General features: G+C 44.9%; 3 protein-coding genes and 1 pseudogene across 5 annotated transcripts in view; 1 reads left to right on the top strand and 3 right to left on the bottom strand.

The window, feature by feature from the left end:
• The window catches only part of LOC135365470 (UL16-binding protein 1-like), a 7,891-nt gene extending 6,194 nt beyond the window's left edge, over positions 1-1,697 (bottom strand). The window contains exons 1-2 of the mRNA XM_064596970.1: positions 1,651-1,697; positions 929-1,049 (exon numbers count right to left, since the gene is read on the bottom strand). Coding sequence (XP_064453040.1) covers positions 929-1,049; positions 1,651-1,697 — 168 coding nt within the window. The remainder of the gene's footprint in view (positions 1-928; positions 1,050-1,650) is intronic.
• Positions 1,698-22,897: 21,200 nt separating this feature from the next.
• On the top strand, positions 22,898-70,001 carry LRP11 (LDL receptor related protein 11). Of its 3 annotated transcripts, XM_045865739.3 has the most exons (7): positions 22,903-23,884; positions 30,887-31,044; positions 45,381-45,522; positions 49,512-49,637; positions 50,577-50,783; positions 61,679-61,774; positions 66,341-69,997. In XM_045865739.3, the coding sequence occupies exons 1-7, from the start codon at positions 23,095-23,097 to the stop codon at positions 66,493-66,495; spliced, it is 1,674 nt and encodes a 557-aa protein (XP_045721695.2). In that variant the 5' UTR covers positions 22,903-23,094; the 3' UTR covers positions 66,496-69,997. The 3 variants fall into 3 exon arrangements, with proteins under 3 accessions (XP_054361574.2, XP_064454285.1, XP_045721695.2); XM_064598215.1 differs by lacking the exon at positions 49,512-49,637 and having other exon boundaries at positions 22,901-23,884; positions 66,341-70,001; XM_054505599.2 differs by lacking the exons at positions 49,512-49,637; positions 50,577-50,783; positions 61,679-61,774; positions 66,341-69,997 and adding an exon at positions 46,755-47,724 and having other exon boundaries at positions 22,898-23,884.
• On the bottom strand, positions 36,103-36,959 carry LOC123836731 (actin-related protein 2/3 complex subunit 3-like). Its single transcript, XM_045865740.3, has one exon. The coding sequence runs from the start codon at positions 36,862-36,864 to the stop codon at positions 36,328-36,330; it is 537 nt and encodes a 178-aa protein (XP_045721696.1). The 5' UTR covers positions 36,865-36,959; the 3' UTR covers positions 36,103-36,327.
• On the bottom strand, positions 51,865-53,416 carry LOC123836730 (RNA-binding protein FUS-like; annotated as a pseudogene).
• Positions 70,002-70,784: the final 783 nt, after the last annotated feature.

Here is a 70,784-nt window from a genome sequence, read left to right as displayed (position 1 = left end):
TTGAGAGAGGCAATGCCACTCACAGCCCGGAAAGTGACACGGTGTAGAAGAAGCTGGGGGCATGTATGGTCGAGGGACCCGGACTGAGGAGGTCTCTGGCCATAGGATATCAGAGCTGCCCACCCTGAGCCGGCAGGTGCTGGGGTGAGGCAGGCGACGGAGGGGCGGGGGGGCGGGTAATACACAGCCGGGTGTACCGGCAGGTCCAACATACACAATTGGCCCGGTCGACGGCCGTGTGACTCATGCAGGACAGCAGTGTAAGAGACTTAGAGGCACGGGGTTGTCTGGCCGTCCCCTCCCTGCGGAAGTCCCTGAGTTCTGCCCAGAGCCCGGGGCTCAGCGGCTTGGGCTCCGGCTCGGAGAGAAGGGGAGGCTGCGGGAGCTGGGGAGGATCACAGATTTCCCGCCGGACAGCCTCTCCCTCCGCTGTGCTCCCCTCCCCCAGCGCCGGGCCGAAACTTCTGAAGAAGTTTCCTGTTTTTTTGTTTCTTTTGTTTTTTAAGATTTATTTATTTATTTTAGAGAGAGAGAGTGCGAAGGAGAGGAGCCGAGGGAGAGGGAGAGAGAGAATCTCAAACAGGGCTCAAACTGAGCACAGAGCCCGAGGTAAGACTCCATCTCAGGATCCTGAGATCGTGACCTGAGCCCAAATCAAGAGTCCCCGCGCTTAACCGACTGAGCCACCCAGGCGCCCAGAAGCTGCCAGTTTTCAGTCCCTCTCCTGGCCCAGGGACCCCACCCACAACCGCCCACAGACACCCTCCAGGCAGAAAGCAGCCCGCAGAGAAGAACTGAGGAGGGGGGCTCAGCACCATGGGGCGAGAAGGCTCCAGAACCGCTCCGGGGACACCGCTTCCCCTCCCGGGTCTTATTGCTCACTCCCGAACACCCCGCTCCTACCCCCAGGTTCCACCTCTGAACTCACGGCTGCAGCCTGCTGTAGGACGAACTGGCAGGAAACACAAGAGCAGGAGGCCAAGACTGAAGCTGGAGGCCCCAGTGCACGCCATTCCCGCAGTCCGGCCCCGCAAAACGGCTCTATGCCGCTGCCTCAGAACATTTGTCGCAACAGGGTTGACTCCGCCCTAGAACCCGCCCCCCGCCGTATTTCCTGAAATAGTTCAATCCTTTCTCATTCTGCCGGTCTGCTCCTCTTCAACCCATTGTCCTGACCACCCTATCTTTTCCATCTTCATTTCTACCATCAGTATCATCCCCTTCTTATGGCCAAAAGCTTCCAATTGTAAAATAAAAAAGTCATGTGGACATAATGTACAGCATGCTCACTGTAGTTAACGGTATTGTATATTTCAAAGTTATTGAGAGAGTGGATCTTAAAACTAGACTTATTGTGGTGACCATTTCACAATATATACAAATACCCCACCATCACGTTGTACATTGAAACTAATATAATGTTGTATGTCAATTGTATCTCAATAAAAAATAACTTCGAAAAGAAAAAATAATACAAAACACGATTTTCTTCTCTTGCAGTTCTGAAGGCTGAAAGATTGAGAGCGGGGCATCAGCTTCTGGATGTTGCCTGCCATGCTTGGCATTCCTTGGCTCGGGCAGCTACACTCTGATCTCTGTCTCCGTTGTCACAGGGCCGGCTTCCCTCCCTGCCTCTGTGTCTGCACTGACCTCCTCACTGTTTGTCTCTGGTCCGTTCTTACCAGCACAGCAGTCATATTGGATGATGTTTCACCCGAAGGACCTCCTCTTCATGTGGATACAGCTGCAGAGACCCTATTTCCAGGGGCGCCTGGGTGGCTCAGACGGTTAAGCATCTGCCTTCAGCTCAGGTCCTGATACCAGGGTCCTGGGATCGAGCCCCGCATCAGGCTCCCTGATCAAGTGGGGATCCTGCTTCTCCCTCTCCCTGTGCCCTTCCCCCACCACTCGTTCTCTCTCTCTCTCAAATAAATAAATAAAATCTTAAAAAAAAAAAAAAGACGCTATTTCCAAATAAAATCACATTCTCAAGACCAGGAGTTAGGACTTCAGCATAAGTTTTGGGGGAACACAATTCAACCCATAACAGAAGGCATAGAATGTATCATCCCACCCCTCCACCACCAAAAAAAGAATCATCCCTTCTTTTCATTTTCCTTTAAAGCTTTTTATTGAGATACTACTGACATATAACATATTTTTTGAAGTGTACAAGTCAATATTTATATATTATTAACTATATTTATGTACCATGCTATACATTACATCCCATGACTTAATTTTATAACTGGAAGTTTATACTTTCTGACCACGAGAAGGGATGATTTGGAAAGTGGGAATGAAGACAGAAAAGACAGGGTGGCCAGGAGAATGGGGTGAAGAAGGGAAAATGGGCAGGAGAGAAGATTGAAATATTTCAGGAAATACGGCCTGGCCAGAGTTAGCTGGTGGTTTGGCGCTGGGGCGCCTCCCAGAGTGGGCGAGGACAAGGTTTGGGGACTGCCCTTAAAATCTCTGGGGAAATGGTCTACCACGCTACTGCCGGGAAGCGGTTAGGTTAAAACGCAGAGCGGGATGGGCGGCAGGGGTTAAGACCGGGCTGAATGGGATTGGTTAGAGAACCCCGTTGCTGGGCGCAGCCACCGCCGTCACCTCAGTCCTCCCAGGCTCCCTTCTGCCTCGGGTCGTTTGTTGGGTGACTGTCGGTCCCTGGGCAAAGAGGAAGATGGAAAAGAGGCAACTTGGTTGAGAAAGTACTGCCAGGAGCTGGGAGCCGGGGGACAGGACAAGGAGAGAGTGCCTGCCTGGTGGGAAGCAAGGTTTAAGACTTCTTGATGCTGGAGGGTTTTAGAGAAGTCAGCTTGACTTGGCACAGATTCCTTGGGGGCGGGGGAGGGCAGGCACACCTGTGGCAGATATGACTCCCATCTGGGCGAGAGCCACAAAGGCTCCATGTGAAGTGCCACCTGGAAGAGGAGTCCATCCAGGAGCTAAGAGGAGAGGGCCCAGGGTTTAATCCCAGGGAGAGGAGCAGGTCCCACAGCATATATAGCCTTCTTTCTGGAGGACCTCGCCTCAGCCTGTAAGGTATTACCGCCTAGCTGGCACTGGCACTGAGTTTTCTGAAGGCCATTCTACCAGTCTGTCAAGCCAGCAGCTTCAGAATGGCAGAGAACAGAGTAAGGCCAGGAAAGTCCGTGAGCATGGGCCCATTGCCACATTTCCTTTCTTGGGAAGTGAGTTCCTTGATCAGAAGCAACAGGGTAGGGAACAGAGGGAGGGTGGATAAGGAATTATTGAAGTCTATGGATGGTAGTTTTGGCAAAAGCATTGCATGCAAAGAAGACAAATCAATATCCACAGTAAGTATCTATTTCAAAAAAGATGAATGCTGCGCCCTACCGTGATGGAAGTGGTCCAGTGTCATCAACATGCCAGCTAGCTGATCACCCTGGGGAATGGTGCCATATCAGAGCGCAGCATTGGTCTCTGCAGTCTGGGCACTCAGCAGTGGGCACGGCCAGCTCAGCTTCGGTGAATGGAAGTCTGTGCTGCTGAACTCATGCATAACATCCATTCCTGCCACTTTGTTCATGAGCCCACTGGGCAATGGCTGGGGCGGGGGGAGGGGGGGAGGCGCAGAGAAACAGGCTGACTGATAGCTACAGAATGGTCATCCTAGCTGCCTGATTCTTAAAATCCTTCTCTTCTGAGGTCACCCTTTGGTGAGCATTCACATGGGACACAAATATCCTTATGTTCTCAGAGAATTCTACGCACATACCTCCCCCCCAAATTTCTATGTCACCAAGTTTCCAAATGGATTTTCCAAGTCCCTGGTCTTCCAGCCAAACCACTGAAATTGGCGTATAATTGCATATCTGTGCATTTCTCCTTTTCAGCAAAGTGTACAACCCGGGGTACTGCCTAAAGTTGTGCCCACTGAGAACATTTCCCTTACCCACTGTCCTTCAGGAATAGTCTGGAGAAGGGCTATAATGCTGAAGTTGTTCCCTTTCAGGTGGTACCTGTGAATCTTACAGAACCATCTGGAAACCAGGCCTGAGTCTTCTCTTCCTCTGTCACTGATAGTCGGGAACTTCCCATGAGGCCCTAGATACAGACTGGGAGAGAGGAGGCAGTGAAGTAGGAGTGGGGACCTACTCCACTGGGGAGCTCCAGTGGGGGGCATTCAGGCAACTTCTTCACATAACTTTCTTGTGCCTCAGGGCCTGATCATGTACCTATCACTTCCATTTGATGATAGAGTGCTGCTGTGCTTGCCCAACTTTATGGCTCAATGGGCAGCTCAGGTGGCCCAGGGTCATGTTCAGTCCCCACTAAGGCCCGGGGCAGGCCAAGATTGGTTTTTCAAAAAGAGAGTAGTTATCTGTGGGTGATGGCAGGGCCTTGCTCCAAATCCTAAAAGGCCTCCACTGTGACCTACCTCTAGAGGCTTGCCAAAGGCTCGAATATCATCTCTCCTTGGAATAAGATGTGCATTGTATTAATGTCAATATCCTGGTTGTGGTATTGCACCATAGTGTTTGTGATTTGTTACCTGTGGGAGAAACCAGAAAAAGAATACCTGGGACATCTCTATGTTATTTCTAAGAACTGTCTATGAATTTATACACATAATTTATGGTTATCTCAAAATAAAAATTTAATTGGAAAACTTTTAATCTAAATGAAACCTGTTCCAATGTGAAAAATGAAAAAAAAAATCAGCAAAAACAAATAGCATCCCTACCTACTGTTGATACTTCAGACACCATTAGATCTGCTACAATGTGTGTGGATGGCAGACTGGCCCATACAGCACCTGGGATCTGTTGTAGAGCCTTCTCTTGGTCTGGGCCCCACTAAAAACATTCAAGAACTACCCGTTTTGTGCTGTGTTGGGGTGAGGAGAGAGAAAATATATGTCAGGAAATGCAGAAATGGATGGATCGATGGATGGATGGATGGATTATTGGGGGGATGACTTGTGGATTTTCTCTGGGCAGCATCTATGATTCCAGATATTTCCCACCTATTCTCCTGACACCTCTCTTTGCTGTAAGTTCTTCTTCCGTAATAACTCAAGGTCCAGTCATCCTGATCTTATTCAATATATTAGAATCATAGATGCCCCTAAACTCTTTAGTTCGTCTTCATCTCTTTCCCCAGAAATCACTTTCCCCATTTTCCCACCTGGCTAAATGTTATCTCCCCCCAGGATTCAACTCCCATGAAATCTTCACTACCCTCCTGGAGAGAATCAAGCATGCCTTCTCTAGTGTTTTAAAATCTCTGACCAGTGTGGTCTAACAAGTTGTACTGTCTGTCTCCCTCAGTAGAAATATTAGTTCCTTTAGGTTTTTGAGAACAAAGTACATCCTACTAAAACAAAGTAAATGTATTCATTCCTTTAAGGTGATTTGTTTTGTTTTGGAACAAAATACAGGGCCAAGTACACTGGTTGCCACGAGGAGACAATTGTGATATTGAAATGCATTGAAAGTGAATTGTGGTCTTCTCTAACTCTGAAAGCGGGGGAAGGTCTGACGGGTACAGAGACTGGGGAGAGCCTAGCCCCAGCTGGAGTTTCCCTAGGCCATTCAACACACACAGGATTCTCTCCTGAAGACCTGAGGATGATGCAAAGACCAGAGAGCTCAACTCAGCTCAGTAATATCAAAACAATGGGCAGCCATTGTTTCACTTTCTTTCTCTCCTGGACCATAGGGAGCTGTCTCTTAGCTGGGACCCTGGCCATTGCCAGCTCTTAGAGTGACTATTGAAAGCACTCTCTGTTAATCCTCTGTATTATCTTACTGGTTCCGTGTACATGGAAAAAATATTTCCTTATGTTTTCCTCAATCCCAATGCCAATCCAAAGGACTCCTGTTTTAGGCATTCCATCTGGATTCTGACTTCCCGCTCTTGTTGTGTACTGTCCCCCTCTGCCCACAGGGCCAGTCCTGTGAAGACAAGGATGACCCAAGTAAAGGAATGGTGGCAGCCTACCTACAAAATGGCTCTCAGTAAATTCTGGCCTCCTGGCATTCATGCCCTTGTGTAATCTCCGGCCACACTGAACAGGGATGATGCGTGCAACTTTCAGGATATAATGGAAATACTAAAACATGACTTTCAAGTCCACATCACAAAAGACATTGATGTTTCCACCTTTCTCTCTTGGTTCCCTCACTCTGGGGAAAGCCAACTGTCATGTCTCGTTTTTTGTTTTTTGTTTTAAAAGATTTTATTTATTTGAGAGAGAGAGTGAGAGAGCACCAACAGGGGGAGGGGCAGAGGGAGAAGGAGAAGCAGACTCCCTGCTGAACAGGGAGCCCGACAAGGGCTCCTGGAATCCTGGCCTCAGCCTATGGCAGACATTTAACTGACTGAGCCACCCGGGGACCCCCCCAACTGTCATTTTACTCAAGTAGCCCTATGGAGAATTCCTTGTGATGAGAAACTGAGATCTCCTGCCAACAGCCATAGGAGAGATCCAGCTTAGAAGCACCAGTCAAACCTATATGCCCTATATCCCTACCTATAGCCCCAGTCAAACCTTCTGATGAGGACAACCTCAGTTAGCCTTTGACTGCAGCCTCATGGGAGATCTAAGCCAGAACCTGCCAGCCCTCCTGCTCCTGAATTCTTGACCCACAGAAACTATGTAAGATAATAAATGGTTATTGGTGTTCTAAGCCACTAACTTTTGGGGAGATCTGTTAAGCAACAACAGATACAAAGAAATATAACATAATATAATAGAATTAATATAAGGAAATAATTTTTCCATGTATCCTGAACCATAGGATAATATAGGGGATCAAAAGAGAGGGCCTTCAATAGTCACTCTAAGAGCTCACAGTGGCCAGGGTCCCAGCTAAGAGACAGCTAGCTCCCTGGGTCCAGGAGAGAAAGAGAAAGTGAAACAATGTCTGCCCATTGTTTTGATTATTGCTGAGCTGAGTTGAGCTCTCTGGTCTTTGCATCATCCTCAGGTCTTCAGGAGAGAATCCTGTGTGTGTTGAAGGGCCTAGGGAAACTCCAGTTGGGGCTAGGCTCTCCCCAGTCTCTGTACCCGTCAGACCTTCCCCCACTTTCAGAGTTAGAGAAGACCACAATTCACAGTTTCAATGCAATTCAGCATCACATCAGAGATTTGTGTACTTGGGAGTGGAAAAACTGTGTGGGTGGCTTTGCAAAGGAGCAGTAGGTGGACTCTGGGAGCACAGTGACATAGGAGTAGGGAAAGCCTGCAGAGCTTTGAAGAAACTGTCAGAGGAGCCTCATGGCATCTGAGGAAGCTGCCAGTAGGGGCTCCAAGGAGAAGTGAACTACTAGGGCTCTTCTCTCCCCTTCAGAGCCAAGGTTGTCCGAGACATGAAATTTCTGAGGAAAGAGCAGGAGCTCTTATATACCTTGTTAGTTATAGATCAAGAGACTCAGTGAGGAAGGGTGGGGGTCGGGGGTGCTTAGGCGAATGGAGGCGTGGTTAGGGCCATGGATTGTAGGCCTGAGAGACATACAGTGAATGCTTTTGTCAAGTCCCTAACACTTCAAGGAGATGCTGTCCTCAGCACCTGTCCAAAGTAATTCAATACATCAATTCCTTAAACCTTCACTGAACATCTAGGATGTTTAAGTTCTTCTCCTAGAGAGTCAAGGCTAACAAGAATGTTCCCTTTCCTAAAAGAACTAATCAACCCAGTGTGAGAGCCAGATAGATGTACACCCACCTAGAACACTGGATGGTATTCTTACAGCAGCCAGAACTTTTAGAACATAGAAGAGAGGAAATTAATTCCATCAGAAATGGTTGGAGAAACTCAGATGACATTCTCTGAGCCCTAGAGGAATTTTACCACTTGTTCAGACAGAAAAAATAATCTAGACAAAGGGATGAGCAGGAGTCAGTACAAAGATGAACACCAGGGTGGGAACCAGCAAGCAGGCTGTACTGGAAGGCCTAGGTATATAATGCAAATGTGTTGATGTGCTGTCCTCCACTGGCTTAACTTTCCCCTCCTCTGTGGGGCACAGAAACCTGGCCTTGCTCCACACAACTTCCCTCCCATAATCTCAGAAGCCAGCAAGAGGGGATTGTGTCTACACAGAAACACTGTGAAGATCAAATTAGAAAGAGCTCAGTAAACTTTGAAAGCATTATACTAGCATTAACTAATATTTTATTAAGGATGAATATGTTGTAGTTAATTGTTGATATTAATGATTTATAATAACCTGGTTACCATAAGGCTCACCAATTCCTTTTGGTTACATTCAAAGGCAGACAAGAACTTTAGTTATTGACATGCATGCTGAAGCATTTGGGACACACTTTGTAATGTCTTCCACTTTGAGGTGCATCAAAAATAGGATACCTTGATGAAAGAAGGGAAGAATGAACAGGTGGATAATCTGTGATAAAGCATGTAGAGTGCAATGTTAACTGTAGAATCTTAGGTGATCAGTATATTGGTGTTCACTATAAAATTCTATCAATTTCTCTGTATGTTTACAAATTATCTTATAAATGTTGGGGGGAAAGCAATAACAAAACATACTCCTAAAATTACTCTGGCACCAACATAATTCCCTTAGAGCTCTGAAGGAACAAGGTAATCTCTGCTAAATAAAAGCATAGACACCCATAACAAACAGGGTAACTTTTAGAAGAATGGTTTTTTGGGGTTTTTTTAAAAAGATTTTGTTTATTTATTTGACAGAGAGAGAGAGAGAGAGAGAGCACAAGCAGGGGGAGTGGCAGGCAAAGGCAGAGGGAGAAGCAGGCTCCCCGCTGAGCAGGGAGCCCAATGCGGGACTCGATCCCAGGACCCTGGGATCATGACCTGAGCCAGAGGCAGTTGCTTAACCAACTGAGCCATCCAGGCACCCCTAGAAGGATGGTTCTGAAATGTAGAAACTTATCATGGATGTTAATAGGAAAGAGAACCCATCTACATCTGTACATACCAATTGTCAAAGCAAAAAGTGCACAAGACAACATTGAACAGGCCAGGAAGATTTTATTGAAGGCTATTGTAATAGGGGAGGGAGGCCAGAACTCAGCCTGAACTCCACTCCACTGAAACAAAGGGCGGGAGTTGTTTAAGAGGTGGGGACACTAGTGGGAAAGTCCTGGAGGTTGATCAACAGGATGTGTTGAGCACATGGAGTTATTTCCTGAGTTTGCAAATGTTGTTCTCTGTAATTAGACCACCTGTGTTCACTAAGTGGCTCCCATCAAAGTTAATCTCTGTTATGGAATCCACTGTGTCCCCCCAAAAGTCATAGGTTGAAGCCCTAACCCCCAGGGTAACTGGATTTGGAGACAGGGCCATTAAGGGGGTAATTAAGGATGAATGAGGTCATAAGGATGGGGTCCTGATCCAATAGACTGGTGCCTTCTAAGAAGGGTAAGGGACATCAGAAGTGGGTGCACACAGAGGAAAGGTCATGTGAGAACACAGCAAGAAGGCAGCCATATGGGAGCCAAAGGAGAGATGTCTCAGGAAAACCAAACTGCCAGCATCTTGATCATGGACTTCCAATCTCTAGAACTGGGAGAAAATGTTTGTTTTGGTCATTGCAGAGACTAGCATTTCCCTGTTCCTTGAAGTGGTTTTTGAGAAAAACAATGGTATTCTAGCCTGGTAGAGTCAGCTATGCAATATGGATTGACTCTAGGAAGAGTTGACTTGATAATGTAAAGAGCCTACTTAGATGTATGTAATTTTTAGTTTTGATAAATGAGAGATATCTATTTCTTGGAATTTCTATGCATAGACCAATGAAAATGTAGCTACAAACATGCACAGGCTATAGCTACGCTATACACACTGACATGACTGAAAAAAATTGATTTAAACATAATAATTTCCTCTTAAGAGTGAGTCTAAGATAGAGAGCTAGTTTCAAAATAATCCTCAGATAAAAATTTGCATTATCATTATTGAATTAACAACTGATTGTTTCTTTTAGCCTCACTTTTTGTTTTCAAGTAGTTCTAATATCTTAACTAATTTGATTACACTTGGCCATACACAGTGGCAATGTAGACCTCAACTATTTGATGGTTTCAGTTCAAGAAAGATGAAGGTGGCCTCAGGAGCAGCCCGATCCCAAAACTTGCATAGCCCTTGTTACTCGTGGGCAAACATTAAGCAAAACCACCGAATGTCTCCGTTCGGTCCAACTCTGCTGAATGGGGGCTGGACTCACGTGTTATCTAGACAGACAGGGGGAGCCACAGAAATACACATATACCACAGCTGCTCACCCTCCAACTGAAAGTGTGCTAATCAATTTGCAGATACTCCTATTAGAACTCGCCTTTGTTTAGATGTCCACTAGATTCAGGAATGTATCATTTGCAGTGTTTGTATTGGTTTAGAATATAGGATTTTAAGATCGTCTAACACCGTACTAAAACATTTCAATAAAATCATGCTACTTCTTTCAAAAAAAAGAAAGAAAGAAAGAAAACGTTTCTATTGCTTTAGCCTCCCAGTTGATGGTCTTCTTGTCAAACATAGGCTCCTTTCCTCCTACAGAGACCAGGAGGTGAGGACCCTATCTCCTTTGATGTTCACATTTGAAAGAGATTGCTCCCAGGGCCTTGAGAAAGATACTCATGGGCTATAAGGCTGGTAAGAGGAGAAAGAATTTACAATTACAAGTTTAAAAAAAAAGTGTTCTAGGGGCTCCTGGGTGGTTCAGTTGGTTAAGCTAAGCATCTGACTCCTGATTGCAGCTCAGGTCTTGATCTCAGGGTCATGAGTTCAAGCCCCCACACTGGGCTCCACGCTGGGCATGGCGCCTACTTAAAAAGTAAAAATAAAAAATAAAATTAAATAAAATGTTCTAAGAAAAGGGAGATCAGGAGCCTGGAGCCAGGAAGGAGATTATTTTAAGATTAGTCTAGCTGGGAACTAGAACATTAAGGCCATCTTGGTCATGGCCACCACTGAACTGAGAGCTTAAAATACAGACAATGGCAACCTCACAGCAGCATGCATGAGGAGGTAGAAGTTTTCTTCAGCCAGGATAAAAGGAAGTCAGGTGAGTTAGTCCCAAGCCAGTCTCCAGAATGTCAACAGATACAGAGGCTAGCAAATGATGATGATGATGGTAATAAAAGGTGAGTTTATTTGTATGACATTTGCATGTTAAACATGTGGGTGGAGGGGCACCTGGGTGGCTCAGTTGGTTTAGCCTCTGACTCTTGGTTTTGGCTCAGGTCCTGGGATGGAGACCCGAGTCAGGCTCTGTGCTCAACGGGGAGTCTGCTTCTCTCCCTCTTCCCTCCCCCCACTCATGCACGCGCGTGCTCTCTCTCTGAAATAAATGAAGAAATCTTCTTTTAAAATATGGGTTGAAATTTATTCTCTATGTGAATATCCTGTTCCCCAAAAGCCTTTCAGCCCATGGTTTTAGCCTCTATGGATGATCCTGGACTGATACCCTTTTCATTAATACTAGAAAAGGGACATTTACTGAATATACATGTATTTAATAAATATCCACTAGAAAGTGTGGCAGAGCTGAGGACAGGGAACTGGGCAGGCAGGGAAATAGTGGCAGCCCTTGCTGACCCTCTAACCTCCTCATTCAATGTGGCCCAGGCCCCTGTGCCAACTGCAGTTCCTCATCTGAACCACAGATCACAGGAACTGACTTCAGTGACTATTTCTTCCGTGCTCCCACAGAGGACACAGAGCCCGAACCTGTTTAGATGCATAGATGCCTAGCAGTTATTCAGTACATAGAATGGATTCATTACATACCAGGGTTTTCTCCAATGAATTAGATTGATAAAGGCAGGTAGAAAGGGAATCAGTCTCCTTAAGAAAGTATTTTCAAAGCGTTACGTGCAGACCATAGGAAATTCTATGCAACTGTTAAAAAAAGATGAAGTAGGGAGCCTGGGTGGCTCAGATGGTTGAGCGTCTGCCTTCAGCTCAGGTCATGATCTCGGGGTCCTGGGATCGAGTCCCGCATCGGGCTTCCTGCTCCTTGGGAGCCTGCTTCTCCCTCTGCCTCTCTCTCTCTCTGTCTCTCATGAATAAATAAAAAAAATCTTTAAAAAAAAAAAAAAAGATGAAATAGACATGCGTGGGACCAGGAAGAAGATCCATGATTCACTGGTGAGTGAACCAAGGTGCCGAATAGGAGGAGAGCCCTCTATGCAATTACTAAAATGGAAAACCAAGTTTGGTCAGCTATACACCAAATTGGGGAAAGAGGTTGCCCTTGGTGAGTAAGAACAGAAGAGAAAAATGGGTGAGCAAGGATGAATTTTCTTTGTGTTCCTGCCGACTTTTCAATCTGCATTTGCTTCCTTGGCAGTTGAGAACACTGTGGAGAAAGGTTCAGGGCCCTTGCATCCTATCCTGTAGGCCAACAGACAATCCCGGAGTCCCAAACTGCCCAGAAACATTTCAACAGCCTGCATGTGACCACTCCAGGGGGAGTGCCTCTGCCCTCTGGAACTGTTAAATTCCCAGTCCCTGGTGTCACCACAGAAGTCCACACAAGCTGTGCTACTCCGAAACATGACGGGGATGAGTCCCAAGCCCAGAATCCCCCCTTTTCCTCCTGTTTCTGCTGCTGCTGGGGTCTCACCCCTCAAAGAGGAGCAAACCCTCGAAGGTCAAGAGTAGGAAATGGCTTCAGGCCTGGCCTCACACACTGTCTCCCTCTGACCCCTAGAAGCTAATATTCTTTTTTTTTTTTTAATATTCCTTTTTTTTTTTTTTTAAGTAGGCCCCTAATGAAGGGCTGGAGCTCACAACTCTGAGATCAAGGCCTGAGCTGATACTGACAGTCAGATGCTTAACCCTCTGAGGCACCCAGGTGCCCCTGGATGATAACATCCTTGTTATGGCTTCGGCTTGCAAGCATTGCTGTGGGATGCTTCTTGGAAGGCACAGTCTCTTCTCTCTCACTGAATTCATCATCGTCCTGCAGCGCTGTGTCCTGTCAGTTCTGGAGTGAAAGTTCCTGTGTTGGTGAAGGAAGACAGACAGGTCCTTTTCATCCTTTTCTAAATCTGGTGAACCAGATGCTTAGGGCTTTGCCTCTTTCTTTGTTCAGGCGTGTTTGTCTGTCTGTCTTCCACGTGTGTTTTAGTGGGGCTTAGATTCCCAGAGCGGTGACCACTCAGGTCCTGGAGAGCACAGCCTACTCTCTACTTTCGACTCTTATCACCCCAAAGTGGCAATCCTTCCTCGCACTGCTCCCCTCACTCTCTGGACATTCTGGAAAGCAGAGCCTTCATTTAGGACTCCTCCTCTGAAGCCTCCTGCTCTTCACCCCCCCCGCCCCCGTTGCTAAGTCCTGCCTTCTTCACAGACCACCTCTGACCAGCCCACAGTCGGTATTCATCAACCACATGCCCAGAAGGTTTGCCTGTTCACTTCCTGCTAACCATCCTGTGGATCTGGGTAGACTGTAAGGGCCTGGAGGGTAGAAACTGTCTTGTACCATTGCAGCTTGCCCTCTACCCAGCCCCACACCCTGCTCATAGTAGCTGCTCCCCAAAATGCTTGTCAAATGAATGTACCCAGCAACAGTGGACACACTCAGCAGTCTAGAGAATTTGCCATTCTCCCTGAACCTCAGACAGCTGGAGGGGAGATCAGGTTTGGATTCAGCAGCTGAGGATGGAGGGATGGAGAAGGGAGTCTCCTCCCTCTCACGGCCCAGCCCTTCAGAGGCTTCCTTGTGGTGTCACGGAGACTGGGGGACTTAAAAGGATCTTTTCTCCCCATCCAGCCCCCACCTGTTTCCCTCAGCAGTGCTCACTCTCTTTGCTACGAGTCCATGCTCATGACTCAGTCCAGACCTGGACAGCCTGCTTTCATTTTTATGCTCCACCTTCTTATTTTTCTCCTTGTACTTAATGTATTGAAGAAACAAGATTGTCCTATAGAACTTTCATATCTTGGACTTAGCTGATTGCATCCCTGTGCCTGTTTATATTGTTCTGCTGACAATATTTTCTATAAACCAGCTGTTAAATCCAGAGACTTGATTAGTTTTTGATTCGATCTTGGTTTTGCAAGCTACTTGTTAGTTGGCGTTGTAAATCAATATCCTATTATATTACATCAAAAGATTGGGCTGGCCCTTCAGGTGGGACCGTAGTACACATGAGAGCCTGTGGACCTGTGGGCCTGGGGACTGTGAGGAGCTATTCAGCTGCTATGACATTGACAGCATCCACTTCAAGGATGTCATGGTGCTCTTGAGAAGCAGGAAGCTCAGGACCATCTTCCGTGTGGACTGAGAAATTTACTCAAGAGCAGGTCTACAAAAGAAGCTTTAACTTTGGTTTATTGATAGTTTTACCTCCCTACACCTTGCAGATCAGAGTCGGTGCTTTCTACTTTTTTATGGATTCCTGTGCCAACTGAAACAAAGCATCAGAATTACCCTAAAGATGTGAAATTTTTCAAGACTTGACAAGTGAATAACATTTTCATGCAATTTCTATTTTCGAGAGCTATGACCAAAAAAAACATGTTATTTTACAGCATTACCCGAATTACTTACATAGAATGAAAAAGAATTCAACGAGCTGAATTTACAGAAGAATTTAAGAGCCCAAATGACCAAGTAACACAGTGTATCACTTTTGATGTATTAGAGGAAATGTGGAGTTAGTTGTTATCAGAACATGAAACATAATGAAATAGAATTTCAGCCAATAAATCCATCGGATGGTCAGTCCTGAGAAGCAGAAACCAAGATGGGATTAACGTGCAGGGATTTCAATGCGGGAAGCCCCTGTGAGAAAAAAGGCGGAAGCCTGGGGGGTCTGGGAGACCATTCAGATCAATGCAGTTCAGACCCCAAATGAAGGAGGGGCAGAGTTTGGGTGGTGGCATCCTGCACTGCCATCTAGTCTAGGGAAAGTACCACAAGGTCTCAGGAGAGTCCTTAAGTAAAATTGGGCCATCAGAGGAGTCCTGTGTCTCCCAGGAAGAGGCCTGACTTAGTACTCTGTCGGGCTCCGTCACTGGCTGGGAGCAGTGATAGGGAGAGCAGCCTCGGCACATCCACAGCAATGGACTTCAGAGCTTGGCCCAGGGCGTGTGGTCAAGTGAGCGCCCTGTGGTTGAAAATCTGATGGCCATGTTCTCACGGCCACCACAGCACAAGCCAGATAAACCCTCAGCTTGGGAAAGGAAGATTTTTTTTTTTTAATATTAGTACTGCAGGGGAGAAAAAATTATTTTTTCTCTATTTACCTCTAACTTTCTGAGCTCTTGGCTGAGCCCCCTGTACTAAGACACGTAAGTTTAGGGGCGCCTGGGTGGCTCAGTCGTTAAGCGTCTGCCTTGAGCTCAGGTCATGATCCCAGGGTCCTGGTCCTGGGATCGAGCCCCGTATCGGGCTCCCTGCTCCGCAGGAGGCCTGCTTCTCCCTCTCCCACTCCCCCTGCTTGTATTCCCTCTCTCACTGTGTCTCTCTCTGTCAAATAAATAAATAAAATCTTAAAAAAAAGAAAGAAACGTAAGTTTATTAATATGTATACCTCATGTGCCCATAGGAGAGGTCCAGGGAAAAAAATAACTCCTAAGGCAGTTTAGATTGTTTAAATACCATCTTAATAGAGAAAGGGGAGCAGGGTATCGGCCTCTTAGGGGAGAGTGAGTACATGATTTTTAGGAAAAATGAACAGGCCCTTAGAAGAACAGATGGGAGGTGTGAGAGTTTGGGACAAAGTTTGTGTGTGGTGTCGACTTTCAGTCTCCTCTCCTATGGCAAGAGTCAATCCTTCCTATGATGCCACTTCACAGATGAAGAAATCGAGGGGCAAAGACTTGTCAAGTGCACATCAAATCAGCAGCTGGATCTGGCTATTCTAAGGTCTTTCAGGGGGACACCTGTGAGAAAATTGACCCCTTTGGCTGCCCTTAGGTGCTTCCACTAAAACACCTCTGAGGCCCTGCGGTGACTTGCCTTCCCCTTTGCAACCTTATCAGCCTGGACAAGCGAATCGACCCCTGTGAGCAGGCTGCATGTTCCTACTGAACTGTAGTTTTTCTACAATAGAGCTTTCTGATGGGGGCTGATCTGACTGGGCGCTTTTCTAACCCCGGATGCCCACTGAATACATTCACGTGGATTTGTGAAGAAAGCCACAAATTTGGCTTCTTGGAGCATCTAAACTGGCAAGCTTCTCCTATTCAACTCTTATTTTATTTTAATTTTTTTAGAGAGAGAGTGAGCGAGCAAGAGAGAGCACACAAGCAGGGATAGAGGGAGAGGGAGAAGCAGATTCCCCTGCTGAGGAGGGAGCCCAATGCAGGGCTCGATCCCAGGACCCTGGGATCATGACCTGAGCCGAAGGCAGACGCCTAACAGACTGAGCCACCCAGGCGCCCCTCAACTCTTTTCTTTTAAGAATCACCTGGTACCCGACCAACACCTTAATCACAGCCTTGTGGGACCCCAAGCAGAGAACCCAACCTCATCATGCCAGACTTCTGACCTACAGATCTGTGAGCTACTGACTGAGTGCCCTTAAAGCAGATGAGCTGGTTGTCGTCTGTCACACAGCAATAGAAAACTAATCACATACCTTTAGGCTGTGACGAGAGGGGCAAAGAGAATTGTCTGATGATTAAAATAATTTCCCATTGCACTAGGCTCAGCTCCATACTTTCCAAACCATGTTTCTCTTTTTCTACCCATATTTCCAAGCAGGTAGCATAGGATAGATAAACATTGCAATGCATACTGTGGTTCTGTACCTTTGTGTGTGACTTCCAGAGGTTCCCCACAGCAGGCTGGTCCCACTTTGAAAGACTCACAGTTGGGGCACCTGGCTGGCTCAGTTGGTGGAGCATCTGACTCTTGATCCCAGGGTGGTGTGTTCAAGCCCCAGGTTGGGTGTGGAGCCTACATAAAAACCAGATTTATAGATAAATAAATAAGTACATAAATAAATAAGTAAATAAAATTTAAAAAGGAAAGACTAGCAATTACTTCATAATATATGAACCTATAGGAAAATAAAACTGCCTCAGATTTGCCAGTGTTTTTATAAAAAGCCCTAGCCTCCTGAGACACAGAAATGTATACAAGATAAAGATAGGAATTGCTGGATGATATTTCCCCTGGAAGCATTTTACTCATCAAATACTATGAGAATTAGAAATGAAGCCATTCATCTAGTAAATTGCTCTGTTCCCAGAGGCCAAAGGATTACAGGCTGAACTTTGACCTTAGGCTAAGCCCAACGTGGGGTTTGAACTGTGTAGGGGTTACACCTGTGTATGAATTAGAGTGTGGAAATCGGGTGGAGAGAGGGTGGGGGAGAATGCGAGATTAGGGAGGCGGGGAGGTCAGGAGAATAGAAGGGGGGTGTATGCGGGGGGGGGGAACAGAGCAGCTGAAGTGAGGCGACTGGGGGAGCGGGGAGGTGTTGGGGGAGTGGGCCGCCCCTCCGAGCTGGACTGGAGGAAGGAGCCCGGCCGGCGCCCTCCCCGCGCGCGGCCCCCCGACCCCGCTCGGGGCCCCGGGGTCCTCCCCCGTCTTCCAGCGCCCGGGACCCCTCCCCCACCCCCATCCCCGCGAGACGCCGTGTCCTGGGGCTGGCCCCCGGGCTTTCGGGCTCTCAGGGAGCAAAAGAGAAAACCAGAGAAAACGGCGGAAACCGAAAACCCGCAAAAGGGAACTTTCAAAAAGTTCCACGGCGCCCACGGTGACCTCACACCCACCCATGCCGGTGGGGGAGTCTTGTAGCAATTTCCGAGTTCTTAGCCCATCAGCGCGCCCTGTCGGCGGGCACAGGCGCTGCAGCCTCCACTGCGGCCGTGGCTTTGGCCCTGGTGGCGGACCTTGCGCCACAGCCTCCTGGGGGAGTGAGAGTGAAAAGGGGAACTAGTGGGCAGGAAATCCCATCATCCTGGAAGCCACCAACCCTGATGATGAAGTTTGGGAATGTAGGTGAAGTCTGGAGTCCAAGACCAAGAAAGAATTCTTGAGACTTTGGTGCAAGAAGGTGGTTTTATTAAAGCCCGAGGACAGGACCCTTGGGCAGAAAGAGCTGCTGCCGAGGGGGTGGAAGGGGTGGCTGATTATATACTTGGGTAAGGAAAAAGGGAGGTTTTCAAAAGAACTTTCCTATGCTAGAGAGGACCTACAAGATACTGGAGGCCTTGCCATTGTCAAGTTAAGGTTGTTTTCCCTCTAGAAAGGGGTTAACAGTAAGTTATTTGTCAATGAGCTGCAGGTTATAAGAACATTTAATTTTACCTACATTTCCTTCTGGAAGTTAGGTTACTGATAAGAATGCTTTTTTCTTGTAAATCACTAAGACATTTGTAAATTGAGGGAGACGCCTGTCCTGCAGGCCTGTAATCTCTGTAAGTTAACCACTTGTTTTTCCTTCCCTTAGCTTTACGGCAGCCAAGAGTGCCGGATCCTACCAGGTGTTGGGGGTGGAAGGGGTTGCAGGGTGTCAGCTTGTGCTTTGCCTTGGCTTTGTCCTCATCACTGGGACCTGGGGGGGGGGGGCAGTTGCCCCCCAGGGGAGGGGACCGCACTTGATAACGAAAGGGAGGAATACCTAGATCTATTGCTTTGACCTTGCTCCTCCATCCCCGTAGAGTTCACTGCAGGCAGGTAAGAGAGAATAGCTGATGAGGAGAACAAAGGCAAAAGAAATGTAGACAAAATTAAATGTCCTTACAGCTTGCAGCCCATTGGCAAATACTTGAGACAAGCAGAGTATGACCTTCCCAGAACTCACAACTGCCTTAACGTTAATGCTTTGCTAGAGGTGAAAAGCAACCTTAGCTCGACATTAGCACTTCAACATCAGCGGGCATGCAGAGGACTCCAAGTATAAGGCCAAGGAGGCACTCTCAGGGAAGCCATCTGGGGCTTTAAAGTTGAGAGGCAACTCCTGTCTTCAGTCTGTTCCTCTCCCAGGGCTGTGTGTTCACTGTTCCCTGCTTGCCCCTCCTGACTGCTCCATTTGTCCCCCTCTGCTGAGCAGTTTCCCTGCTCTATTCTCCCCTTCCATGGAGCCCTGGAGCCCACGTGGCTTTCCAGCTATGCTGTTCTCACTGATTCCATCTGTTTCTCAATTCTATATTGTATATTCCTGGGAGAGAGTATCTGATGGGCTCAGCTTGAGCCGGGTGCTCATTATTGGTTTCCCTGAGCGGACGATGTGGGGTACCTGGAAGCTGGGGCTGCCCCTTCCAGGGATGTGGGCAGAGTAGACTCCGAAAGTGGTGTGGACAGAGAGGAATCATAGTATAATGACCACTTGGCTGGCTGGTAGGTTGTAGGAGATTCAGGCTTCAGGGAGTCACACACCTTCTAATCCTGGGGAATCTCCTTCATTTCTGTGAGCCCTAGTTTTTGTACCTGTAAAATTAAGAAGTGGAACCGGAAACAATAATAATAACTAGCATTTATTGAGCATCTACCATGAGTCAGATTCTATTCTAAGTACTTTGCATGCACCAGTTTAACTTATTTAATGCCTGTCAAGCATTTATGGTGGTCACTAGGATGACAATCTTGTTCCAACATTCAGTGAATGGACCTACAATGTGCAAATCCCAATTTGCTGGACTTTACCCTTGGTGATCTTATAAAACTGTAACGCATCTCCATCTTTTCAGCCCACAGTCCTGACATATGTATCCTCACATGCAAATTCTTCATCCATCGATAAGGTTTTGATGTTTAGGTTTTCAAAACAAAGATATTTTATTTCTGATAGAAATGAAAGGAGAAAAACTAGAACTTGGAGATAAATGATTTATCTCCTCTATCACAAATCATAATCAGCCCAAATCTCCCTCCTAATTCACCATGCGATGAAACCTGTTTTGTCACAGTTTTATTAAAGTGTAATTGAAGGGGCGCCTGGGTGGCTCAGTCGGTTAAGCATCTGCCTTCGGCTCAGGTCATGATCCCAGGGTCCTGGGATGGAGCCACGCATCGGGCTCCCTGATCCACGGAGAGCCTGCTTCTCCCTCTTCCTCTATCTGCTGCTCTGCCTACTTGTGCTCCTTTTCTCACTGTCAAATAAATAAATAAAATCTTTTTAAAAAAATAAAGTGTAATTGAAGACAATAAACTATATCCACTTAAAGTATATACAATCTGATGAGCTTTCGCATATGCATGCACCAGTGAAACATCACCACAGTCAAAGCAGGAACATCTATCACCTGCTAGTTCAACTGTCCTTGCACTTCTTTGTAATCCTTCCCTCCCGCTGCACCCCGGAATTACAGGTTTCTCCACTCAGGCTGCCTAGAACATCAACTATTCCCAGGCCTGTGCAGCTGGGAAATTGTTCTGCCTGCTTCTTTCCAGTGGTTCTTCCTCTGGCCTTGGATAGTTTCCTCACACGCATGCACTTGACCAGTACTCCGGTGAGGGTCTGGCGGTGGAGGGAACCCTCAGCAGACCTCCAGAACTCTTTCTGTACAGCTCTCTCCCCTCTGGTACTCTGTTCTGTGGATTCTAGCCACCTGCCCCCCCTGATTCTCAATTCTGTTTTCTCTGCTCAGAGAGACTGCCAGGCTCCCTTTGGGTTCCCCTCCCAGGCTTGCAGTTTGGAATCCCTCTCCGGGCAGGAAGCCAGCTTAGTCAGAAGGATCACGTCCTTATTTATTTTTTTAAAAGATTTTATTTATTTATTTGACAGACAGAGAGACAGCGGGAGAGGGAACACAAGCAGGGGGCGCGGCAGAGGGAGAGGGTGAAGCAGGCTCCCCCCACTGAGCAAGGAGCCCGATGCGGGGCTCAATCCCAGGACCCCAGGACCATGACCTGAGCTGAAGGCAGATGCTTAACCCACTGAGTCACCCAGGCATCCCTCCACTTTTCTCAAAAGGACCCTGTTGTGAAGTTAGAGAGGGGGGATCTTTAGCAGCGCTGGCAGGATTTGAAATAAATGCTCCTGAGAAACGCTGTCCCTCCCACTCGCCCTCATTATCTCCCCCATGGAACATGTGAGCTGGGTCTCACTCTGTGCCGACTTCCCTTCCACTGTCCCAAAGGCAGGAATGAGGGTCCTGTGTCCATCTTAAAATCTGTGAAGGCCAAACGAAATCATGTGCCTGAAAGTGCTTGGCAACTTTGAAAACAACACAATTGTTAATCAATGCTATATCCTATTATTATCATACGTGGTTTTTCTCGTATCATTATTTTTATGATAGCTAGTATTTAGAAGATTTGAATGCTACCTTCAGGATCCATTTTTATCACCAGTGACAGTTTCTCCTTATAAGCCTACTGGAGCTCTCCGAGGTCTAAGGTGAAAGGAATCCTTATGTTGTCAAGGACATCCTTAAGTGGCTTCAGTTGTGTGGGGTGAATATCCCAGAGATGGAAGAACCTGTAACCCAAAGTGGGCCACTCCCTGTAGGGCTAAGAGGCCAGTATTTCAGCTTCAGAGTCATGCATATACACAACCTCATGAACTCTATCAATTTTCCTTTTCATGGAATAGCAAGAAATATTGGACTTTTTTTCTTTGTTCTTCTTTTGTATTTTTACCTTCTAGTTCTATCCTTCTCTATTCTAGATCTGAAAGCAATGGGTTCCTAAATATAAGCTCTAAAATCATATATATATATGCTATTTTCCTATCCAATTATTTTCTCTTTCCCTCCTAAAAACGACATTGAACCATGTACAAATTACAATGTTCATGCATCCAATCAAAAAAACTTCTGGACATGCCAAAAAGCATGAAAATGTGATACATAGTCAGCAGAAAAACGAATCAATAGAGACTATGAAATTAAAAGAAAGCAGAAACCACTGGCAGGCAGTTACAACTCTCGGGTGTGGTCTCCACTGGACTGGATTTTCATAAACCTTATTATGCCATTTAAAACACTACTAAAAACAAACAAACAAAAAAACACTACTGCTCTGGGGCACCTCAGTGGCGCAGTTGGCTGAGCCACCCACTCTTGGTTTCCCCTGACGTCATGATCTCCAGGTCATGTGATCCACCTGCGTGGGGTGTGAGATCTAGCCGGTGCTGGGCACTGGGCTCAGTGAAAAGTCAGCTTGAGATTCTCTCTCAGTCTCCCTCTGCCCCTCCGGCTCGTGCTCTCTCTCTCTCTCTCTCAAATAAATAAAATCTTAAAAAAAAACCCAAAACACTGCTGCTCAGTTTTGTAACTGTGTATGGTGACAGATATTGTGGTGATCCGTCAACAATATATACAAGTGTTGAATCATTATGTACACCTGAAACTAACATGTTATATGTCAAGCGTATCTCAATAAAGGAAAAGGTTATCTGCTAAATTTAATTAAATAAAATACATCTTCACTAGATCTTACATGATCCAAGCCGAAGGCCTCTCTGCATGCTATATAGAGATAGCTCATCAGGTCCTCATGATTGGCTGTGTTCAGATTTCCGGTTATGTTTGTGGAAATATGACTGCATGTGACTACTTGCTTTTTATGTTTCAACAGCATTGCCCGCCTTGTGCTACCCAAGTACATCTGGGGAATCGAATGTGTCGGGGACGCTGGAGGTGACGGAATGGATTGTCTGAATTGGTTCCCCAGTTCAAGTCCCTTTTCTAAAGCAGACCCTCAGGTCACCAAGATTTGAGCTTCCCCTTTGGGCTGACACCCGAGCAAGTCTCCCGTGTTAATAAAGCCGAGCGGGTTTAGACACAAACCCCGCCCAGCCTCGGAGGGCCGCGGTCGTAGATGCACTCTCAGTACAGCACCGCTAGAAACCCACCTCCAGGTCTCCCACCCTCGCTCTGCCAGCTTGGGAAGAGCCTGCGGAAGGCGGCGTGCGGAACGGGTCAACGCGAGCAAGGGGCAGGACGGCACGCAGGAGGGGCGGGGCTGGGCGGCGGGGGCGGGGCCGCCGCGGGGGTCGGGGGGAGATGGGCGGGGATTGGCGCGCCTCCGCCTCCGCCCCCGCCGCGGCCACTGTTCACAGGCTCGGTGCTGATCCGCGCCGAGGCCGTCTTGCCGCCTCAGAGGGAGCCCCGGATCCCGGCAGAGAGGCGCGGGCGTTCCCGCAGGCCTCCACAAAGCACGAGCGGCGGTGCCGGGCCGGGCCGGCTATGCCTCCCGTTGCTGCGGTTCCCGCCGGCGACCATGCACCCGCGGCCTCGGGGGCGCAGCCGGGCCCCGGGGAGGCCGCGCTGTGAGGCGCCAGGGCCTAGCGCCCGCCGCGGCCGCGCCGGAGGGGCACAGGGCCCGGGCTCGCCCCGCCTTCCTCGCGCTCTGCTGCCCCTCCTAGGCGCGCTGCCTCAGCGGCCGGCCGCCATGGCCTTCGCCGCCCGGGAGGGCGCGGGCTCGGGGCGCGGGCGGCCGCCGCGGCACCGGGCGCTGCGCGGGTTGCTGCTGCTCTGCCTGTGGCTGCCGAGCGGCCGCGCGGCCGGCCCGGCCTCCGCGCCGCTGTCCGAGCTGCACGCGCAGCTCTCGGGAGTAGAGCAGCTGCTGGAGGAGTTCCGCCGGCAGCTGCAGGAGGAGCGGCCGCAGGAGGAGCTGGAGCTGGAGCTGCGCGCGGGCGGCGGCCCCCCCGAGGAGGGCTGCCCGGGCCCCGGCGGCGGCGGCGGCGGCTACAGAGCCATGCCGGACGCCATCATCCGCACCAAGGACTCCCTCGCGGCGGGCGCCAGCTTCCTGACCGCGCCGGCGGCCGTGCGGGACTGGCGGCAGTGCGTGGCGGCCTGCTGCTCCGAGCCGCGCTGCTCGGTGGCCGTGGTGGAGCTGCCCCGGCGGCCCGCGCCCCCCGCCGCCGCGCTCGGCTGCTACCTCTTCAACTGCACCGCCCGCGGCCGCAGCGTCTGCAAGTTCGCGCTGCACCGCGGCTACAGCAGCTACAGCCTCAGCCGCGCGCTGGACCGCGGGCAGGGAGAGCTGGAAGCGGCGCCTCGCACGGGTGAGCACTCGCGGGAGGGGGTCTGGGCAGACCTCTGGGTCCTGCTGCCCTGGCGCCTGTTGGGTGGCTGCATCCGGGAGACCACCGAGGCAGTATAGCCAAGTGAAAGATGGAACAGCCTCGTTCCAAGTTAGTTTAGTTCGGGGGCAAACGGAGGAGTGGCTTTGATTGCTGTTTTATAGATGCTTTCTGAGAAACCTAGTAAGAGTGGGCAGAGAGGGCACCGTGGCCTGCTTCTGGAATTTTTCTAGCCTTGGGGACGGAGGCTGATCTGAGAGGATTCGCAGAAATTCGATTTAAAGGAGGAGAAAAGCTCGAAGTAAAAAAAAAAAAAAAGGTTATTTTAGGCTCAGATTTTTGTAAGTCACGGTTTGTGTCAAGTAATCGCAGGAGCAAAATCTAATTAGGTGCCAGACTGCTCATAGCACACCCGTTTCTTAGCTTGACTCATGATTCCACCTGCAGTGGCTTTCACCAGACAAAAATGAGAAAGGAAACTTGGTGTCAGGAATTTTGAAGTGGGTCCAGCTGACTCCCATGAACTACGGTCCCTTTTGTAAAGAGGGAAAGGAAGGGATTTGATTTTAGTTGAAAATAAGAAAGTTGGGTGCCTGGGTGGCTCAGATGGTTGGACGTCTGCCTTCGGCTCGGGTCATGATCCCGGGGTCCTGGGATCGAGTCCCGCATCGGGCTCCCTGCTCCTTGGGAGCCTGCTTCTCCCTCTGCCTCTCTCTCTGTGTCTCTCATGAATAAATAAATAAAATCTTAAAAAAAAAAAAAAAGAAAATAAGAAAGTTGAGGGCACGTCTCTTTTTAAAAGAGTTAATAATGAAGTTTTTCATTCTGTGGTTTTACTTCCTGCAGATGCTCTGAATGACAGTAAAGGCACATACAGGAGACACAAAAAATGTGGCTGTTGGAGATTAAAGCCATTGAGGGAAAAAACCTTGATTGGGCCCACGTGTGGTTGGCTGTGTGTTTGATTGCATCCTGTTGCTCTTTGATTTATGATAACATAAGAATGATATAGCAAGATGGGGGTGGGGGGAGCCTCAGCCACTTTGGAAATCTGGAGTCTCCAAGACCTGAAGGTCCAAAGAGAAGGGTCTGGGAAACCATATCCACACAAGGGCCCATATCCTCACTCACCTCCACCGGAGAGAAAGCTCAGGACCCTTGTCAGCAGAGCAGACCTCAAAGGTCACCCTGGGACTGCTCAGCCCTGAGGCAGACATTGGGAAGAACCCCAGAGTTTTCTCCCTGAAGCAAAAGCAAGAGACACTTTCTCTTGGACCTCCGCCAGCATCCCTGAGCCTGCCCCATGGCTATTACACACACATCCTTCCTCTTTGCTCAAACATGGACTAAAAAAATCCCAGCAGTGAAGAAACAAAATCCCTTTCTCTTGTTCTCACTGCACATCTGGAAGAAACCAACATCACCAAAGGAAGCTTTCTTATAAGCTAGGGGAAATCAAAAGGAAAATAAGGAAAGAATATGCTCATGGAAATTAAAAAAAAAAAAAAGTTAGGTTTACTAGTAGGAGTTTCTGAGTTACTTTTCTTCCGCTTCCTTCATTGCCATTCCCTTCCCTAGGGTGTGTTTGTCTGGGAATTCAATTATGTAGATGTTAGGGATAAAAATGGGTGACCACAGGGCTTGGTCCTCATTCTGGAAAACACTGTCATATTCACACTTCAGATCCCCAGCAACACGTAGAAGGGTGTAGCTCAGGTCCTGAGGTACCCTTATTTGCAGCTACGGCAAAGGTTACCTGCCCACATGCCCTGTGTTTGCCTTGCCTTGCCTAGGTGCTTAACCTCTTGAAGCTCTTTATGCTTCTGAAACTTACACGTTATTCCTTCTTGCATTGCCTCTTCTTCCAACTCCTGTGAGTATACAGAGTTGGAGGCTACTGAGCATGAATATCGTTTAGAAAAGCTCTTGCAGAGAATTAGTCAGGGGGCCATTTGAGGTGAATATAAACATGAAATGATGAGGGGGCAGGTGGAATGGGATGGCACAAATTTATAGCAGAACCCATCAGCCATGTTTATTGCGGCCACTGACTGAGTTTGGTGCTAGACATTATTATAAGGTGCTTAGACACATGAACTCACTCTCCTCACAACAGCCAAAGATCTAGGTTCTGTTATAATCCCCAGTGTACTAGAAGGCTCTGTGAGAGAAAGTAAACTGCCCAAAAAAGCCTTGCCACATGTGAGTTGTGGAGCCGTGTCCAAGTGTCTCCCAGGAAATACGTAGCAGAGACCATTAAAATGGTCATTCGTTCTTCTGGGATATTTTTATAGGAAAGTGATCCATGCTAAAGAAAAAGTAGGAGCGAGAAAATTTATTGTGGCATTATTTATAATGGTGAAAAAATGGATAAAGTATGTGTCCAATAGCAGAGGTTAAAATTAAAATGGCAACTGTGCAGTTTATGGAGTTACATGGGCAATACTAGAATATATGAATAAATATCAATAAATAAAACATATTAATGAGTTAGTAGGCTAATTCAGAATATAAATTTCTATTTCCTATAACTGGATACACTTTGGGGACTCCCAAAGTATATTTAGAAAGATCTGGGCTGGGCACCTGGGTGGCTCAGTTAGTTAAGCGACTGCCTTCGGCTCAGGTCATGATCCCGGAGTCCTGGGATCGAGTCCCGCATCGGGCTCCCGGCTCGGCGGGGAGCCTGCTTCTCCCTCTGACCCTATCCCCTCTCATGCTGTTTCTCTCTCTCTCTCTCTTTCAAATAAATAAATAAATAAAATCTTTAAAAAAAAAAAAAGAAAGATCTGGGCTGACATCCGAACTGACAAATTTATCATTTGTATCATCTTAGGCAACTAAGCATCTAACTCTCATTCCCTCATGAATCTGATGCAGATTATAATACCTCCCTCCCTAAGAGATTTGTGAAAGTTGAGTGACATTAAGGCTCATGAGCACTTAGCCTGGTGCCTGGTACAAAGAAATCACCCAATAAATGGCACCTCTTACTTATTATCATCAGCTCATATAGAGAAAAACTATAACGGTACACACCAAAAATGATAATCGTACTGGGGTTGTGAATTATCTTCTCCTGAAGTGTTACAATTAGGAAGAACACACAATGAAAAAAGAAAACCACAAAAACAAATAAACCAACTACATAGATTTTGACACATAGTATCTAAGCCTCTCCCCTTAGGCTGGCCCCACTTCTGTGTCCAGACTTTAGGAGTCTCTGCTAATTTCTCAACCACCACTATATCCTCTGTGCCCACACAGTACAGATTCAGATTCCAGAACCTCCTTGTTATTAAGGCTCCATTCACAGCAGTATGTTGTAAATCAGATTACTTAACAATATTCTTATCTGTATAAAATGTTTTAACTTGATATGCTTCATCAAAATTGGTATGAGTCTTATTTTGCCTCTGTAGATCTGACCAAGTGTGTTTAGTTTTCAAAAGAAATCAGTGTTTCTATAGTACTTAACATTGATTTATTACATTTTTATGATGAAAATTCAAATTTACCTTTTTTTTTTTTTAAGATTTTATTTATTTATTTGAAAGAGAGAGAGAGAGCACAAGCAGGGGAAACGGCAGGCAGGGGGAGAAGCAGGCTCTTTGCTGAGCAAGGAGCCCAATGTGGGACTCGATCCCAGGACCTTGGGATCATGACCTGAGCCGAAGGCAGACGATTAACCAACTGAGCCACGCAGGCGTCCCTCAAATTTACTTTTATCTTGTTCTTTATCAGCAAGTTATTTATTTATTTATTTATTTATTTATTTATTTATTTATTTATTTATTTGAGACACAGAGAGTGGGGGGGAAGGGGCAGGGAGAAAATCTCAAGCAGCCTCAACGCCTTGTGCAGAGCTCCATGCCAGTCTCCATCTCACAACCCTGAGATCATGACCTGAGCCGAAATCAAGAGTCAGACACTTAACCAGCTGAGCCATCCAGGCGCCCCTTAAAGATTTTAAGTAATCTCCACACCCAACGTGGGGCTCAAACTCACAACTCTGAGATCAAGAGTCCCATGTTCCACCTACTGAGCCAGCCAGGTGCCCCAGCAAGTCAAATATTTTTAAATGATAGCACACTCCTTTCCTCTTGTTATTGTTTTGTGGGTTTTTTTTTTAAGATTTTATTTATTTATCTGAGAGAGAGAGAATGAGAGACAGAGAGCATGAGAGGGAGGAGGGTCAGAGGGAGAAGCAGACTCCCTGCTGAGCAGGGAGCGTGATGCAGGACTCGATCCCGGGACTCCAGGATCATGACCTGAGCCGAAGGTAGTCGCTTAACCAACTGAGCCACCCAGGCGCCCCTTGTTTATTTTTAAGACCTGTTCCTGGGTAGATAAGCTCTGGCTTATTTCAGAATACATTATGCAGCATAATTTACCTGGACTTGAACTGAGGAGGAAATGTATCTCTTTTATTTCGGTTACAACAGTGATCAATGTGGAAGATATGAAGGTTTCACTATGTTCATAAATCATATCTTAAAGCTTACCTACAGAAAACTTAACTAAAACAATGATTTCTTTCTTTAGGAAAGGCGGGATTAATTAGTTTTGTAATTATGTGGGATATTTCAGAACTTACCTGATTTTTCCATCTTAAGTCTTTGGGGTTACATCTTTGAGAGCTTAAAAATATAGCATTCATTGTTGTTTATATCATATAGGCATATTTTAGTTTGTTTACCTACAAAAAGTATTTTAAAATAAATTTTCATGCAGATAGTTGCTAACTATAATGTATTACTGTGAATTATAAGATGATTTCCAGAATTATAAAGTGGTAAACCATTGTGTGGAAAGCAATGAAACTTCCAGAGCCAAAAGAAAGTTCTCTGTAACACTCTGAAAAATGGCTTATTAGTAATGAAATTGTCACCTCTTTCCTTACCTGGGAGAAGCAGAATAAAGACCTCAGACACTAGGTCTTTGCTCAGAGATGGAAAAGGCAGAACAAATTTCTTCTTAGGCAAAGGTTGCTTGTGTAGCTTATTTAAATCTGAGTTATTAGTCCTCATTGTTTTAAATGACTATAAAAATGGGACTCGTCTTGGGGCGCCTGGGTGGTGCAGTCAATTAGGCATCCGACTCTTAATTTCGGCTCAGGTCATGATCTCAGGGTCATGGGAGCAAGCCCCACATCCAGCTCCATCCAGCTCCGCTCTCAGCACGGAGTCTGCTTAAAGACTCTCTTTCCTCTCCCTCTGCCCCTCCCCCAGGCCCCCCTCAAATAAATAAATCTTAAAAAAAAAAAAAAAAAAAAAAACAAATGGGACTCATCTTCTCAAAAGACAAATAGAACCATCGGCAATAGGAAGTGTGCTTATTCCCTGTAAATAGGCTCATAAAAAAGTCATCTCTTTTTGAGGTTACTAGCAGCATTCTCATTCAGAAAAGCCACAGCTCTAAGAGCTGCCAGCCCCTTATAGAAATTCTCTGTTTCTGGGTATTGGGAGGATCAGTAGATGAGAAGATAAGGCTGGACGAGCAGGTCTCTCAACATCTGAAAGGTCATGGTAATTTGTTGGAGCGTTTTTTTCTTAAGCAGGGAAATGACCCAATGAGATTAGAATTTCAGAAAAGTAATTTTAGCTGTAGTGTATCAAGAGTGAGGACCTTTGTTGCCTAGTGAGAAATAGGATTGCTGCTAGCCTCAGGCCCTGGGATATCTGGGTTGGCCCTCAGAGGTTTGCTCAGGAAGCCACGGGGGCTCTGGAGGAAGAGAGCCGTGTCTCAGCAACGTCATTCAGAGAAAGTTAAGGAAGAACAAATCCAGGCCAGAATTTGGGCAGAGCTTTGGCATGAGAGGAGGGAGGAAATGGTGGCAGCCAAAAAGGATAGATTATAAGAACCTCTAGATTTTTTTCCCCGCAGTTATATTACTTAGTTTCTTTAAGATAAAAGTGCATTTGGGTAAGTTTACTAATAAGCATAAATCAATAAAATATTCACAACTCTGCTCTTAGAAGTGTTTTCGTATGCAGCTTCTCCTATCCGTCTGCTATCAGTGAGCGAGCGTGATAACAAGGCTACTTCACGTTAGCCTTGAATTATTTAGTACCATTCCAGATCAAAGGTAAATACATACTTGTTTTGCTATCATACAGAAACTCTGTGCCAGCTTGTTATAAAGTTAGTTGTTAGGGGCGCCTGGGGGGCTCAGTCGGTTAAGCGTCTGCCTCCAGCTCAGGTCATGATCCCAGGGTCCTGGGATTGAGCCCTACATCAGGCTCCCTGCTCCCCAGGGAGCCTGCTTCTCCCTCTCCCTCGCCTGCTGCTCCCCCTGCTTGTGCTCTCTCTGTCAAATAAATAAGATCTTTAAAAAAAAAAAAAAGAATTAAAAAATAAAAATTAGTTGTTAGAACCTGTGAATGTTTTCTGTTTTCCTAGATGAAAAATTGTATTCCGGAAAATTTCTAAGTGAGTTTTATTTTGTGTGAATCCAAGAACTTGCCTTAACTTTAATTTAGTTTCCTACGCATTGAACACTTAATATCACTTCTATTTAAAAAACTTGAGGATGAGAAAAAAAAATCTATATCAGAGGTGGATTTTTTTTTAAAAAAAGATGTGTTTCAGAAGTCCTTTTTTGATAAATTCATTTAATAGAACTTTGAACTAAAATTATTTATGAATTAAATGAATATTTGACTCTAGAGAATAAAAGTACTACTCCAGATTGATAGCCTAGTCCTCACAAGCTTGTTATAGATACTGCTACTAGCTGATGCTCCACACCTCCTCTTCTGCATGTGTTAAAGTCCATATTCCTAATATGTTGCTATTTTATTGTTTATTATGTAAAGGGAATATGATGAAAATCAATAAGAAAATAACTTTTAGTTGGTATACTTCTCTTAGTAGTTGTTCACTGGACTACATCTCTTCTAGCAAACAAGATACTTCTTTAAATAAATTATAAAAAAAAATAGGGCATCATCTCTCTTGTGAATTATTGATTTTCTTTTACAGAAAAAGATGAGCCTCCACTTAGCAAGGCCGGGCAGGATGTGGTCTTGCATCTACCTACAGATGGAGTGGTTTTGGACGGCCGCGAGAGCACAGATGACCATGCCATTGTCCGGTATGAGTGGACACTGCTGCAGGGTGACCCATCAGTGGACATGAAGGTAATTCATGACGTCATTGTAATGACTGCAAATATTTCCATGAGGTGATCTCTCATAATGTTCTTCTACTCCTGTTCCCAAAATGTCTGTAAGTTAGCAGAAGAGGCATAAAATGGAGAACGCACAAAAGTGATAGCTGAAAAAGTGGTTTATTATATGAATTTACTTTTCCACTGAATAAACAGTGATTCTGATCCTTTGTTTTGAAGCTTACTCTTGTTCTTGCTGCTTTTTTTGGCAAAACACTTCAAGGGAAAAGACTCAGGCTTTGTTTTAATGACTCAGATTACTTTTTAAATTTTTTTATTTCTTCTTTTCTTAGCTCAAGGTCCAGGTAGAAAATTTGAAAAATACGAAGGAAAATAACATTAGAATAAGCCCATTTGGGGAGCCTGGGTGGCTCAGTTGGTTAAGCGGCTGCCTTCGGCTCAGGTCATGATCCCAGGGTCCTGGGATCGAGCCCCGCATCGGGCTCCCTGCTCAGCGGAGAGCCTGCTTCTCCCTCTCCCCCTGCTTGTGTTCCCTCTCTCGCTGTCAAATAAATAAATAAAATCTAAAAAAAAAAAAAAGAATAAACCAATTCTTCACAGGATCCAGAAAGCAACCACCTCAGCTGGCAAGGAGGCCTGCTTGAGATAACTGAGTCAGTCAGTGAGGGCAAGTGTCCCTGTTGATGCCCTCCCCACTAATGTTCATTGGGCTTATCTGGGCTGATCGGAATTGCTACAGATGGAATGAGTCACTCTCCCATTGGCTGCCTACACCCAGGAGTCTTTCTGTTTTTTTATTAATTGAGCTATTAAAAAACATTATATTAGTTCCAGAAGAACAGTATAATGACTCGACATCTATACATATTGTGAAATGATCACCATAATAAGCCTAGTTAACATGTGTTACCTCACATAGTAACACATTTCTTGTGATGAGAACTTTTCTTTTTTAAGGAAGCCTTGAAACTTTTTTTAAAGATTTACTCTCAGTGACTTTCAAATATACAGTATAGTATTATTAACTATAGCCACCATGCTTTACATTATATCCCATGACTTATTTATTTTATAACTGGAAGTTTGTACCTTTTGACCCCACTTTACCAATTTCACCCACCCCTCACACCCTGCCTCTTGAAACTACCTATCTGTTCTCTGTATATATGAACTCAAGTTTTTTGTTTAGATTCCACATATAAATGAGATCATACGGCATTTGTCTTTCTCTGAGTTATTTCACTCAGCATAATACCCTCAAGGTCCCTCCATGCTGTCACAAATGGCAAAATTCCTTTTTATGGCTAAATATATGTATACACCCCATTTTTCTTTATCCAATCATCCATCAGTGGACATTTAGGTTGTTTCTTTATCTTGGCTACTGTAAATAATGCTGCAATGAACACAGGGGAGTGCATATATCTTTTCAAGTTAGTGTTTTGTTTCCTTTAAAAAAATACCTAGAAATGGAATTGAGGGATCAACACAGGGTATCTTGAGTTGTGAGGCAAGTGGCTTCCAATTAACTCTGTCAGGATCCTTCCTAGATGGGAGTATTTCCTGGCTTAACCACTTTAGTTGGAGGAGGAGGAAAAAGTCTGTATTGGTCTGCTGGGGCTGCCATAACAAACTAGCACAGACTGGATGGCTTAACCAGCAGAAAGCTCTCACTGTCCTGGAGGCTGGAGGTCCAATATCAAAGTGTCCAAAATCAGTGCTTCCTCTGTGGGGAAGCACTGATTTATATTCTTTTGGAACAAAAACAATAATTAGCTAGTCCTTCAAGACTGATTTGTGTCCATTATTTACTCAATGATTATGTAGTCTTCGACTTGCCTGGACCCTTGATGAACGTCTTACCCAGCTCCCATCCATCTAGGAGCCCCTTCCAGTGGTTGTCCGCTCTCTTCCTGGTATTTCCAGAGATGAAAGCTCGCTACTTCACATCATGTCCTGTAACAGCTTTCATCAGCTCTAATTATTAGGTCAACAGGATGTGCCGCCTATTACTTCTTTGCACTGTGCTAGATCTTCTCTTTGGAAAAGCACTGAATACATCTTTTTATTCTATTTATCAGCCACTTAAGTTTTGAGAAAAAAAAAATGAGGGGCGCCTGGGTGGCTCAGTCGGTTAAGTGTCTGCCTTTGCTCAGGTCATGATCTCAGGGTCCCGGGATGGAGCCCCACATCGGGCTCTCTGCTCAGAAGGGAGGCTGCTTCTCCTTCTCCTCCCTGCTCATGCTCTCTGTCTCTATCTTTGTCTCTCTCTCTCTCAAATAAATAAATAAAATCTTAAAAAAAAAATGAATGTCAACCACTTGGAATGCTCTTCTCAGAACTCAACACTCCCAGTCTTTCAGATGTTCCTTATAAATTGATTTTCAGAGGGTCCCACTTACCATCCAGCCTCTTCTGGATTTTCTCAGATTCTTCCAGGCCCTTCTTAAAATCTGACATCCTGGGGTGCCTGGGTGGCTCAGTCAATTAAGTGTTTGCCTTCGGCTCAGGTCATGATCCTGGGGTCCTGGGATCGAGTCTCCCATCGGGCTCCCTGCTCAGCGGGGAGTCTACTTTTCCCTCTCCCTCTGCCCTTTCCTCTGCTTGTGCTCTGTTTCTCTCCCTCTCTGAAATAAATAAATAAAATCTTAAAAAAAATCTGACACGCTTATGAACCCCATATGTAACTGTGGTTCTTCCTGACACAGTCTGTCACCTCCTGTGATCCAGACATTGTCTCTACTTCTACTAATGAAGCTTAATTTACATAAACTATTTTAGTGGCTGCTTCACACAATAGATTCATGTTGAGTTTTCCAGTAGCAGGATTACCCAAACCCTGCTTCATCTTTCTGCACGGACTGCTGCCCTGATGGCCTCTTCATCCTGTGTTTATATAATTGATTTATTGAACCTGAGTGCAAGACCTTATGTTTATCCTTTTTACATCTCAGCCTTTGGGTTTTCATCTACAACAGAAATAATTTTAAAATTTGAGTGTCATCCAGCATATTTATTATCCTTCGATGCATTGTGTCAGCTGCAAAATTAATATATCTTTATTTAATCTTTGGGAACTAAGGTTGATCAGGAAAGGTACACAGATGAGCCATTGATCATACCACTAGAGAGCTCCCTTGAGATGGACACTGACTGGTAATTGGCACTTCTGGGACATATTTGTTCAAGCACTATAAATCTGCCTCCATATCATCTAGCTTTGTCTATTTGCTACTAAAAGCTTTATTCTGTAAGCAATGAATTGCATATTTGAGTGCTGAATAAAAATAATGCTGACGATTCAGTATTTAATTTATTGAAGATAACTATAAAGGCCTAACAAAATTAGGCATTTCTCATGGGCTTTTAGGTCTGACTGCTCCGCCATCAAGAGGGAAACGTGGACCAATTCCCCTGCCAAGTGTATAATGTGCTGGCAGATAGATCTAAAGTTATACAACCATAATCTAAGTGGCAAAATCTGCAATAAGAGAGCCATTTGCTACCAAACTGTGACTGTCTTATAATGGTGTACATTCATGAATGCCCCCAAAAGTAAACTCTCATCCTACTCTGACTTCATCATAATAAAGCTGTCATTGATTGAGCCACCCAGTCAATGCCAGGCGGTTTAGACCTATCTGTAATCCTCAGAACAACCTCACAAACAGGCACATCCCTACTTTGTGGATTAAAATTATAATATAACATCATTAAAGACTTCGAAGTGGCAAAAGATTACTGAGTACCTTTCAATGAAATGCTGGGGGTTACGGGGCAGGTCCTTCAAGGTTAGCATTTATAGATTGTAGAGAACAGATTGTAATGCAAATGATTCTTGTCCATAGAAATGCAAATAAATTTTTTCATATAGAGATGCAATTGATTTCTACCCTGTGGAAAAGTGGATTTCAAATATGATATTTTAACACCCATGAATATTAATCTATTAATCCACTCATGTTGATGCCTAATCGCTACTAATAGGAAACTTGTTTCAGCTTTGCATCTCCTAGCAACTTCATTTAAACATTCATGGCTGCTTATTTCTGTCTGTTCCTCAGATTCTCCTTTGTTTTTTGTTTGTTCGTTTTTTTAAAGATTTTATTTTTATGAGAGACAGAGAGCAAGCAGGGAGAGGAACAAAGGGAGAGGGACAAGCAGACTCCACTCTGAGTGCACAGCCCAACGCAGGGCTCCATCTCAGGACCCTAAGATCATGACCTGAGCTGAAATCAAGAGTCCCATGCTTAACCCGCTGAGCCACCCAGGCGCCCCTCAGATTCTCCTTTGAATCTATGGAATATCTTTTTGGTTTTCTCTTTAATTAATGAATTAAATAAAATCTTTGACTCGTGTTCATATTAGATTTGTGTGAGACTCATAGTTTTAACATTTTGAGAATGTTCCTTTAACAGTAATTAACACCCTTCAGGGACCATCTCACTGATCCCTTTCACTTGGGCAGCCGGATTTTACACCCCAAAATTTCCTTTTTTTTTATAGCTTATTTATGTTATTTATTAATCTCTATACCCAACATGGGGCTCCAGCTCACCACCCAGAGACCAAGAGTTGGTGTTCTTGCAACTGAGCCAGCCAAGTGTCCCTACACCCCCAAGTTTCTGACAGGAAATTTGGAACTCTTAAGTCAGTTGTTTGTTTGTTTGTTTGTTTGGGGTTTGTTTTGTTTTGTTTTTCTGAGAATGGGATCCAGTTGACTGGAATGTTAATTCAGTCCTCCTTCTAGCTGTAAAACAGGGCTCACTTGAAAAGTTGTTGGGAATGGGGGAAGAGCAATTATAGGCTAACATAGCAAAGCAATTAAGTTAAAACCCAGTGTGCAATACACTTGTCCTTATGCCCCTTGACCATCCCCACCCCTCAGGAGCACTCACTGGTCAGGCTTTCCCCTGAGAACACAATGTCTGCTCAAGATACTCTCTCCCCCTTCTTCCAGCTCTGCCCCTCCCCCTGCTCATGCACAGAGAAAAACTGAAGCAAACAGGAACGTGGGTCCTTCTTCTTCTTTTTTTTTTTTTTTTTGACATGGAATGTTAGAAATTTCTTTATTCTTACTTATTTTTATTAAGCACCAGCTTAATACTGCAGAAAATTTCAAATCACCCATTTTTCCCTCCCTCACCCAAATTCTTGATAAAGAGCTATTCAAGTGAAGACATGCTCTCTTCTCTCTTCTGTATAAAACTTTATCAAATAAAGGCAAATAACTGTGTACATCTTGCTGTAAAATGCTGCCCACGGCTGTGGAAAGTGTCTGCTCAGGCTCCTTTCACTGTCCAGGTCCTGAAAGACTCTTGTTCATGAACTGCCTCTTCACAAAGCAAGTCCACCACTTGCTAGGTTTATCATTCTGAGGGTCAAAAACTTTCTCACAAAGTCTCAGTCCAGTCTTTTGTCTCAGCTGCTCTAAGTAGGCCCTCATCACCTCATCTTCCTGTTTGTTTGCAGGTTTGGCATAAATTGCATTAAGTGGAAAACCAGGCTCTCCGGGATTGGGAAAATTAGTGATTCCTAGCGTATACATTTCTTTTTCACCTTGGCTTTTGGAATTGCACTTCTGGAGTTTCTTTAGACACTCAGAAATGTAGAGAGTTATATATATCAAGGTTCTATCAGCTTCATTCTTAATCTCACAGTTTTTGAAGAAGACATTGGCCTTAAAATAATAGATGGCTTCATCCACAATATCTGTATCTTTTGTCTCTCTAGGGGCAGGTCCTTTGAACTGACTTCTGATAGGCAACAGTGCCATGTTTCCAATAAGTTTGGTGTCAGGGTCCATGAGAGAAGAGTGGTAAGCCGGCATCTTGGCGGCGCTGGTGTTTCAAGATAGACGAGGAGGTTGGGGTTCAAGTGCGGTGCTTCTGGTCCGGGGGCCCGGGCCAGGAACGTGGGTCCTTCTTGATAAAATCCAAGTTACACTGGATGGTCTATGTGAGGTCTCCCCCTTAGTCTCATTTTTAATACCATAAAATGGTATTTTATAGGGGCGCCTGGGTGGCTTAGTTGATTAAGCCTCTAACTCTTTTTTTTTTAAGATTTTATTTATTTATTTGAGAGAGAGAAGGAGAGAACACAAGCAGGGGGAGCAGCAGAGGGAGAAGCAGGCTTCCCGCTGAGCAGGGACTCGATCCCAGGACCCCGGGATCATGACCTGAGCCAAAGGCAGACGCTTAACTGACCGAGCCACCTGGTCACCCTCAAGCTTCTGACTCTTGATTTCAGCTCAGGTCATGATCTTAGGGTGGTGAGATCCAAGCCCCACATGGGTCTGCACACTCCTTTTGAGATTCTTGCCCTCTGCCCCTCCCCCCTCAAATAAACCTTCTAAAAAATGGTATTTTATAGTTCAGCCTTAGAGAAGAGGTTTCTGGAAAAGGAACATAAATAGAAACAATAATTGACTTTTTTGACATAGGGCAAGAGAGCACAAAATAATTGTTGAATTTCAAATTGCACTGTCTCCTTGTAGAGGAGCCATTTGGTCACTTACTCCTCTTCAGTCAGACTTCCTGGGATATAATTTGGGTCAATACTGAAAATGCTCACAAAAGGAACGAATTATTACATGGTAAAGAGGTGATTTAAAAACCTACTGAAAGACTATAAAAATTTAGTGAGCAGGATTTTCAAGGCAGCCTGCAGTTGTTTAACCAAGAGATTCCAGAGAACCTACTGTGGTCTTTAAAGATTAAACACTAACTGTATCTGTTGTCTTCTGTTTTCTACACATCCTCATTGATAACAGGCCAAAGAAATACATAAAATCTATAGTATCATAACAGAATTCTAACAATAATAAAAGATTCCTGTAGAAGTATTTTCCGTGAGAGAAGGAACGATGAGCTGAAGAGGGGTTTCCCTGACAGAGGGGCCCTGTCTCCCTTTTCTCCTTCTTCCCTCCTTCCTTCCTTTATTCCTTTCTTGATATTTTTTTCCCTTTCTCTCCCAAAGCTTAGAACTATGCATATACTTACTAGGATTCTAATAATACTTACTAATTAATTTTTTTTTAATTAATTGGTTGCTCGGCTAACCTTTCCAAAAGTGTTCTTCTAGCCCCTAAATCTGTATCATCCTTCCTAGCACGATGGGCGAAACAACATTGCTCAGCACTCTGGACTCATACAGCTATTACAAAGAGCCAGTGAGTGTTGTCTGACAATTTCTTTGCACCTCGTTAAAGGAGATCCTAAGCACACATAACCTATTATTATTTCTTGGCTACTGGACAATTTCTAGTCTTCATAAAAACAAAATGTAAGGGATGCCTGGGTGGCTCAGTCGGTTAAGCGTCTGCCTTCGGCTCAGGTCATGATCCCAGTGCCCTAGGATCAAGTCCCACATCAGGCTCCTTACTCAGCAGGGAGCCTGCATCTCCCTCTGCCTGCCTCTCTCTCTCTCTCTCTGACAAATAAATAAAATCTTAAAAAAAAAACAAAAACAAATTGTAAATCACTTCAATAAAAGTTATTTCAGACATTCTAGGCCTTTGGTGGGGGGGAGTGATGGGGGGAAGATTGTTTCTAAATTTAAAAAAAAAGAAGAGAAAAGTGGTAATTGGGTACCTGAGAAAGTTTCATATCACACTTAACCTATTTCCTTCCTCCTTCAAGTGAGTCAATTTGTCATAAATGAAAGAGAGCAAACAGATAAGAATTCTAACAGAGCACCTACTTTATGCTGTGGTTTTTGAATCCCAGCTCTACCACTTCCTATCTGTGAGACAGATGGCTTAAGCCATTTGCAAGATGAAAATAAGAGGAGTCCTCCTGTCAAGGCATTATTATTGGGGTTAAACCAGGTGGTGTAGGTAAGGCCCCTGGAGCCGTGAGCCACACACAGTAGACATTCAAACATGATGATATTATTCAATTTATTATGAGATCATTTTTCCTTTGAGAGTATTCACACAATTCTTGATAGCCTTGTCTTATACCCAGGCAAGACTGTGTTACTGCCTGGGTAGTATTCTTTTAGAGATTCTCCCAAGGAAACCCAGACCACCAAGACTCACTCCATGTGCTCACCGGTGCACAAAAGGACTTTAACAGGGAACAAAACCTCCCTCCTCAAATGGCCGAAGAGGCAACCTTCCAGACTCTGGTCTGAGGCCAAAAAGGGCTTAAGTAGGAGCCATTTTGACACTGAGAAAACCAGAGGGTCTAGGTGTTTCCTGGGAATGAGAGCAAAAGCAGAAGAAAAGAAGTAAATATCACCATAATTGTTACCTCTCCTGGAGTGCTCATGTTATGCTCTGTGGTACGCTAAGCACTTTATTAGCTTATATAGGGTAATAATTCATAGCTGTTGTGTTTCAGTGTTGACCACGAGCTTAAATGTAGCCTACCCTCACTTACGTATGAATTCTTTTCACACAATCCTCAAGGCCTTGAATATTTAATTGCATTTTTTTCTTTAAGAAAATTACTTATAAGGAAATGTTGAAAAATAATCTCCCTGGGGGAAAAAAGTGCATAATTCATGATAAATAAATCTGGGTAAATTGAGTTAGGAAAGCTCTATTCCAGTAAGGGCAGAAGCTTTGAAGTTCTTTGCCTGTTCGGAAACAAACACACAACTTCTCAGACAATAAATCGACAGCACAGTAGGCTTCCAGAACCCCAGGAGTCTGCAATCTGTCTGTGCTTCCAGTCAGATGGGGCTTCAACCTGATTTACTGTATCTGCTTTTTTTAGAGCATTACAGCTGGCCAGTCTGTATATAAATTGTGCCTGGGTTCTTTCTAAGAAATGGTTCTTGGAATAAGGACTTTGGAAGGCCTTACTGGGCTGACAGAGAGGTAGGATTCTGGAACCGCTGTGCCTATGGAATTTGGAGTCAAGTGACCTGGACTCAAACCCAGTTTTGCCAATTCCCTAGCAGGGTGAACTTGGGAAAATTGTTTCATTATTTAAGCCTTAGCTTCCTCAATTGTAAAGAGGATAATACCACCTGATAGAGTTTCAGTAAGGGATCAAAGTGGGAAAACGCAAATAAAGCGCTTGGCGTACCACGGAGCATAACACGAGCACTCCAGGAGAGGTAACTATTACGGTGAATTCTAAACATCTTGGGATATAAATACTGGTCTCTTTTGACCGATAGTTTAGCTGAACTACAAACAGAATAGATTTACTCACTTGTATATAAACAAAAAATTAACGAGGGCCTCTTCAAGGCAAGGAGCAAGGGAGTAAGGCGTGAAAAAGTTGTATGGGATATTGCCCTCATGTAGCTTGACACCAGTGGAGGATATTAGATGTGCACCTAAATAACAATACCAAGTAGAAAGGGCAAGACTGTAAAAGAATATAGATAAAGTGCTGCTAGAATTCAGAGAAGGAGAGATTATAATCTAGTTCAGGGAAGTCAGAGAAGACTTCACAGATGAGGGCCCTGTGGTACCTGTCTCTATAATCTTAATATTCTGACAAATAGGACTTTTAAAATTATATTGACTTGAACTTTTCAGATCAAAAAGATCCACATTCTATAGTGCAAACATTTTGGACGTGCCTGATAGCATTCAAAGTCAATGTGTATCCTCTCAGTATGGTGACTGAGGGCCATAAAATCAGAATCCATTCAAAATGAGAATCAGGTTTCGCTTTGCCCAGAGGACAGTTGGCCATTTGCCCAGTGGTCTGTATAGTAACATACTTCTACTTTTCTAAGAAATAATACAGAGAGGAGTGCCTGGCTGGTAGAGCATGAACTCTTGATCTTGGGGTTGTAAGTTCGAGCCCCACATTGGGTGTAGGGATTACTTAAAAAAAAGAAAAAAGAGGGGCACCTGGGTGGCTCAGTCGGTTGAGCATTCTACTCTTGGTTTTGGCTCAGGTCGTGATCTCAGGGTTGTGAGATCATGCCCCGTGTCAGAGTCTGCTTGAGATTCTCTCTCTCCCTCCCTCTCTGCCCTTCCCCCTGCTCGTTCTCTCTCTTTCTCTAAAATAAATGAAGAAAAGAGAAAGAAATAATACAGAGAGATCTTGTGTACACTTTACCCACTTTACCCACATCTTGCCAAACCAAGATATCAATATTGATCTTCCCTAGTTTAGGAAGGAAAGAAGGGCAGTAGGAGAAGAAACAAGAAAGAAGCAGTACTAATCTTTTGTCTGTAGAAACTCTGCATTATGGCCAGGTGTCAAGAAAATGGGTTCATGTTCTCAGGAAATATTGTCCTGCTCTCTTGGCAGGAACAATGAGAACGTTTGTCTTATTCTCTTTCTCCTATATATATTTTTTACCCTAACACTTAGGAAATGTTTGTAAAATAAACCCTTTCCAATGTCATATAAATATGAGAAGATGTCTAGAAGGATTACCTGGGGGCTTGAAGGGAAAATATCCATCTTATGTTCTAAATATTCTAAATATCTGATTTCAAGGAAAGACACCCTTTGTTAGCTAAATGAATAAAAGGGGTCGGGAAAGGGATATTAATCTGAATAGATCTAAATTTAAGCTCACCCAGGACTTTGAAGGTTATCACCATGGTCTGGATCTGGATCAGTGTTTCCGACGTCAGAAAGGAGGTGCCTAGTAAGGCAGAGAGAGGCATCCAAAGCCCAGGTGGATGATGACCTCTTAGACAGGGGATGCTCTGTCCTTCCAGCCCCAGCATTGAAAAGAGGCTTCCCAAACAAGCCCCAGGTCCTCAGACTTTCAGTTTGATACTAGTGTGTTGAATGTTGACACCCAGAGAGATTAGGCACAGGCCGGGGTGATAATAGTGTCCACATAGTTGGCCCATCTAGATCCCTTGCTTCAGGGCCTCCCCGGTCTCTTAAAATCTCCATTAACTTCACCTCCACCTCACTCCTATGGCCCCACTCGGGGTCGCCCTGACCTTACAAATCTCATTCCGTTCAATCCTATAGTCTACCCTCTCCTCTCAGGTACCTAGGCAACAAAGCCCTCAGCTGTTGGCTTTCTGCAGTCTTAGGTCTTGTCTGCATTCAGGCAAACCAGCTAGGACAGCTTCTCTCCCTTGTAGCACCTTACTCAATGCTGCAGGGCTCAGTGTGGTCATCATCTGCCACCATGTATCCATGTGTCCCAAGAAGCAATAAGTAGTGGTCTTACCTATTACATTGCTGCCACCTAGCAAGGCCTGCCTGATTCTGAGCCAGAGCTGGAGAGAGTGAGAGTCCACCACCTGCACCAGCCTTACCACCTCCTGCCCCTTGCAGTCATTGACTCTCCTTGGTTCAGCCTCACACTCCTACAGCCATAGGGAGAAGTCATAACTGACACTTACCTTACAATCATGTGGACAAAGGTGGGAGGGGAAGTTTCCAGAAGAAAAGGATGTCGGGCTCCAATCCCACTGGAGTGCAAATCTCTTGACCACTGCAGTGACTCAGGCTAGAGACAGGGTGGGCTCAGACCAGACTGGGCTCAAAGCAAGGTGGTGACAGTGACAGTGGACATGATGAGAAGTGGTTAAATTCTGGATTTTTAAAAGAGATTTTATCTATTTAGAGCTTGTGGGGGGGGGGATGGGTTGAGCAGAAGGAGAGGGAGATAACCCCAAGCAGACTCTGCACTGAGCGCAGAGCCCGTTGTGGGGCTTGTTCTCATGACCCTGAGATCATGACCTGAGCAGAAATCAAGAGTCTGACGCCCAACCGACTGAGTCACCCAGGTGCCCCTGGATGTGTTTTTAAAGTAGAGCCAACAGGATTTCCTGACGAATTGGATGGGATGTAAAAGACAACAGGGGTTCAATACGACCCTGCGGTCTCAAACCACAGTTCTTGTCTCATTTTAAATCCTACTCATCTGAATCTCTGATGTTCTCAGACATTGCAGCACCCTCTTGTTTCCGAGGATCAGTTGCCCACCCCAGACTCTGCAATTAGCTTGTCATCTTCAGCTTTCTCTCTGCATGCCCCTCAGGTAGTGTTTTAATTCTCATAGAAGTGACCCCTGTTTGATATTCTCTTAGTGTAGCTGGGCCTGAAGTTCATGTAACCACGTGGCAGTGAAAACTGCTTAACATCTCTTTGAAATAAACCACAAAGGACTGGTGGTCTTCTTTGCCAGATGTCCAGCCTACAGCTTTTGCAGGGGGAGGGATGGGACTGCTCATAGCCGGTTTTGCATCTGGAGGTCTCAATTCTGTCACCATCTCAGTGAGTGAAAGTCACATTATTGAGATTTCATTTCCCTGTCTATAAAAACTGGATGGCTCAGCTTGAGATGAGAACTAACCAAGGGAGATAATGGATATATCTAAGCATTTACTATGTTTCGAGCTCTTTTGATATATATTTATAATTCTATGTAAGCCCTATATTAAGCTCTTTTTATGTAGCTATCTCATTTGATACTTACAAGATAGGTGCCATTATTACTTCATTTCACAGATGAAGAAACTGAGACTTAAGTAGGTTAAGTGACTTGTACAAGGTCACACAGTTGGCACATGGTTGGACCTGGCATTCCACCCCAGCTCTGTTGGATGCCAGACTCCACTCTTAACCACTTCACTCATTTTCTTCCAGCGTCATCGGTGTATCATCTGGGTGTGCCTGTTACGTTCAGATTCCCAGATCCCACGCTCAGACCCTCTGACTCAGACTCTCAGGCTGGGCTGGGCAATCTGTGCTTAACAGGAGCTCTGGTGATTGATTCCTGAGCAGCCTAAAGTGTGGCAACGACTGTATCTCCTTACATTGCCTCTGAGTGATTGTAAAGCATTCTGCTTGCGTGTGTACATAGTCCTGACAAAGCCTCAAAGCCAGGGTCATGTGCAGGAATCTCAATTCTAGGATTTCATGAATACAAACCAGCAGCTGATACTTCTAACAGGGCAACAACTCTCTGTACTTTCAAGTCCGTTAATGCATCCCTGTAATAAACCGTGTAATGGTCAGAATTCATTTGTAGCCGATATCCAGACTAGTTCGCTTAAGCAAAAAGGGATTTTTCCTAGAAAAATAGGATATTAAACCATTATAGTATCTTTGGAGGGCTGAAAAATATAGTAGTTGGATTGAGCATCCAAAAATGACTCCCAAAATCACAGTGTAGAACTAAGCCTCAGAAGCTATTGCTCTTGCCATGAGCAGGAGGCTCCTTGAAAAGTGGCATGAGATGGGCACCTGGGTGGCTCAGTCGGTGAAGTGTCTGCCTTCAGCTCAGGTCATGATCCCTGGGTCCCAGGATCGAGTCCCACATCGGGTTCCCTGCTCAGCAGGGAGTCTGCTTCTCCCTCTGCCCTCCCCCCAGCTCGTGCTCTCTTTCTCTCTCTCTCACAAAAATAAATAAAATTTAAAAAAAAAAAGATTTAAAAAAGAAAAATGGCATGAGAAGAGTAGAGGATCAAGATGGGGCCCTGGGTTTAGGAAGTGAGCAGAAGTGAAGTCCATGAGGGTGATCAGCAAGGAATAGTTGGGGAAACTCAAACACAGAAACAGAAGCCCGGGAAGTTGGGAGTTCCAGAACCCAGGAGTGGCCACATTATAAAATACAGTAAGAGGGCCAGTGGAGGGGGAGCTGGTGGAAGGTGAGGCTAGCGAGTAGCACTGATCTTGACAACCCCGTGACCTTTGCTAGATCTGTGAGTTTTACCAGCAGTTTCAAGAGGATGGTGAGGAAAGAAAGCAGATGGGTGGGATGAAGAATAAATGGGAAATGAGCGAATGGAAGCAGCACGTGCCACATGAACAGGGTTTTGAAAAGGTAAGTTGAAATGGAAGGGAGATACGATTTATGGCTGGAGAAGATCTTGGAGTGTAGGGTGTTTTACTTGCTGTTGTTTTGTTTGTTTTTAGGTCAAGAGTAACTTGAGCATAGTGATAGCAGAGCCATTTGAGAGGGGGAAGAGGTCAGGGCCTGGATGGAGGATTGGCCTGGGGTGCAGGAGGGACAGCTCATCTTACGGCTGGGGGAAAGGAGGTGCTGACAGGTACAGAACAGGGGCATTCCCAGCATGGGGTGAGTGCAGGAGCCATACTCATGGCCATAATTATAGTCCTAATTTTGTTCTCAAAGCAGATGAGGTCATCTGCTGAGAAGGAAGACACCAGGTACTGAGTGTGGAGCTTGGAGGCGTTACAGGTTGGGAACAGTGGTTGCTAAGGACAAGAGAAGGATTGTGAGTCAAGGATAGTGTCAGCCCAGATAAAACTGAGGATCGTGAATTCCAAGTGGGGCAAACTGCCAAAATAGTGTATGATTTAGTATTTCACATCCTTGGACCGGGAGTGGAGAGGCGAGTCATGGGACTCCTCCAAGGATAATGGATGATGCTGGACCCCATGCCTCAGCTCTCTTAACTAAATGTGCTGTTTCCTGTTTGGGTGTCAGGTACCTCAGTCAGGAACCCTGAAGCTGTCCCACTTACAAGAGGGAACATACACCTTTCAGCTCACTGTGACGGACACCGCCGGGCAGAGAAGCTCCGACAACGTCTCGGTGACCGTGCTCCCTGTGGCCTTCTCCATGGGAGGTGAGGGGAAAGTCCTTCCCTTGCATTCACAGTGGCCGGCAGATACCAGCTAGTCACAGAAGAATGGTATTACACTGGCATTTTATATTCCGACTGCATTCCATGGGCTCTTCCATTCTTTCTTTTTTTCTTTTTTTTAAGTAGACTCCACACCCAGCATGGAGCTCAACACAGGCTTGAACTCACACACTGAGATCAAGACCTGAGCTGAGATCAAGAGTCGGTCGGTCGCTTAACCAACTGAGTCACCCCGGCGCCCCTCTTCCATTCTATTTTTGGTTGTTGTTAAATAAGAGTCTTTTCTAAAAATATGACAACAAAAATAGGCTCCATTACATTTTGGGCTTCGTGGCACTGCTGGATTGGGGTGGAGGAGGCTCCAGGGGATGAGAATAGACTGTGTGAGCCACACGACCCTAGAGATTCTTCATCTTTCCTGACTGATTTTCACAAAAGACAATCATGTGGTTTTTCTAGGAGAGGATCTTGTTTAAAGAAAGGCGGCCTATTTGATATGTATGTTCAGAGAGTGCAGCTAAGAAGCGTATTTAAAACAAAATTTAATAGTCCTTTTAAATTGTGCATGTGTCAGTTTAAAAGGACTATTTAAAATTTTTCATGGACACATTACACAGATACACTTATAGCTTTACATATCTGTGATTGTTCTCATAATCTGTTGCACAATATAAACTCGCCCTTCTCACTTATCTATGTTTCTTACTTTCCCAAGCATCTACGTTTCTAAGATTAGCTCATCCAGTTTAGGAAATACACATATTGAACTTGAGAGCACTAAAAATATAGAGGTATTGCAGAGGGAAACCCCCCACAACTCACTTCTGGAGAAGTGCAGAGATAAGTGTGTATCTGAGGGCCTTGCCCTTCGGCCTGCAGCTCCTCTGTGTCTGCAGGAACTCGGGGCTCTTTCCCAGGAGCTGTGCTAGGCACCGGGCGGACGGTGGTATGCTGCACAGACCCGGCCCCGGCCCCACGTAGTGAGCCTTCACAGTGGCTAGTTAACCCACAGCATGTCTGTGCCATCCCTGACGACTCAGTAATTAGATGGTAATTAAGCCAGCAGCTGGAAGAATAAGGGTAAAAAGATTGGAAAATGACTGTATGTCGCCAGTCTTGTCTTCCATCCGACATAGGTCAGTGTGCATATGGGAAACAAAGCGAGGTTTTAGAATCCTGAGAACTTGGCAACCTTGATAATTTGCCTTCCACAGGGACAGAGAACACAAGCAGCATTCAGGATCTGGCTGGCTGACTCCCCGTCCAGCCAAGGTTCCAGTGTCCTGTGAGGAAGGAGGGTGACTGCCCGGGGACTGGCTGGCACCGAGGTCCCGCCCACCGCTGCCCTCTGAAGCCCTGACAGCAAGCACGAGGAGTGTCCAGGCCAGGAATCCGAGCCGGCCCAGATGCCCGCAGGGCTGCTGACTTCGTGCAGCTCCGAGGGACAGCCAGACAGTTACTCAGAACAGTTTTGAGGGGCGCTTGGCTGGCTCAGTTGGAAGAGTGTGTGACTCTTGATCTCGGGGTTGTGGGTTTCAGCCCCGCACTGGGCGGAGAGATTACTTAAAAAAAACTTTGAAAAAAGAAAACATTTGGGGGTACCTTGGCGTGCTGGACATGCACCAGGGCCATTGGAAACACAGGCTCGGCTCCAGCCACTCACTCCCTGTGCAGGACCGCTGAGCCCAGACGGCTGTCCTCCTGGGATCCAGGGCTCACCTGGGCAGGGAGCGAGTCACGTGCTGATCCTTGGAGGAAAGAGCTCATGGGAAGAAGGCAGGAATACCCCGCTATCCCTACCGAAGTTGGAAAGGGATTGTTTCTGTACAACCAAGGTGCCTGGGGGGAGGAAGGGATGTAAGTGCAGGTCCAAGCCGATGACTAACGCTGCACCAGTCTGGCTTATTTACTCAGGCCAATTTCCCAGGGTTCCAAAGGTAAATGACCAGTTGTACGTTTCTGGCCTTTCTCCGAGATGATAATAAAATGTATTCGAAGTGACAGAAAGTTACGTGAATCACTTTTGATTACTGAAAGGCCACTTGGATATAGGTCTTATGTATGTAACTTCATATAGAAAATAAAAAAGAATGGCTGTGTTATTAACTGCTATCTGGAATCACTCTCTGGCTAGACTGGAATAACATACTATGAATGAAAGTAATCAAACACCACATAGAGACATTGAAAACCAGAAATGGGGATAGAGAGGTGTTTCTCTCCCCTCTGTTATGTATGTAGTGGTCTTGCAGTTAATAACCCGGCTGTAAGGGTAACCAAGGGTGCATCTTCTGGAGGAAGCAGACAAGCATGTACCCCTGGTTATGTGAGAACAATGTGGTTGACTTTCAGTGTAGAGGCTGCGTGTTTTCAAGCTTGGGGGAAAATAATCTCTTCAAATGCCAAGCCAACAAAAACTTCTAATATGATCTAGATTAGTGGACTCCAAAGAGGATCCCCCAGAGATAGACACTTTTTGGATGGAAAAGAAGACACCTGAACTTATATTTTTAGTAATTTTTAATCTCCTTACATTTTTAGTATATTTTATAACATGTTTAATATGTTAGTATAGTAGTACATGCATATTAATTATAGATGGAGAAATGTGTTTACTACACTACATGTATAGTATACAATAATATATGTATTGATCAGATGCATGGTCAAAAAGAATTAGAGACCACTAATCTAGAAATAAATGGGTAAGTTACAGATACCAATCTGTCTCCAAAACTACCAGTGAATAAGTAAAACCTTGAGATATTTAGGATTTTTATGTCATGAACTTAAAAATGTGAGCAGTAGCTCTATCCTGCTTGGTATTCAGGGTAACCTCAGTTCCCCTTCACTTTTCCTCTAAGCTCCTTTCCTGGAACAGAAGCAGATTCCCCTTTCTGGGCCCAAATTCTCAGTCATCACTGAAGCTCTTTGCTTCCTCTTCTTTCTCAGGAGCTCTACCACCATTTCTTCTCTTCTTCTTCCTGGATCAAGGTATTTTCAAACTGCCTTGTACCCAGAGGGACTCCTTTCCCAGGACCTAATTTAACTGCTTCCCAATGGAGTATGTATCCAAGATTTCACTTGGGCTTGTATACTATGCTCAACCATTTGTTTCAGTAGAATATCATTGTCTACTGCTCTCCCATGTCCTGAGGGAATTGTTAGTTTCTTCTGTCCCTGGAAAATTATGGAGTTCCTTAAGAGCTACTTCTAGCCTGATAACCATTACCCTCCATTAACCAGGGTCAAAGTCACCCAGTTGTTGTATAGCTAAGTCTGGTAAAGTTGGCTTAATCTGGAGTGGGGGAATGCCTTTCAAGAAAATACAAGTAGCTCCTCTGAATTACACTGTAGATTAAAAACCCCTAACAGCTCCAAAAGGGAGACCATTTCATTATTTGAAGAAGATAAATTCGTACCAGCTGGTAACTAAAGATTTTGTTTATTCTTTATAACACCAACGATGTATGGTAGTCAACAAATAGGGTTCAATAGTAGAAAGTTAATGTCTGTAAAAATTATTACTTAGGAAACAAGAATGCGAGACATAGCATGTATAAAATGATGTCTCTGATAGAACATGGCCAGGTAAGAGCGTTAGGCGGCCCACAGAGCTGATGGGCTGAACAAAGGAATGCAGAGGGAGACCCCTGAGGGAGCAAACCCAGACTGGCTGGAGAAGACCAGAACTGCTGCTTCCCTGCTCCCACCTCTTAGGCAGTGTTGGCCTGGAGAATGGCCCTGAGACACGAACCCGTGGTGATGCCTCACAATTAAGCCAGGAGGTCAAGGAGACACCCTTCACTTTCTCGAAACATGTTGCTCCAGCTCACACTACTGGGTGTTTCCCCATTATATGCATCACTATACCCCAAAGCATTTCATGGTACATTTAGTCTTTGTGACTCAGAATGCAGTGAAATGTTGACTTTCCCACGCTCCCGTGACCTGAGACTGTTTGTAAACAGGATGCTCGAAGGTTTGCTCGCGCTACCACTTCTTCTGCGATGATGGCTGTTGCATTGACATCACCCTGGCTTGTGATGGAGTGGAGCAGTGTCCTGATGGGTCTGATGAGGCTTTCTGCCAAAATTGTGAGTCCGCTGCATGGCCTTTTCAGGCAAGGCGGGAGAAGAGATGTCTGTATCCTCATAACAAAATGCAAACTCAGGATTGCTCTTTTTCTACTTCAGCTATAACTTCATGTGAATAACTTCATGTGAATAAGCTATGCCTTACATTAGGTGAGCATTCACTAGGAGTCTTAATCTGAGTTATAAATGTCCAACTTTTTATATTGCTTACATTTTTCGAAAACTGCTTTCAGTTTTCCAAAAGATTCTTCCCCATCCTAAAAAAGCTGTGTAGAATATGGCTTTTAAAGACACTAAAGTGAGTTAAGATTTTATTTTAATCAATGTATTTTGAAAATTTATGATGTACTGGGATGTGCATAACTCAGGACTATAAACCCGTCTTATAATGTCATCAGATACATAGAAGGGCATCACAAGAAAGAAGAAAAGCTTCAGAAAGTGTAAAGTGAAGCTTCTGGTTTGAAGAAAGATGTAGCATCTCACAACCTTAGGTTTAAGCTTTGTTTTTGTCAATTTATGTGTGACATTTAGGAAGTCAATTATTGGAAGAAGAGAAAACAGGTTACCCATTTGAAAAGAGAGAAGTTTTTTATGGGGCTCTGACATGTCTTAGATGGTTATTATTCCCAAATATCCATGACTTTAAATCTACTGCAAATTTGGGGGTTTTTTTTAAAGATTTATTTATTTATTTATTTGAGAGAGAGAGGAAGGGGGGAGGGGCAGAGGGCGAGGGAGGTAAGCAGACTCCCCACTGAGCTCAGAGCCCAACATGGGGCTGACCCCATGACCTTGAGATCATGACCTGAGCTGAAACCAAGAGTCTGCCAGCAGCTTAACCGACTGAGCCACCCAGGCGCCCCACCAAATTTAGTGGTTTTAATTACAGTTCAGAAAAGAAACCCAACAACTAACAGTAGCTCTTCCGTATTCCAGTGAGCCTTGACCAGAAGATGGTGACCCACACAGCGACTGCCCAGCCTAGAATCACAGGACCAAGCAAAGATGCATCAGGAAGCTCCTTCTTGGAGAAGTTCCAGAAAGTCACTGTCCAAAACCAGCCACCAGCGTTATCAAATACGGAGAAGAGGAATCATTCCATGTTTTGGGGACCAGAGAGTCAAACTGATCCTGTGATGCCAGGTAAGGAGCTGAGCAGGTGCTCCAGAAATAGCCTCATGTTCTATAGTGATGCTTGGCTTCAAAATTCAGGTTATATTTGTTTTTTTGTTTGTTTGTTTTGTTTTGTTTTTTTAACTTTGTGTCCTTTTTTTAAAGATTTTTATTTATTTATTTGACAGAAAGAGATACAGTGAGATAGGGAACACAAGCAGGGGGAGTGGGAGAGGGAGAAGTAGGCTTCCGCCTGAGCAGGGAGCCCGATGTGGGGCTCGATCCCAGGACTCTGGGATCATGACCCGAGCCGAAGGCAGATGCTTAACGACTGAGCCACCCAGGTGCCCCAAAACTCAGGTTTTATTTGAAGAGTGTTAAGGAAATATAAGAAAGAAGAGAGTTAAAATGAAGAATTTGGCCAAAAAGGAAAAAAAAAATCTATTTGCACTGATCATTTATAGTAAAGAACACCTCCTAAATACATTCATACATACTCCAGAGATACCAGTACATTTATTAGTAAGTAAGTTAGAACTACGCAATTTCAACACCTGTATTAAGGAAACAAATGCCCTAAGTGTTAAATTTTAGGTTTTAAGTGTTAATTTTGAGATGAAGCAGCATAACCACTTTGTATTCATGTAAATCCTCTTCACACTAAGCAAGTGAATGTGAAGAAAATATATCATATGGAAATGACTGCATGTGTCAGTAATTCAGTGTTTTGTCCCCAATTTAACTAGTTCTGTAATTTTTTGTTCTTTCTAATAAGGCTAATAAGATTTTTAAATATATTCACACTGCTGAAGCATTAGCATTCTATCATCTTAAATTTATTTTTGCACATTTGTATTTGTTGATGACATAGACAGAAATATAGAATCTCACATTTCTGTACACTTTTGTAAATGTCTTTTCGGTACTCCAACTCTGCCTACATTATACGGAAATAATCTCTCACTATTTTAATAACTTCTTGATGAAAATTTTTTGTTCATTGCAGAGATGCAAATAATAAAAAAGGAAAATGACTTAAAACACCACCCCTTACTGAAAACAACTTTTACTATTTTGGTATATTTCTTTCCAGTCTTTTGTTTATCTACTGTTTAGTTTTTTTTTTTTTTTTTTTTTTTTACCTAAAACGATGGTTTTTAATGGGAACCAGAGGTATGGTTACAATTACATAGTCCGACACAAAAAACCCGTGGGTGATCAGGAGTTGAAAGGTTACAAAATAATGAGGGTAACACTGGGTACAAGAAGAAAAGCTGTTGCAGAACCTTAGGAGCCAAGCTAATACGGCCTCTCCCTGCGATCCTATCTGTGCTCACCCCTGGAGTCCATCTTTCCAGGGCCAAAGCCACCTCTGTCCCCACCACCCCAGCCCCCTCGGAAGCCCCCACGGTCCCCGCCTCGGCCTCGGTAGCCGCCCCAATCATAGCCTCCTCTGCCACCATGACGATCATCTCCATAGTTACCCCCCATATGAGAGCCTCCTGGTCCCCCTTCCTGGGCCATCTGGTTTAGGGGCCTCACATTGGTTGCATTCATTCCTCCAAGAGAAGTTCATGTTCTCACATATAGGATTAGGACACTTCAGTCACCAGCTCGCTGCTGGCCGCCGCCACCACCCCCTCCACTGGGGAATCCTCCCCGGCCACCGCCACCACGGCCACCACCTCCATAGCCTCCACGGCCCACGGGTCCTCCTCGCCCTCGGCCTCCACGACCATTGCCCCCGCTCCGGTTGAAGTCTGCTCGCCGAGTAGCAAATGAGACCTTGATGGGGTTCCCAGAGAATTCTTTACCATCAAACCAGTCAATAGCTGCTTTAGCAGAAGGTGGGTCATCAAACGACACTGCTGCCTCTCCCTTCAGCTTGCCCGTGTCCCTGTCTGTGGACAGACTAGTCATGGGCTGTCCTGTTTTCTTATTTGTCTTAATAATACCAGTCTGCTTGAAGTAATCAGCCACAGACTCAACTGTAACATTTTCGCTCAAGCCTTGCACGAAGATGGCGGTGTTGTCTGGATTATCCTGTTCAGAGTCAGGACGCGATCCCTAGTCCCGAGGGCCACCAAATTTATTAAAGCCACCACAGTCACTTCCGCCCATGCCGCCTCTGCCTCCACGGCGACCTCCACAACCTCTGGGTTCATGGCCACCGCTGCTGTGGTCGTAACCACCGCCACCGCCCCGGCCGCGGCCCCCACGGTCCTGCTGGCCATAGCCTTGAGGGGGGTTATGGGAGCTTTGCTGCCGTCCATCACGATGGCCAGGCTGCTGGCCACAGCCCCACTCTGGGGCTGCCCGTGGCTGCTGCTCTGAGAAGCGCTACCATAACTTCCCGAGGTGCTGCTAGGAGCTGGCTGCTGGCCATAGCCAGGGTAAGAGGACTGTTTGTTGCCTGTAAGATGACTGAGAACTCTGGCTACCGCCATAGTCACCGGTTGAGCCATATCCCTGGGGACCTGACTGAGCGCCATAGCCTGTGTTCTGGGTCTGGCCGTAGCCTGAAGTGTCTGCTGACTGGCCGTAACCACTGTAACTCTGCTGTCCGTAGGGCTGATGCTCTGCTGGGAATAGCCCTGCCCAGGCTGGGTGCGGTAGGCCCCACAGCTTTGGGTTGCCTGTTGGGTGTTGTCGTTTGAGGCCATGTCCGCGCACTACTGTTTAGATTTTAAGTGCCTCTCTACAGATACATGCACAAAATATTCCGCGATGGGCTCAGATTTAGGTGCTTTCAGAGCCCTGCGTTGGGTCTCTTCCTTGTTCGTACTGCCATCTGCTGGGCAAGTCAGTCAGTCCATCCACTGTTTTAGTCCGTTTTCTCCGAAGAGAAGGTCTGGCTCCCTGAGGCCAGAGTCAGGGGACACCAGGGTTCTGGGCAGGAAGGCTGAAGGGATGAGGGGCTGGCGGGCAGGCCGGAGTTCTCGGAGGCCAGGACAGATGGACTCTCGCTGCGACTCTGCGGTAGAGAGGCTCACGTGACGGTGAGTGGATCAGCTGAAGGCAGAGTGCAGACCAAAGCCCACGTCTCCCTAATTTAGGTCCGGGCTTGGCTCTGCCTTTAGAGCATTGAGCAAGCTGCTTCATACTCTGGACCTGTTCCCTCAGCAGTTAGGAAGGGATTTCAACCAGACGGCCTTGAAGCCCCTGTGTAACGCGGGGAGAGCTTCCGGAATGATCCATAGCCTGATGCTTGTGCCCTCATCCCGGCCAGAGACTGATCCCAGTGCTGTCTCCCGGGCGGCGAGGACTCAGCCGCAGAATTTCTTTGAAAACAATACTCCAGGCTGTACCACCACTTGATGGGAGCCAGCACTCAATTTGAAATATATCTGCAGTCTCTGCTTTGTCCTTTTTGATAATAAGCCTCTGACTTTGGCTATAAAGATGTAAAGAATGGAGTTTCACAGATGCAGAGAGATTAAAAGTCCAGTTATGGGGCGCCTGGGTGGCTCAGTCGTTAAGCGTCTGCCTTCAGCTCAGGTCATGACCCCAGAGTCCTGGGATCGAGCCCCGCATCGGGCTTCCTGCTCCGCGGGGAGCCTGCTTCTCCCTCTCCCACTCCCCCTGCTTGTGTTCCCTCTCTCGCTGTGTCTCTCTCTGTCAAATAAATAAAACCTTTAAAAAATAAAAAATAAAAGTCCAGTTATTATTCATAATATATATATTGTTTTTCCTAATGATTAAAGTAATACATATTTACTGTAGAAAATTTGAAAAGTACAGAAAAATATAAAGAAAAAAATTAAGACCATCTAGCAAAATTCACCATTAATATTTTGTTGCATTTTTTCTGTTCACTTTAATTTATATGCATACGTACACGCATTTATTCACTTTTTTTTGGTATAATTAATATCCAGTGTTGTAGTTTCAGGTGCACAATAGAGTGGTTCAACAATTCTATACATTACTCAGTGCTCCTCCTGATAAGTGTGCTCTTAATCCCCATCACCTATTTCACCCCTCCCCGACCCACCTCCCCGGTAACCATCAGTTTGTTCTCTGTATTTAAGAATCTGTTTTTTTGTTTTTGTTTCGTTTTTTTCTTTGTTTTGTTTCTTAATTTCAGTGAGTGAAATCGTGTGGTGTTCGTCTTTCTCTGTCTGACTTATTTTACCTAGCCTAATACCCTTTAGGTCCATCCACATTGTTGCAAATGGCAAGGTTTCACTCTTTTTTGTGGCTGAGTAATATTCCATTGTGTATATATACCACCTCTTCTTTATCCATTCATCTATGGAGGGGCCCTTGGGTTGCTTCCATGTCTTGGCTATTGTAAATAATGCTGCTATAAACAAAGGGGCTCGTGTATCTTTTTGAATTGGTGTTTTGTTTTCTTTGGGTAAATACCCCAGTAATGGAATTACTGGATCATATGGTAATTCTATTTTAAATTTTTTTTTTTTAATTCACATACCCTTAGAGATATTACATTTCTTTTTTTTTTTTAAGATTTTATTTATTTATTTGAGAGAGAGAATGAGAGAGAGCACATGAGAGGGGGGAGGGTCAGAGGGAGAAGCAGGCTCCCCGCCGAGCAGGGAGCCCGATGCGGGACTCGATCCAGGGACTCCAGGATCATGACCTGAGCCGAAGGCAGTCGCTTAACCAACTGAGCCACCCAGCGCCCCTATTTTAAATTTTTTGAGGAATCTCTTGTGTTGTTTTCCACAGTGGTTTTACCAGTTCACATTCCCACCAACAATATACAAAGATTCTTTTTTTCCCACGTCCTCGTCAACACTTGTATTACTTGTTTTTTTGTGTTTAGCCATCTGACAGGTGTGAGGTGATAGCTCATTGTGGTTTTGATTTACATCTCCCTGATGATTAGTGGTCTTGAGCATCTTTTCATGTGTTTGTTGGCTGTTTATATATCTTCTTTGGAAAAATGTCTATTTAGATGTTTTGCCCATTTTTAATCAGATTATTTGTTTTTTGGGGTTTTTTTGTGGGGATTTTTGGTGTTAGGTTTATTAAATCATTTATATATTTTGGATGTTAACCCATTACTGGATATATCATTTGCAAATATCTTCTCCCATTCAGTAGGTTGCCTTGTCATTTTATTGATGGTTTCATTTGCTGTGCAAAAGCTTTTTACTTTGATGTAGTCCCAATACTTTAATTTTGTTTTTGTTTCCCTTGCCTAAGGAGACATAACTAGAAAAATGTTTCTACAGCTGATGTTAAGAAATTACTGCCTATGTTTTCTTCTAAGAATTTTATGGTTTTAGGTCTCACATTTAGGTCCTTAATCCATTTTGAGTTTATTTTTGTGTAGGGTGTAAGAAAGTGGTCCAGTTCCATTCTTTTTTTTTTTTTTTTTTAAGATTTTATTTATTTATTCATGAGAGATAGAGAGAGAGAGGCAGAGGCAGAGGGAGAAGCAGGCTCCCCGCGGAACAAGGAGCCCGATGCGGGACTCGATCCCAGGACCCTGGGATCATGACCTGAGCCGAAGGCAGACGCCCAACCGACTGAGCCACCCAGGCATCCCCAGTTCCATTCTTTTGCATGTGGCTGTCCAGTTTTTCCAACACCATTTATTGAAGAGACTGTCTTTTCCCCATTGTATATTCTTGCTTCCTTTGACCATATAGTTGTGGGTTTATTTTTTTATTTTCTATCCTGTTCCATTGATTTATGTGTCTATTTTTGTGCCAGTACCATACTGTTTTGATTGCTACAGCCTTGTAATATACCTTGAAATCTGGGATTGTGATGCCTCCAGTTTTGTTCTTCTTTCTCAGGATTGCTTTGGCGATCCTACAACATTGGGATTTTTTTGTGGTTCCCTATAAATTTTAGGATTATTTGTTCTAGTTTTGTGAAAAATGCTATTGGTAGTTTGATAGGGATTGCATTAAATCTGTGGATTATTTTAGGTAGTGTAGACATTTCCACAATATTTGGTCTTCCAGTCCATGAGCATGGAGTGTCTTTCCATTTGTTTGTGTCAGTTTCAGTTTCTTTCATCAGTGTTTTATAGTTTCCGGAGTTCAAGTCTTTCACCTCCTGGATTAAGTTTACTCCTAGATATTTTATTCTTTTTGGTGCAGTTGTAAATGGGATTTTTTTCTTAATTTCTCTTTCTGCTATTTCATTATTAATGTATAGAAATGCACCGGATTTCTGTATATTAATTTTGTATCCCACAACTTTACTGAATTCATTTATCAGTTCTAGTAGTTTTTTGGACATTTACTCACTTTTAACAAAATTAGGAACACATTAGGTATACAAAACTTTTATTTTTCTCAGGAGTATATTCTTGTGTTATTACAATCCATCAAAAACAAAAACTTTTTAAAAAACAAACACACACAAAAAAACAGATTCATAAGTACAGAGAACAAACTGATGGGTGCTAGAGGGGAGGTAGGTGGGGGATGGGTGAAGAAAGAAAACACAATATTTGAAAGTCCAGGATGAAGAAAGTGGGAAGAGAAGGACAGAACTTTGAAAATGTTTGAAAGGGCCCTCACAACATGCAGTTTGTTGAGACAGCAACTATCACCTCCCTCCCCATCCCTAAGACCACCACACTAGCGTCCCCAGCCTCCAATTTCATGTGAGGTAAGTTAGGCTCTACCCAGCATAACATAAATAGATTTTAAAATGCTCCACTGTTGGCAACCTGTGCCTGGGTTTTTCAAAGATCATCAGCTAGTACAATACGTATGGACAAGTTAAATTTTCTGCCACTTCCTTCCCCCACAGACATGTTGTGAGGATAAAAGAAACTTAACTTAGGCGCCTGGGTGGCTCAATCGTTAAGCGTCTGCCTTCGGCTCAGGTCATGATCCCGGGGTCCTGGGATCGAGCCCCGCATCGGGCTCCCTGCTCCATGGGAAGCCTGCTTCTCCCTCTCCCACTCCCCCTGCTTGTGTTCCCTCTCTTGTTGTGTCTCTCTCTGTCAAATAAATAAATAAAATCTTAAAAAAAAAAAAAGAATCTCAACTCATTGAAGATTTGTTAAAGAGATACTAGGATTAATACTGATCATGTAGTACAGAAAGTGATGAAATGCAGTTTTTCATCTGTCACATTAGCAAAGCGAAAAACTATAATAATTAATGTACAGAGCACAGAGAAACAAGACTCATGCACTCTGGGTGGGATTAAAATTAGTACAATCTTGGGCGCCGGGATGGCGCCTTTGGGGAAGCAACCGACTCTTGGTTTTGGTTTCTGCTCTGGTTGTGATCTCAGGGCCCTGAGATCAGGCCCTGTGTCAGGCTCCCCGCTCAGTGGGGAATCTGCTTAAGACTCTCTCTCCCTCCACCCCTCCCCTCTGCGAGTGCTCTCTCTAAAATAAATAATTTTTTAAAAAAAACTTAGTACAATCTTCTAGAGGGCAGGTTCTTAAATCTGCACGTGCCTTGATTCAGTTATCTCACCATTAGGAATTTCTCCTAAGCATGTTACTAAGGATCAAACCAAGGATGTGTACAGATACTCGGTTACACGGGGAATGGATACCACGTGCACTCAGCACCGCGGGTCGAGACTGTGTGCTCAGCATGCAGGGGCTCAATGGCTGAACTGTTGGACGTGCCTGCCTCTGCAGGGCCTCTTCCCTGGGTGGTCACGTCACTCATGAACAAGGCTGTCCTCTTCTATCTGACCCAGCCAGAGGAAAGAAATCTGACTCCCGGCACTGCAGAGTGCTAGAAAAGTAGTATATCCACGTTCACAGTGAGTCCAGTTTTTTGAAACTTGAGAATTCATGTCCAGCCCAGCAGGTCAACCAGATGCCCTAAGGACCCAGACTGAAGCACGGACTTGGGAGAATGTGCGGTTTCTGTATAGACGCAGGGGCTTCTGCCTGCACTTTCTCACATCCCCGCTAAGCGTGCCGAAGCCTCACCCTTCAGCTTCTCTGCGGTGCTAACTGCAGTAACAACTGTGACCTTTGCATTAGTGTGCAAGGGGTTTTATCCAGAGAGGATATCCTTATAAACGATATTCAAAAGGGCTTTTTCATGTGCCGTGTATTTTTCGTGGGTCTTTCATCTTTTCATTATGCTGGACTGTCTCTTTTCTTATTGAGAAAACATCCTGAAACTATAAAACAACATTTCTGGGAAGGTAGTTTGAATTTGTTGAAGCCTGATAAGCAGCATAGCTGAATAGCCTGTTAATGCTCTAATGTGATAGCGGGAATCAACTGTTTTCTGAAATGGATGGATCTTATCCTAGTACAATCCAGAACATTTCCTGAAGAGAGCGCCCTCTTGCCTACTTTGCAGCCCTGCAGCGTGCTCTGCCGGTGAATAGTGACCAAGAACAATTCCGTGGTCTCTGTTAGTCGGCAGGTGGTCATAGGAAGCCATAGAGCATTCTGGAAGGCAGGCCCGTATTGTAGCCACTTTTTCCGGCTGGTATTTCCACCTTCCTTCCAGTGCATGTTCCATGGTGACTGAAAATGAAATTAAAACAACTCCATCCAGCTTCCAAGTCCTTCTGTGGATGCATGGCTCTGCATGTACACATAGCACAATATGTCATTCAGAAAAGGGACAAAATAATTTCCTAAGACATTAACTTTTGTAAAAGGGTCATTAGAAATAAGCTATCTGCAGAAGCAAATGCCATCTTTGTCTTGTTTGTGCTGACTTGCCACTCTGGTTAGAGCCTACCATAGGACATGTGCAAATGAAGCGTTTCTCTGTGGTGTCCCAGACGTGGGCCTCTAGGAAAAGTGAATCAGGCAGTCTGGGAAATGACAGTGAATTCCTCCCTGAAATGTAGAAAATAGAAATTCTCATTTCAAATACCGACTCGGGCAGGGCAAATCCCCTGGAAATTCTAGAGTCTGTGGCAATTGTGTCTTCTCATGTGTCTCATTCTCTTTGGGCCAGGAGTTTATGGAGGACAGCCCACATTGCTGGCTATATGCAGGTGGCCTGGATGGGTCCTTTTAGAGTGGCATGGAGAAGCACAGCAGAACAGAGGGAGCGGGCCAGCCTCCTGGCACGGACACTGGGCAGTGTGGGTGAGGAACCTGGGCAGACACACCCCACCCGGGGCAGAGGTTCTTGCAGTGCTTGAGTTGAAGGTGACAGACACCTAAGGCTGTGGCCTTGAGGACAGAGAAGAGGGGCCATAGTCGGGGATATTTCACAGGGCATCCTAGACAGGGTCTGCACTTTACAGAGATGGATGACTGGCGGGGCTGAGTGAAAAGGAGCGTCAAGGATGCCTTAAAGAAATTAAACGTATTTGCAGTCCCTTCTCTTTAACAGCGTTAGCCCGGGGCTGCTAAGATCGGTTTAAGTCATGGCTTTCTGGCTCTAGTAGGTACCTGCAATAATTTCACAATTTTCCACTATCCTCTTGATTTTTGTGATCCTTAGTAAATCCAGGCATATCCCTTAGTACAAATTACAAAGAATTTTATAAATACTATATTTAAGTAGCCTGATTTCAGTTGCAGGAGTTATGAACGTACCTGTTGATGACCTATGAGTAAAGAAGCTTTAAAATTTGGTTTTGTTTCTCAGTAAAATTCCTCATGCCAGTTCATCATTTCTAATATGTTGTCACTGAGAATTATATTATCCCACAGTCTCCCCTGAGATCACAGCAGGAGGGCAACTCCACTAGCTTATTACTCATTATATTGTCAATGTAATAAGCACACAACTGTTGTCAATTCCTAGATAGGAGATGATACAATGGTATAATCGTGGCTCATCAGACCTGGGATAAAATCCTAAGATTTGATCTTTCTCACTATTTGCTCTCAATAATATAATATAAGGGAATAGAGTGAGCAATTAACAGCACGTTATTACATCACAAGGGCTGGTTTCCGCCAACAAGCAGTTAGGCACACCTGGGTTTAAATCCCAGCCCCGAGGCGCCTGGGTGGCTCAGTTGGTTACAATTCTCTCTCTTCCTCTCCCTCTGTGCCTCCCAGCACTTACCCCACTCCGCCCTGCCCCTGCTCCCTTGCACACACTCTCTCTCTCAAAAAATAAATAAATAAACCCCAGCCCTCTGAGCCACTTACTACTCGAAAGAACCTGAGCAGGTGCCAAGCCTCTGTGACCAAACCAGAACACATGAAGCAATGAATACCTGCCAAGTAGGGTTGAGGTAAGAAAGTCAAATAGTGTGTCTGAGTGCCTTTTGTATGCTCACTGCTCTTTTTTTTTTTTTTTTTTTTAAGATTTTATTTATTTAGGGGCGCCTGGGTGGCTCAGTTGGTTTAGTGTCTGCCTTCGGCTCAGGTCATGATCTCAGGGTCCTGGGATCGAGCCCCGCGTCGGGCTCCCTGCTCGATGGGAAGCCTGCTTCTCCCTCTGAACCTCCCCTCTTTTGTGCTCTCTCTTATTCTCTCTCAAATAAATAAAAAAGGGAGAGAGAGAGAGTGCACAAGCAGGGGGAGTGGGAGAGGGAGAAGCAGGCTTCCCACCGAGCAGGGAGCCCGATGTGGGACTCGATCCCAGGACCCTGGGACCATGACCTGAGCCCAAGGCAGACGCTTAACCGACTGAGCCACCTAGGCTCCCACTCACTGTTCATTTTTTAAAGAAAAACCTCTGTGGACTGCTTCTGCTTTCTGTGGTATGAAGTCCAGAGATTACCCTTGACTTTGAAGCCAAGGCCTCTCCTTCACCCTCCAGGGTCAGGGCGCCGGTTGGACTTCCGGTGCCTTCTGCCTCTTCCCCTTTCTCTGTTTGTGGTTTTGTTCTAGCCCCATCCTCCGCATTGCTAAACCGGTCACGTGAGCTGTCCAGTGGGTTAGTATCCAACACAGACCTAGGTTTACTAGAGAAATAAATTCTGTAAGTCCTTTAAATCCATCCTAAAAAAATAAATAAGGCTGTATTTTCATGTCTGTTTCCTGAAGTTTCTGCTGTACCTTCAGTATATGTTCTATTTGTTTCCTGTAGATCGTGGCTCCTCAGGGAAGAACAGAAAAGAAGAAAATTATATTTTTGAGTCCAAGAGCGATCGAGGAGGAGGGGAACACCCGGCCCCAGAAACAGGTAAATGTGTAACCTGGAAATTCATTGCAGAGTATAGACATCTGCCGAATGCCAGATCCTCTAACCGCAGTTACCAGATGCAGGTGCAGGAGTCACGACCGGATCTGTGGGTCGGAAGAACCGCGCGGTTCTCCCCTCCTCTGTCATGCTGCCTCGCTGGGCTCTTAATCTAGTAACCTCACGCTTCGGACCTTGGCTTCCTCTTTTAGAAGTTGATTGGACTAGATTATCACTATATTCCCTCCCAGGTGTAACATTCTGTGGGAAGAGTAATACTCACGCACAGGGGTTAAGAACATGGGCTGTAGGGGCGCCTGGGTGGCCCAGTCCATTGAGCATCTGCCTTCAGTTCAGGTCATGATCCAGGGTCCTGGGATGGAGCCCCTCATCAGGCTCAGTGGTCGGCGGGGAGCCTGCTTCTCCCTCTCCCTCTGCCTGCCACTCCCCCTGCTTGTGCTCTCTCTCTCTCTGACAATAAATAAATAAATAAATAAATAAATAAATAAATAAATAAGTAAAAACCAACCCTCAAGCTCTAGAATCTGATGCCAAGGTTCAAACCCTTGCCCCACCACTAAACTCTATGACCTGGGGTGGGCGATTTTCTCTCTCTGGATCCCGGTCTCCTCATTAGTAAGAGGGAGATAACAACTCTCACTGCCTCAGAGTTGTTAGGGAGGATGAATGGGACAGTTAAACCATTTAGCACACCGTGTGGCTCATACGGTGAGCCAGATAAATGGTGGCTATTATGTTTGAGTTAGTTATACTACAACAGTAAAGATCTTAGAGTACCTAGTTCTCTCCAGCATACTCGAGCGATAAAGGCCCAAGACAATAAGAATGAGGAAAGAGTGTTGGAGGTCAAGGGAATATTTAGTGAGTAGAAGAAGAATACCATAATTCCATGATTTGGGTGGTTTTTAATGAGAAAGAAAACACATTTGACATAGTTCTGTAGAAAAGTAGGTTTTAGTCCTAAATCCCACAAACTAATTAGTAAAAGAAGATTTAGGAGAACAAAAGATGATTCTTAAATTATAGATCTGAACGTGGAGAAGGCTTTCTCTTTACCCTAGAGTGTTCTTTGTAAAATCTGGACAACATTAAAGTATAACCGTTAACCAACAGATGGCCAGAATAATCCAGACCTCAAGTACCTAGATGCTGCTCAGTCTGTAGGCCTGCTGGACTTACCCCCGCCCCAGATATTTGAATAAAAAGGGCCCTGTCGCCCATGGACACGTAAAGGAAAACCAGGCCTGCCCGGCCCCCATGGCTGGCTGTATGCAGAGTCTCCGTTCTAACTGCCCATTGCCCGTTCCAGTTGTTATGTATTATGAACGTCACTCCCACTCATACGAGCAGAATACCCAATTCATCTCCTTAGCTGGTTCCTGAGAAAATTATATCATGATGTGTTTTATAAGGGGTTAGAAAATTTTAAATCTCCAAATACCCAAACTAAAGACAATGAAGAAACCATGCCAAATGAGTATTGAAAAGTCTAGAATAATTTGCAGTATTGTAGCAAGTTCTTTATGGGAGATTTCATTTTCCTTGTATTCAAAGCATTACACAGAAATCAATTTGACAGTTTAGCCAGCTCATCTCTGACTTGGCAAACAGAAAATTCGCCGAGATTGTATGTCTGCTCTGTTGTTACCATGGCTGCATCTGCATCCCAGACCTGGGATTGGGATCTTCAAGCACAGCCCCGTTCACTGAGGCCTAAGCACTGGTGCTCATCCTTATGCAAAATCACACACATTTAGAAGGGCAGCCTCTAGTCCTTTCCCTGCCCTGAACAAGCAGAGTGATCGTCCTCAGCTACTCATCCCCAAACGTGAACATTCGTCTGTTTGCCCCCACCCCGCTTCCTTTCCTTCAGTACTAAAGGAGGAAGTGTCCCCTCTTTCCAAGGTCAGTCTCCCCCTGACCTTGATACAAGCCCCTAATCTTCTCAGGTACGTTTCTCCATCATTGATTAACTCTCCTGTGTTTTGTTTTGTTTTTTAAGATTTTGTTTATTTGTTTGACAGAGAGACACAGCGAGAGAGGGAACACAAGCAGGGGGAGTGGAGGAGGGAGAAGCAGGCTTCCCACCCAGCAGGGAGCCCGATGCGGGGCTCGATCCCAGGACCCTGGGATCATGACCTGAGCTGAAGGCAGACACTTAACAACTGAGCCACCCAGGCGCCCCAACTCTCCTGTGTTTTTAATCTCTTTCTCTACTGGCTCGTTCCCCCAACAGCTGCAGATACTTTCAGATCTCTCCCAACACATAAAAACAAAATAGCATCCCTCAATCTTCAGTCTCCCTGAAAAGAATTTCTGATTGCTAAGTCCTTTGGCCTCTCTGGGCTTCACCTCACTTGACCTCTTCTTAGCATTTGGTTCAGCCAAGTGCTTCCTTGAAAGTCTTTTCCCTGTGCTTCTGAGGCTCCCCTCTCCCTTGGCTGCGCTGCCACTTCTCTGATCCACCTCTTTCTGTTCTCTTAGGTTGTCTTTTGTTGGCCCTCTTAAATGTTGGTGTTTCCTAGGGCCTCTCTCCTGGCCCTCCTCCTCCTCCCTTTCTCTCTGGCAATCTCATCCCCTTTGTGGCTGCAACCACGACCTCGACACTAAGGACTCTCACATATTTAGGCCCAAATAATCCAGAAACCTATGGGGCACCTGGGTGGCTCAGTCAGTTAAGCATCTGAGTCTTGATGTCGGCTCAGGTCATGATCTCAGGGTCGTGATATCGGCTCCGTACTCAGCAGCAAGTCTGCTTAAGATTCTCTCTCTCTCTCTCCTTCTGCCCCCCACCCACCATGGGCGCGTACTCTCTCTCGCCCTCTCTCTCTCAAGTAAATAAATAAATCTTTAAAAAAAAATTCCAGAAACCTAAAGAAAATTCTACCTGAATCATGTATAGGCATTTCAATCCAAAAATGTCAGAAAATACATTTATCTCCCCCATCCACCCCAAAGGAGCTCCATCATACATTTAAACCACTGGAGCAAAAATCCTATGAACTGGATACACAAACCACTCCATTTACATCTGCACTTCTTATCTAATTCTGTCACAGTAATTATAGTACTTAATGGTGTTTTTTCACTTAAATGTTTGTCTACCCAGACCTGAAGTCATTAAAAATCATGATCTCATTTCCCTTTTGAAGAAGTTCTGTATGGTGGTGGGTCTGCAGTTGCCCTGCCTGGGGCCCTGTCCTCGCTGCACCACTGACCTGACAAGCTCAGACAAGTCACTTCATTCTTGGTATCTTAGTTCCTTCACTTGCAAAATAGGTATAATAATAGTACCAACTCAAATGGTGGTTCTGAGAATTAAATGATTTATACCATAAAGCATTTAGAAGAGTGCAGGTGCCTGGGTGGCTCAGTTGGTTAGGCGTCCAACTCTTGGTTTCGGCTCAGGTCATGGTTTCAGGGTCATAGGATCAAGCCCTGTGTTGGAGTCTGCTTAAGACTCTCTCTCTCTCTCTCTCTCTCTCTGTCTAAAATAAATAAATAAATCTTTAAAAAATATATCATTCTTTAAAAAAAAAAAAAAGGCACTTAGAACAGTGCCGGGACTCTGTAGCATATGGGCTTATCATCTTTGGTCACCAGCACTGAGCTCAGTGTCAGGCATATAGCTCTGACTGAACACTGCATGAGTGAAGAAAGGAACGAGATGAAAGGTTATAGAATCAGCTTATGCGATGGGCATTTTTATCCCTCTAATTCCACGAGTTGGCAAGACCCCTGCAGCTAAAAGTAGCTCCACCATATCGTCTCCAAGCCTGGTCTGACTCCAGAGTAGATCAGACTAAGAATAGAGCCTGCTGAGCTTGATAAGGAAGACTGAGCCGGGGCACACCCTGTCCCTTCCAGACTTCTGCTGGCCTCGAAAGGCCACTTCTCGCTTCTCGTCTGGGTGTCTAGGACACAACCCCCAGGAGAGACCCTTTGAAGGAGAATGAGAGAGATTTTTTTTCTTCAAGTACCCTTAGCCAGAATTACACCAGCATAGTTTGCAGTTGGCTCTCAACAGTGGATCTTACTGGCTGAGGGTAGGTCCTCTGGATTTCGAAAAGAAAATAAATTTCTTAAAACCCTACAAGAAGTCAGGAATTAGTCCATACTTATTCTGAGAGAATAATCATGGATGGATCCACAAATACCATCTGTGACTACGATGAACATGCTCCTGTGGCCGCCATGTCTTCACCGCTGTCCACTTAGAGGCTGTTACAGGGGGGCTGAGGGGGATCCGGCTGCAACCTTGGTGCCCACTGACGCTACCCACATGTGGTAGGAACCCGGTACAGAATCTGGTTTGAAAGCAGCCTGGGTTTGAGAACTACGCCTGCCATTTACAAACCAGGTGCTCTTAGACCCATGACTTAATCTCCGCACCTTGATCTATAAAATGGCAAATAGTACAAGTACCTACGTAACAGAGTCGTTCGGATGAACTAGAGCAGTGCCTGCAAAGTGCTCATCGTACCGTAAACTGTGGCTCTATTGTGGCTGATCACTGACCTGCCCTGTTCATGTCCCACCGCCTCACAGGTGCGGTTCTACCCCTGGCCCTGGGCTTGGCCATCACGGCGCTGCTGCTTCTCATGGTCGCGTGCCGCCTACGCCTGGTGAAACAGAAGCTGAAGAAAGCTCGTCCCATTACGTCTGAGGAATCTGACTACCTCATAAACGGGATGTATCTGTAATAAGTGTCACTTACATAGCTGGGGGCGACATGTTTTCCTTATCATTTAGCCATAGATTGGTTCTGGATATTTATAACCTCTTTGGTTTGAACTGGGCTAAGAAAAATACTGAAACCCCAGAATATTCTGTAAACCCCAAACCTTTTTTTAATTTATTGTAGAAAGAGTTTCTTTGGGGAGTATGTGAAATGTTTTGAAATTCAGAGAGGCGTCTATATGAGTAAAGACTCACAAATCTAATTCTGACTTAGGTAAGCTGTCCCTGAAAAATAGCAATTTGCAGTGAGCCAAGGCAGTAAATCCTGGTTCTCGAGGAGTGGCCTTCGAATGGCAACATTAACCCTTTACCTTTTAGAAGCCAACCATTGGCCCCCAGCAGCCCTGGGCCACTTTACGCGCAGCTTTCTCTTGTTCGGAGGCCTTCTTGTTCCAGTGCTCTCCTTTCTCTTCTCCCCTTCAAAACCTATTTCTGAGAATGGATCTCAAGTGAGTTTAGACCTTCAATGAGATGCTCCCTCTGGCAGCAATGTCTAAAGTATAACCCTCGTGAGCATGTCGAGGAGGTGTCAGGGCAGGTGAGTGCGAGTTTATCCCAGTGCCTCTGACCTCAGGTCCCTTGGGTGGCTGCCCCCTCAGGCTTGCCTTTGGGAGAACACACCCTGACTTCAGATCGCGTGGTCCTGCAGGGGGGCAGGACGTCATGGTGACAGCAGAGGCGGAAGTCAAACGTTTGAACGCAAACTCAGCTGAGGGCAACGTGCCAGGACGACCATTAGTACTTTCTCGAATCTACTCGACACTGCTAGATGGTCCAGGACACAGCAGCTTTATTTATACAGTCACTGGTTTTCAACAGGAATCTGTGTCGATGGAAGAGAAAAATGCATTCAAATTGAAAAGCAGAACACTGAGTAGATTTCTAGGGGCAGCTTTTATAAAAATGTCCCATGTTTAAGTATCAGCAGGTTCTTTCATCTAATGGAATAGGCCAGTTTTCTCCCATCATTTGTTTAGTGCTGTAAAATGTTATAATGTGCAATCGGCCAATGCCAGGCTTACATATTCCCAGAGCATAAAGCAGTCTTGCACAAATCCATCTTTACAGAAAACTGGCATCTAGTTTAGCATCTTTCCCCTTTTAATCAATCCGTAGGATTTTAAAGGCAAATTATTCCCATCATCACTTCATGCCGGGATTATACACATCCTAGAAATCATTCTCCTGAGAGGAATCTATCGTGTGGTGCCTGTCTACACTCACATGATGTTACTATGTATATAATATGGCTTTTTATCAGAACTGGCAAATCTTCTAAAATACTTGAAAACACTGTAGAACACTTTATTTTCAGACTGAGGTAAGTTGTCCCTTTAGCAAAGGGCTTAATCTGGGTCAGAAATATAACAGACTACATTAATAAACGGAAAGTTAGTTCTAGAAAAACAAAGAAATTGGTTACTTTTATTTCCCAAGAGGTCCAAGCATTTTGTTGAATGTTTAGAATTGAGCAAAGATCTGAAGTTCTCCTCAACAGCAGACTGGAGAAATGACTGTGTGAATGAACTTCAGATATCTGTACTCTCTGTGTGCCGCTTTGCCAGTTTGCTTTTCTAGAGAAGGTGTCACCGATAGCCATACCCAATAAAATTAAAACCGATGAGGCATGCATCTTTTGGCACATCTTTTTATACATGAAGAAATTAAACACAGTTTAGCATTGCTATGGTGTTGAAATACTTGAGAAAATATGTCCATATCCATGTGTACAATATCCCTTTAATAAATTTTATTTTATTCTTATGCCTTTTTAAAATAACCTTTTAATTTAATCATCATCATGAGTTGCTATTATTTACTGAGCTGTTACTGTATCACCTGGATTTAATCACATCAACCTTATCTTGCAAAGGGGGAAATTAAGAATTAAAGAAGGAGAATCAAGGCCTACAAAATAGTTACATTGTCAGGTGGACCGAATGGGACTTTTTAAAGTTACCTTACCTGTGAGTATCTGATTGGAGGAGTTCTGCATCTAAGATAATTTAAAAATAATTTTAAAGGGAAGATTGTCCACAACTTACTGCTCAAACATGTTCTTGTGTCTCACGTGTCTTTTCCTGAGAGAGAAAAGGCCCATGTAAGCCACCTTTCAGAAAATGTACAGCTGGGCACCCGGGTGGCTCAGTCGATGAAGTGTCTGCCTTCTGCTCAGGTCATGATCCCGGGGTCCCAAGAATCGAGTCCCCTGTCGGGCTCCCTGCTCGGCGGGGGTTCTGCTTCTCCCTCTGGCCCTCCCCCATCTCATGCTCTCACTCTCTCTCTCAAATAAATAAATAAAATCTTTAAAAAAAGAAAACATACAGCTTCTTTGCTCTAATTCTCAATACAAGTAGACAACAGCTAGTCTCCATCCCTCCCCAAGCATTTGAATGTCTCCAGTTGCTCGGGGATCAGATTTGTTCTCTTCCATGGGAAGACGACAGAGTGTCTTCGTCTTTCTCCTGCTGCCTTTTCATCATCTGTGACTTGGCCACACCATTCACCTTCGCACTTACCAACCCTCCTCAGCCACTGACTGCTGTTGCATGTTGTTCTAGATTTTCCCGCAACCCAAATGCGGAGATGTATATTTCTATTCTTCAGTTTTAGGGTTCAAGGCAGACCTTGCTGATGACTTCCCTGGGCATCACATACGGAAACGTACCGCGGTGTGGTGTGCCCAGGAGCCCGGGCGCCAGGCTCTGTCGCCTGCCTTCTGTCTACATCACAGCAATGATGCCATGTAACAGAAGCATCCCAGCCTGAGATTGGCATTTGGGGTCTCTGTTAAGTTTATTGTCCCCAATTTCATGTTTGGGGATTGCACCACTTTGTTCTTATCAGAGTGACTCCAATTACTTCTTTTCTGGACTCCAGGTTTTCTGCAGCTGTTGGCATTGAAACTGAATGACAATTTCTAATGAAAAACACTGCCCACATCATATAGAAAGAGGGAAAAGCCTAGCTTGCAGTTTGCTGTTCACAAGTGTTCTCATCTCCCTGGCTTTTTAAGCAATTGTGTTGCTGCCTTTTTCTTGGGGACTGGCCCCATTTTTCTCAGCTCTCTGATCTTGCTCAATTCTAGAATCCAAAATAAAGTACCTATTTCATGGCTACTTGGATAGCAAACAGTTTTTTGTTTTTGTTTGTTTGTTTGTTTGTTTAAATATAAAATCACCAAGGATGAAAATACGGTTGGAAGCTGAATGTGTCCAGGGGCGCCTGGATGGCTCAGTCATTAAGCGTCTGCCTTTGGCTCAGGTCATGATCCCGGAGTCCAGTTCTGCGGGAAACCTCCTCCCTCTCCCACTCCCCCTGCTTGTGTTCCCTCTCTCGCTGTGTCTCTCTCTGTCAAATAAATAAAATCTTAAAAAAAAAAAAAAAAGCTGAATGTGTCCAGAGATGAGCTGGTTAGAACCGAGCTTTCTCCCTTTGCTTCATGTAGGTCTCTCTCAGTGTGTCTTCATTCCTACTCATTTTAATTCTCCCATCACCTCAGTTCTGAGTCTTGTATGTGAGTTGCCACACTGTAAATTGGAAAGAGATCAACATACAGTATCATTCAGCTTAAGGATATTTTTATACAATCATTTCAAAACTTAGGAAACTTCTCAAAACACACTTTAAAAATTTTTTAAGTTTTATTTAAGTAATCTCAACACCCAACGTGGGGCTCAAACTCAAACTCAAACCCCAAGACCAAGAGTTGCATGCTTTTCTGATTGAGCCAGCTAGGCACCCCTCAAAACACATTTTAAAATTATTTTAACTTTTACCAAAAAGCTTAGGGAAAATTGTATTGAGTATATGGACTTAAACAAAAAGTTCTTTTATTTTCATTCATCATTTCATGACTGAAGACCCAAAATTCCAAATAAATCAAAAAGCTATGTTCTCATCTTTAATAACAAAGCAGTTTCACAGATGAAAACAGAGATTTAGAAATATCTCTAAATGTGTAATCTAAAGATGTATGTGTAGAAGAACGAAGAAATCAGAACAATGAACTGTGCAATCTGAGATCGTGCCTTCAATGTTGTTTGCTGTTGAGGGGAGATGGTCTGACACTCCTTGACACCCCCACTTGTAACTTCCGACCTGCTTGATCCAACTCCGTTCCCTACAAGCTAATCGCATAAAGGAGCCAAGATCCTAAAGAAGGCAGGTATTTTTCCCCAGAAAATATCTTTTTTTATAAATTATTTACAACTGACACAGTTGTGTTAACATGGAAATGCTACTTTCATCT

Source organism: Mirounga angustirostris, unplaced genomic scaffold (assembly GCF_029215605.1).
Source record: "Mirounga angustirostris isolate CCGP_5_RB_7025 unplaced genomic scaffold, mMirAng1.0.hap1 SCAF_8, whole genome shotgun sequence".
Lineage (NCBI taxonomy): Eukaryota > Metazoa > Chordata > Mammalia > Carnivora > Phocidae > Mirounga > Mirounga angustirostris.
Note: the sequence above shows the minus strand (reverse complement) of the source record. Positions and strands in the feature narration are given on the sequence as shown.

Bases quoted from the DNA above. Each gene is read 5' to 3' on its own strand.
- LRP11 (XM_045865739.3), top strand. From the start codon at position 23,095: ATGCACCCGCGGCCTCGGGGGCGCAGCCGGGCCCCGGGGAGGCCGCGC. The intron at 23,885-30,886 runs GTGAGCACTCGC...TTTCTTTTACAG, and splicing joins GGAAGCGGCGCCTCGCACGG to AAAAAGATGAGCCTCCACTT. The intron at 50,784-61,678 runs GTAAGGAGCTGA...TGTTTCCTGTAG, and splicing joins AACTGATCCTGTGATGCCAG to ATCGTGGCTCCTCAGGGAAG.
- LOC123836731 (XM_045865740.3), bottom strand. From the start codon at position 36,864: ATGCCGGCTTACCACTCTTCTCTCATGGACCCTGACACCAAACTTATT.